Consider the following 72089-nt stretch of genomic DNA (forward strand, 5'->3'; position numbering starts at 1 on the left):
TTACCCAATGCCACATGGTCCAAGACTGAATGTTTCTTTTCTTCATTCAAATGATTTGCCACTATTCCCGGTTCCTCTGTGATTTGGTTCAATGTAGACATGAGCCTGCGCCCGCTAAATGTACCACACAAAACACATTTTCATGTTCATGGAAATGCATATGCTAGTCTTTGTGAACTGCTATTGCTTTTGCGTTCATTTTCATTTGCAACCTGCATTATGTTGGTTGCGAAGGTATCAGTGTGCCTACTAAGTTACATTGGTAAGATGGAGCAGGCCATACAATAAATAACTGTGCGATACTTCTCTAACATAGTTCATATAATTTCAGATGAGGAATAGAATGTCTGTGATTCACGCTTTGTAAAACATAAGGCTTTTATTTATTTGGGATATGACATATAGATTTTATTACATTTGTTTTACGGCGAATGCAGTATTTCCAGGGAAATTTGCAATGGTTACATACATACTATATATATGTTTTATATAGACACACGCTGTGTATATCTTCAAGACTTAATAACATTGCATTTGGAAGGACAAAGAAGACGAAGTGATTTTATTTGTTTTTCCATTGTTTTATCTTTTTTTTGCTTTCAAGAGGAATTGTCTTTTACATTCCTAATTAAAATGTGGACTCAAATGTGTCCTTTTTTCCTTTGTCACATTGATGCAATAAAGGCCTGGTTAAAAGCCTCGCACATATTGAGTAAAATAGTACACTAAAATTAATATACAACTACAGATGTAAAATATAACTGTGAATGTAAAATAATTGCTTCAAATGAGAATGCCCAGTAAAATAACTAAATAGTAAGGTGCAACTATCAGTCCTGCAACACCAATACACTTTTTTTGTTTTTGTTTTTTCTTTTCTGAAAAAATAATGTACTTAAGTGCAACCAATACTTGCCACTCATTAGCAAACAGGACCAATGAGCGATCAACTTTTGAAGATTTCATCCTCAGTTCAGGTGAATAATCCTTAAAGGACGAATCAGGGGTGATTTTTTTTTTTCCCAGGCGTACGCAATTGAGGGCCGGTCTGTAGTTGATGAAATTGCTTCACCAACCAAGTGTCACGCATGATTTTATGGCTCAGGAGGCTCTCTCTGAGAAAAGAGTGGCACTCACAATTAACCTAAAATAAAAACATACATCCAACCACGCAAGATGGTTGACATGAGTGCTCCAATTAGCCCTGTGGGTCACACGATGAGCTGGGATCGTTGAGACACCGACGATTATCACATTGGCACATACGGGTGTAGGGCATACGTAACAAAAGTGCGATCATATTGATTAGTAGCAAGCAATGCATCCAAAGTACGTCGACGTTTCATTCGGGAGAGCCGAGCTGCTGCCGCATGTTGCTCAGCTCGTCGATGAGCTGCTTGAAGGTGATCCTCTTCTCGGGGGCGTGCTCCCAGCACTTGCGCATCATTTCATACACCTGCAATGACAAACACACAATAGTACAACGCACTTCATCCAGCCGTAGTCTGCGCTTTGTCCTCACTAGTAGAACAACCACATTGTTACTAATGAGGCACAACGGTGCTACTCGTAGGCATTAGTTAGTAGAGTTTAATAAAGTCGCTCGTAATACTAGTAGCACATAGTTGTCAACTAGTGCAGTTTACTGTAGTGTTAAACATAAATATAAACGCTCCCATTTTGAAATAGCTAATGTTCGCAAAGGCTGATTTCCATCAGTTTTCACAAACTCTTCTAAATCTGTTAGTGCAGTGTTGTGGAAGAGAGCTTTTCCTTGTGGCATAAAAAAAAGAACAGCTGAAAGCTGGGGCAATTATTTCTCAACAGCAATAATTATGATTTAAACTGCAAGCAGGTTGGCGTCTGCCAGGAGGCCAATTATTGCATCCATCATTTCTGTCAGGTGGGGGCGCCCATGAGCCTCTTATGGGAGGACCATTACATTTGCAAGTTCTCATGGAGGCGGTGCTGCCTCATCTACTAAAATTGCAGCACAAATGGCAGCAGGTGATATAATCCCAAATGTGGCTATGAAGAAATGTACCAATTTCAAATCTCCGTGCAAAATCATTTGGATGCTGGGAAGCAAAACTCAAAGCATCTTACAGGATCAGGGCAGCCATCTGGTTGTGGTAACCTCTTGCCCTCCTCCAGAGCGCGGACCAAATGAACAATGATCATCTGACCATGGGAGGAACTAAGCATCTTGGAGAACAGCTGCAGAAGGAAAACAAAGAAAGTATTCAAGTACTGCACATTTGAAATTGTTAATTGCTTTAAAAAGACAAACCTGATATTTTCATCAAATATGTACAGTGATCTGCTGATGTAATCGAGGGATAGGAATCGAGCCCTGCTGCACCCCAACTCCCAAAAAAAACAAAAACACACACTCGCACAACTAATTGCTGGTCCCTCAACATCCTTTCAGCCATTTATTGCTAAAAACGCACCTATACTATTTGTGCAACAGGACCGTCTCATTTAACAATATGGCTTTGGCACCATTTTGATTCAAGGATCTATGTTGAAATGTGTGAAGGGGAATCAAGTGGTGCTTTGCCACCATATTCTCGCCTTAGGCATTATTAAAAAAAAATGCGGAACCCGCATTTTCTTCTTTTGAAACTATTCTGCGTGTCTGTCAACTGTTGGACAGATGGCCTCAATTCTTCAGAAAGATATCTTGCTAAACTTGTGAAATTATTTGTTGATTGCAACCTGTCACGGCACTGAAAAAGCAAAATGCACCCATTCCATGATGGACAGTTGGGATCAAAATTTGATGTTGGTGTGCTGTGCCATTTTTTTCGCTGCGCCATTTTTTTAAAACTGCTTCTTGCTGTATTGAATATCTAAACTGTCCTGAACAACTACATATTAAACTTTCTTTTTGGCTTTCTATAAAACATATGTGTTTCAATGTGTTCATTAAAAATCATGTGAAGTGACTTGTGGCTCATCTCACCTTGACATTGCACCTTCATCATTAAAGATGTTTTTTTTTTTCCCACATATTCTCATTATTTTTACATTACAGTACATTTTACACTTGTATGCTCCTCATAAAAAATGATACTTTGGTTAATAAAGGTGTTATGATCGTAATGACTTCAATTGACATTATTTCCTCGGGGGACAAAACGGAAAGTGTACCAAGAATAGATCAACCACAAAGCTATGATCGTATCACAAAGAGAGCGACAATATAGGTGTGATTGTGAGCACCTGTATGGGGGCCTTGGTGGGGTCACAGTAGGTGATGAGCTCATACATGGTCACCCCAAACGACCAAACATCCGAGGCAAGGTAGAACTTGCAGCGAGTCAGGCACTCTGGGGCATACCTGAGGCACACAAACACAGGCGAGAGACTGGAATTATTACGCTGGGAGAAATACAATAAGCACAATGTGACTTGAGCTGTAAAGCAATGGCTCCGAACTCTTGGCATTATTCAAAAATAGCCAATGATTTGTAAACCTAACTAAATACAACCCACCAGACGAGAATCATTCTTGTAAAGAATATACAGTAAAATGAGTTCCATCTTGAAACAACTTTTCAAATGTTGTTTTTGATGCATTTACCAGTAGATAGGGCTGACATTGTCATCCTTGACCGTGTAGTAGACTTCATTGTCCTTAATGCTTTTGGTCAGGCCAAAGTCTCCGATCTTCACCGTCCGCTCGTTCTCCACCAGCACGTTTCGGGCAGCCAGGTCACGATGGATGTAATTTTGAGATCCGAGGTAGTCCATTCCCTAAAGAACAAAAAACATATATATGGTGAAGCCCAACTTTCGCTCCGGGAGAGAGAATAAAATCTTGGGCCGTGCCTGGTATGAATGAAAATGAAGACAAGACCAAGTAACCTACCTGGCATATTTGAGTGGAGTAGCTGAGAAGGGTGCTGAGACTGATCTTGCTTTTGTTGTTGGGCAGGTAATCTTTCAAACTCCCAAGAGGAAGGAACTCCATAATCAGCTTGGTGGCCCGACCACCTGTTCACACACAAATGAAGATGGAGACGTCAAGCTAGGAGCACAAAATGGCTTGTAAAGTTAAAAGCAAAATCAAATTCTCGCATACTTTCTGTTGGGGAACAATTCTTATTTCTCGTTCCTTTATTGTGTATTTTCCAACACAACGCAGCGCTAATTTGCATGTGTTTGCAGACTACAACTTGATAAAGGAATACAATTGCAAAGACATTTGAAGGTCTCCAAGTGAACTGCTCCTCGTCAACTTGTCATAAGGTTTTCGACTAAAGCAGTCTTGTCTGTGCACAAACTTACCCTCCTCCAGGCAAATGCCCTTGTACTTCACAATGTTTTCATGGTAGAGGGCCTTCAGAATATTAATTTCACTTGAGAGGTTGTTGCCTTTTTCCTGTCCATTCTCTGGCTTCAGCGACTTGACCGCCACTAATTCGCCAGTGCGATCTCCTCGGGGATCATAGCGACACAGCTCCACCCTTCCAAAGTGGCCCTTTAGCGAGATGGAGTCAAGTAATTCATTAATATCATCTACATTTGGTGCACCTGTGCACCAATGCACAAACACTGAAATGTTTGGATGATAGCTAAATTAGAAAAAAAAATGTCTACAATTCATGCAAATTACCCCAACAATAATATACAACAAAAATACCTCTGATAGGGGTGAAACTGAGCAGCGGGGTCTATGTGAAGTCAGAATGGTTGACTTCAGATGAATATTAATTGTTACACATCCGACTCGGCTCATTCGTGTGCAACTAAAATAATGTAACGTTCACTATAAAACAGCAATATATGCTCACCTGTCCAAGATCTCTGATATTCTGCAGAAATCGCTTTTCAAACACAGTTGGGTCCACTTCAGGTGCAGGCTGTGGTTCGATAGATGGATCTATGGGAGAAAAAGCAGTACAATCCTTGTGACAATGCAGGTTATGTAAGTTATTTGCATTCAGAAGCAGAAATGAGATCAGAAACAGGTCGAATCAAATAATAATTAAATGTTAATCTAACATTGGCCAATGTGAGAGCATTGAACAGATATGATCTACCTCATCAACACACCCACATCGACCTAAGCAAAAACAGCGAAAGCGTGACGGCGGGATATGCGTCCATTGCTCTGGTAGACGCTTTAAGAGGCTCAGGTCATGAGTAAACAAAAGCGGGACTACGCAGGACTGGTGAAGAAGTACTCTTGTCAAAATAGCTTCTTCTTTTAAAGAGAGCGTCATGGCTTCCCATTAGCTGCACTTTCTATTTACGTCTTCTTTCATTTATTGGTAGATTCTGTTTACATCAACTGGCAAAACAAAGTTAGAAGGAAAAGCTGGATTCTGATTGGCTGCTGGCGAACACATTACCACCGCGTCTGATCAAGTAAATTTGCTCACAGCTGGTCGCCATAATATCACGATTAATAATGATTAATATTATAATAATTGATAAAGTCGCCCAGCCATACGTATATTGCCTTTTGAAAGCAAAAAACAACAATAATAATATTACGGGTTTTTTTTTTCTTCGTGCGGCACCAAATGGTCCATGGCCCAACTGGTGTTTGGGGACTACAGCCTTAAACAGTATTGCCTTACTTTTTTCTTCCAGTTTGTCAATGTCTCTAACAATAGCCCTGAAGAATGGTCTCTTCTTCGGGTCATAGTTCATGCAGTGGATCATCAGTTCAGCCAACTCTCTGTAGTCAGGGGTCGCAAGCTGGCACTCAGTTTCATAAAACCTCTCCTTCTGCTCAAAGCAAAATAGATACAAATATATTTCATGATAAGGTGAATGAAGACGGGTCTTCTGATCTATTTGAAGACAAAAGAGGGCTATGAATTGTACACTGCCCGCATTACGACCTCAGTGAGTTTCTTTTCTTTAAGCGGCTCCTCTCCATCATAACAAATTTCCCACAGGGTGGTCCCAAAGCCCCACTTGTCAGCTGCAACACTCAGGGAAGACACACTCTTCACACACTCGGGTGCGATCCAGGGTATGCGATGAACACACTCTGCAGGGCAATGATAAACAGTCAACATCAACAGGACAACAAACAAGATGGAAATCAAAAAAGTCAATATCAAACTATTGTGCCATGATTTGATTGTTCTCAACGTGCTGGAAATAATCATCTGCTCAGCACATCCCACATAGTCACAGTTCTAAAGCATAGTGGTTACTTTTGCATAATGCATATCGAAATAGCTATATACTGCTATGCATACAAAATACATATATCCTCCATGTACAATTGTGGCTTTACTTTCGGCGATGAATTCATTCCAATGAAAACAATTGTAAAAATAAATACAAAAATAAAAATTATAATTTAATTTAAATGATTAATTATAAATATAAATTACCCCCTAGTGGACAAAGGCTTTGGTGAGACAAAGAAAACGGACTTTGACTGACTCCATCATCGTCATCAAATAATTTCGTATGTCAAAGGCGAACGGGAACAAACTGCCTTTGTCATTGAATTATTGCCATTTTATGTTCTACTCTGTAAAGCACTTTGTTTACAGCTGCAGCTGTTGTGAAGTGCGCTGCACAAATAAAGTATTGTATTGTATAATTATGACGGTAAAGCGCAAGCAAACTGTCACGATTAAAGGTGCATATCAAGTGTTATATAAGTGCATTCCATTTACCATAGATGTTAAGATATAACATATTGCCAAACAAAGTAAAGCACTTTTCCATATTCAAAATTAGGAGCAAAGCTTATTTAGAACTCGCATTTTAGACATAGCTTAACTCTTTCACTGCCATTGACGGATATATACGTCAAAAATGCATTTTTCTTTTTAACCTGGGCTGGCAGTGAATGAGTTAAAAAAGGGCATCCGGGGCATTTCCAACCCAAATTATCTTTCTGAACTGAAAAAAAAGACAAAGATTATTCAAAATAAATAAAATGAAATACGAGTGGGCAGCGCGGTGACCGACTGGTTTGCACGATGGCTTCACAGTACAGACGTGCAGGGTTTGATTCAGGCTCTGGCCTTCTTGTCTGGAGTTTGCATGTTCTGCTCGTGCCTGCGTGGGTGTTCTCCGGGTACTCCAATTTCCACCCACATTCCAAAGACACGTAAGGTAGGTTGATTGAACGCCCGAAATTGTCCCAAGGTAGGATTGTGAGTGCGGATGGTTGTTCTTATTTGTGTGCCCTGCGATTGGCTGCCAACCAGTTCAGGGTGTACCACACCCACTGCTACTCCTCATGAGGAGAAGCAACTTAGATAATGGAAAAAAACATGTGGGATGCCACGTTTGACCACATGAAAATGAGGATTGATGCATTTACTTCTGCTTGCCGCTAACTCAACAGAAGCAAAAGCAAAAGCAAAAAAGGTTATAAAGCATATTGCTTTCATTATTTGGAAGCCAAACAAACCCTCTCTTGTGAGCACAGTGATTGGGATTCCTGGGTCACTGAGCTTGATAAAGGGCCCGCCTTGATCAGCATCCAATCCACCTCGTGCCAGCAAGATGTTCTTGGCGCAGACAAAGCCATGGACCAACTTTTTGTCCTCCTGCATGTTCAAATGAAAACTTTAAAAAGTAAAATTGCTCAGGTATATTTTACTACATGTACTGTACATTGAGCAAGAACAGGTGAGCCGTTACATATTACTGCAAAGAAAATATTTGAGTTCCCCTTAAAAATAGATGCGTGCCAGGGGTTGGGCGGTATAGAAATGGCCAAACTCCTTTCGTATGCCGCTGTGAGAGGCCAGCAATTAAGTAAAGACAAATCCAGCTAAGATTCATTGACTGCTCAAGAGTTTAATCTAATGCTAGATATCTGCAAATTTCGGGTTCACTTGCTCAAAGGGAGCCGGGTTACACAAAATACATGCGCTCTTTGCTCTCAACTCATTGAATTCTTTAGCAATTTTGAAGTGGATTGGTTTGCGACATGCAGCTATGATAGAAGCCACGTGTCGTATCAACACGCCCGCGACTCAGAATGAAGGCTCTCACAATTATCAATGCGCAGACGCCCGCCTGCCTGAAATGTACAGATTTTTCTTCCTCTTTCTAAAACGACCCACAGCCCCCGCAGGAATCAAAATGCTTTAAGCATCATGTGGCAAATGGTTGTGCCGGTGGTGTTTGAAGTGACAACAACAAAAAATATGTCAAATTGCAGCAATGTTTTTTTTAAGAGGTCAATGTGTTTGAGTCGTGAGCCGCTTGACTGGCCGTCTTGTCCCGTGTAGTGTATGGGCTGTTACTAACAGAACATCATTCCCCGTACAGTTACAAGAAACGTTATAGCCTATTATTAGTTTAAAATAGCCATAGTTATATTGAATTGAAAACACAACTTCACATTTGTATGTGCTGTCAAAAATATCAAATATCCTTTTAGGTACTTATGCGCTGCAGATTATTGTTACTTGTTTTATTTTTTTTTAAATGACAGTGTTGAAAGTGACACGTTGCTATTTTTTTACACCGCGGGATACCGTAATACTGCAATACCACCCAACGCTAATGCGCGCATGCATGCATGCATGCATACGTGAGTGTCTTTCTCACCAAATAGCTGAGAGCTGAGGCGAGCTGCTTGGCCACCTGGAACTTCCAAGCTGTGCTAAGTGGGTTTTGTTGTCTCCTCATGAACAAATCCAGTGGTCCTAGTTCCACAAACTCTTCCACAATGATATCTGACAAACAGGAAAAACAGGCTTGCCACAAAGTAATCTTCAACAACAAACCAATTATTCTTGAAACTCATAAAATGCACTTACTCTCCAGATGGCGGACACACACTCCATACAGCAGCACAATGTGCTTATGGGAGACTTGTCGCATCATACTTGCGGTTTCAAAGAAGGCCTGCAAACAAGACGAACATGACATTCCGTTTAGTGGATGATGTTGTAGGTTCACAAATGCCCCTCAACTTGAGTGGACCCCATAAGAAGAAGTGCATTGGGAAGTATTAGTTAACATGAGCGTGAATCTCACCAGGGAAATATCTCTGTGTCCTGAACCCAGCACTTTGAGCACCACCTTATACTCTTGGAAGGATCCATAACCTGCATCCTCATCATTCTTTACCCTCAGCGTGCCGGAGAAAATGTTAGTTCTTGTGCCGGGACCAAGATGCTCCTCCTAGTGCACAGCAGGGACACCACAGCATTGAGCAAAATCGTATTGTATAAAAAGCTGAGTTTCTGTAGTCCAACTTAGGATAACATCTACAACCCCAGTTCCATTGAAGTTGGGACGTTGCGTAAAATTTAAGTAGAACAGAATAGAATTTGCAAAATCATGTTCAACATATATTTAATTAAATACACTACAAAGACAATACAATAAAACTTTGTTTAGCGCATTTCACAACAGCTGTTCAAACTGATACTTTTTTGTTTTGCAAAAAAAACAAACAAACACATATTTGCATGCACACACATTTAGACTGTATAGAAATAGTCCATTATTTGAACTATTTTTAACACATTTGGAGAGAAAGTGAAAGTATACCTGTTCAATTTCTTCCTTATGAATGCGATGGATAATGACTTGGCACTCCTGCATTGGTGTCTGAGGTATCGGTGCTCGATCGTTAGAGACCACCAGCAAGTTGGAAATCTCTGCAGCACACAAGCGCACAAAAGATTGATTAAAAAAATACCAGTGGTTTGATATATTTGGCACACTCGCGTGTAGAACAAGTATGACCTTCTTTCTTGTGGTTTTATTGTTCTTCACAGTTTTATTTAATATGATTGAAAAGTGCTCAATGGATACAAACAAAAACAATGAGCTCGGTAAACATTACTAATTGAGCGCAGGGTTTAAGAAAGCACATGTCCACAAGAACACAGAAACACACGTACTGGTTAAAAATAATACCGTAATTAAAGACATTCAACTCACACACAAAGATCTGTGTGAAATGGTAAATGGTAGACTGCTATACAACACCACTTTGAATATACGAAAAGAAGAAGAAGCAGGTGCTCGTTCTGTTTTTCATCCACAGCATGCTGCAGTAAATGTCCAATGGTACAGCCGCCTCAGAGTCACTGCAAAATCGAGACTGATTTGATTCAAATCTGTTCAAAGATTGTGAGCCAACTTCTGGACGCACAGTTTGAAGTGGCCTACAACAATAACTTCATTTGATCAGAATATGATCTCTGATCCCAGTCACGTAGAAGCAGGAGTAGAAGAGAATGTGGTGGAGAGCAACATGGAGACGGTAGAGATGGACAAAACAAGACAGGTAGGGGGGAAAAAGGCTTCCACATCTTTGGCACTTAGTCCAAGAAAGCCAAACGAGCAGCCGTCAAGCATGTGGAACCTCCACAATGCGCATGATGTGTTTTGCCCGGGACTTCTTAGCAATGAAGACTATTAATAAGGGCTGGATTCAGATGTCAGATGTCAGATGTCTGATGAATGTGTGCCTTTAGATTGGAGTGAAAGCAGCAGGGAACCATTGGCTGACTCTCCAGAAAGAGGAGGTAAGAGCTAACTAGCTTGCAAGTTCCCATTCATAGCTTGAACATTCCGGAGACAGTAGAGGAGGGAAGAAGCATGGAGGGATGGGTTGGTGAGCATGGAGCCTTCCAGCAGTATTTTATATGACCCCTCTATCACAGCAGTTTGACCCATCAACATGTGCATTAATACTTTAGTAATCTGCGACATATCTGCACCTAGTTATGCTTACGGCGACCCCCCCAGATCGATGTCAGGGAACGTCGCCCCATTGGCCCCGCACTCTGCACACCCCTTTGTTTAGTAGCGTCCATTTAAGTACTTTCTTGAGGTTCTCAAAAATAAAATTCTCTTGTGGAAAATTCGAGTTCATAGGTTTGCTTAAATATATCCCTTTGAGTAATTCATAGTAATGTTCATAAACAGTAAAAGAAAATTACTATTTAAATAAATAAATTTAAAAAAAACATGGTATGACGGGGGTTTTTTCTGCACACAAAGCCGAAAAGGCTGTGACATATTCTGCAACACCTACAGACTCTTCTTCAGTGAAGTAAACCAAAGTGTTAGTTTGTCTCCGGAAACCCACATTTACAACTCTCTTCCTCTCTGACACGTGCGTCTCCATGTGTTTGAGTGTATGCACGCATGTGGGACATGCATGCTGCAATATTTATGGGTCCATTGTTTGCAATATGTACTTTTGTACAGAGGTTTTGCATGCAAAAGTACAAACGAATTACAATAAAAAAAATAAGGAAATGTCTCATAGACTAATGAGACAATGATTAACCTTTACCAAAGCCATCTTAATGTAATCCACAGAGGCATCCGGTGCTCTCTGATACTGTAAGATTAATCAAATATTTTCCAAGTTAAGTTTGCAACTTTAACTACTGAGAGCTAATTGACACTGTTTCAATAAAGAGAAGTAGCCCAGAGGCATGTACAGATGAGCAGACACTGCAAAAGTCTTACCTCGAGGTTGTGGAGGGCAGCAGCAGCGCAGATGGAACTGGAGATTGTCAGAGCTAAGATTCTGGCCCTGCAAGTGTTCCAATAGCTCCCTGAGAGAAGGCCTCGCAGTTTCCGTACCGTAAAGACGGAACTCAAGCGGAGTTACTTCAATTTGGAAGTTTTTATACTGTTTCACAGGGCGGGATTCCTGGAGGTCAATCTAAGTGGAGGAAAGTCAGTTACAGTCAGTAAATAAGCACAGGTAACTTTAATTTCTTTCCAATTTACCTTTTCAGAGCACACAAAGGATGGGTGAGAGTGGTTATGAATGACACTGAATATCTATGAAATGTATTCTTAATTCAAGCTGTAACCTGTGGAGCTGCTGTAAGACTGATGTGATGCGGTGGAAAGTAGAGGGCGCGTATTAACTCGAACACTTGAATTTGGGAGTAAGGGAGGCCAAAAATAAAGGAATTGCAAAACTCAAATCAATCTGAGCTGTGAGTGGGAAGTGATCGGGGCTATGGTGGAACAGGGATTGAGAGAGTTTGAGAGTGAGAGGGTGAGAGATCGCAGAGATTGAAGAACATAGACCAAAGTGTGAATGTTAATTAGTAGGCTTGGAATGACAAGGAGCTGTCCGAGGCGGTGCTGTCCAGAAAAACAAGAGTTGCCTATGGTAATGTGGAAGCAGTTGATTTTGGCAAAAGTAGATATGGATAAAATTATGTTTTTTCACTGCTAATTTAATAAAATAAGCTTTGCACTAAACCAGGATTCAGGTTGATTGAGTTAGCGTATTTTCCAGACTAGAAGTCGCTCAGGAATATGACTGGAACCTGTCCAAAAATTCTAATGGAAAATAAAAATTTAAGTCGGTGGGTAATTTATTTTAAAAAATACAAGACATTTCACCTTGGAAGGCAAGTTATAACGTTAATATAAGAATAAAGAACAGGGTGAATTAAGTGTAAGCTATGCGAACAAACTGAAGGTTATTTAGCTACACGAAAAATAAACGATCAGAAAAGGTGTCCAGTGTTCATGCTAATGATTTTAGGACGCCACTGACCAAGCGCTTATAAAGAGGCAGTTACGTTGCATGACGCAAAGCATCAAGACGCTCCTCCCGCAAAATCCTTTATATTGATCGCCTCGGCAACTACCTGAGCATGGAGACCAGCTGCAAATTTCACAATTTGCAACTTTGTAGGCTACAGAATATAATTCTCTTAAGGGGCATTTGTGTTTAGTTGTTCTCAGTTGTCTTTGTAAAGAGTAGGAGATATCGGTGCATAAGACCAGAGTGGCTGTCTGTGAAATAATTTTTTTTTTCACGTATAAATCACTCCAGAGTATAAGTTGCAGAGCCAGCCAACCTATGAAATGTGCGACTTATAGTCCAGAAAATAAGGTAGTCTATACAGTAGGAGGGGTGAGAAAAAAAGTCAGGTTTTGCTGGATAAGTAGAAATGGGTGGTTGTCATCAGAGAAGTGTTGATTATTATATTGTACAGTATTTGCGGACAAGTCTGAGATCTACAGCAAACTAAGAAATACAATGTAAAAAACATGCAATGAAGCGCTCTACCTCATTGCAGACCACTGTGATGATAATGTACTGGTAGTCAGTGCAGCTCCAGCGAAGAATGTACATGCCCTCCTCATTACCCTCTTGACGCAGTTTTTGGATGGCATACTCAGTACTGGTGTTGAGAACAAACAGTGGTCAGCAGCAGCAACATTGGTCACATCACATTGGCAGGTCCCAACTGGTTGACAGCCATCAGATGAATTACCGATGTGACAAAAATTTGTTGGCCAAGAAAATTACCAAAAAGAGTTTAAGTACGAATTACAATTATACTTCTAAAATGCTGTAGGCCTGAATAACTAAAGGTGTGTGGATGCAAGAACAGGTACAAACTTGATTCGTACAGGCCTAGTTTGCATTATTTAAGGTTTGAGCAAATCCGGCCTATGCACAGTTATACCCCCACTGCAACTGCAGACAAAAAAACTGGGTGGATGAGTAATGCCATGATGGGAGTTGTTAAGTAAATGTGTCCCGGTGTCTCTTCTTATTTTTCAGTTGGAATCATCTCGCAAATAATAGGGGAATGATTTTGGAACAGTGCCAAACTAACAGTGAGCAGCCAAGTTATAATTCTTTGTATTTAGAGTATGAGAATTCAATCACAGGTGCATGAGAAGGGATTTAGAAACAACCCCTAGTAGTGTATGCCCGTGAATAAAAACATTTTAATGTGAATGTGTTGGGCAAAATATTAGAAACTAGGTCAAGTGGTGTACAAAGAACAAAGAAAATTGCAGAAATAAAACCACAAGAACAAACCAAATGGGGCCATGGCAGCCATTGTTGATGTTGTGCACCACAGAAGGGGGAGCCACCTCGTTGCAAAGGTAGTGGTGAGCATCCACTGTTAGTCTGAAGTACCCATCCACAAGGGCTGCAAAAGTCAGCGCCTCAGATGAAGATGCCATGTGCAACTCCTGATGAAACAAAGGGTGATTAAATGTCACTATCATACTGATTTATTAGACGCAAGAACAAATACAATACAATACAATTTTATTTATATAGCGCATTTCACAACGGCTGGAGCTGTAACAAAGCACTTTCCAAGGTAAGTTCAAACAATTCTACTGTTGGTTTAATGCATGGAACACATGAGAAGCCCACGGGCCTGTTCTTAAAGTGAAAGTTTGAATAAATTTCAATTATTACTAAAATAATCTTAATACATTTTTTCCATAATCGAGCAGCCCGAATACAAACATGACGGAAGCATGGCTGCCAGTGTGTGCCTCCATTGTACGCCACCGAACAACATTCACACCCAGCCGTACACCAGTGTTAATGGCACTGGAGGAAAGGTGGGTGAAGTGTTGCCCAAGGACACAACGGCACATGACTCAGACAGAGCGGGAATCAAACAGTGGACCTTGCGGTTACTGGGCGACCCTCTCTGACCAGCGAGCCAGGACCGCCCATACAAATATGTATAGTGCCGTGAATAAGTATTTGTCCCCTTCCTGATTTCTGTAGTTTTTTGCATCACAAAAGGTTTCATTTCATCAAACCGACTTTAATATCACACTGAAACAACACAAGGATATATAAAATGCAGTTTCCAGATGAGTTCAATTTCACAGACAACACCTAACCGCCACTAGTTGAGTCAAGAAATCACTTTAAAGAATCTGTTCGACAAAGTGACGTAGGCTACAAAATCTCAACAATAAATGCATTATGCCATGCAAAAAGTGATTGAAATCAAAAGGTCTGGAAAGGGTTACAAAGGCATTTTCAAGGCTGTGGGGCTCCAGCGAACCACTGTCAGAGCCATTATTCACAAATAGAGAAAACTGGGAAGAGTGGCAAACCTTCCCAGGAGTGGTCGAACAGAGATTACTTCAAGAGGGGGAACGACGACGCATCCATGAGGTCAGAAAACAATCTAGAAAAGCATCCAAAAAACTGCAGGCCTCACTGGCCTCAGTTAAGACTCCACTACAAGAAAGACACTGGTCAAAAATGGCATCCAAGGGAGGATTCCCGGGCGAAAACCACTGCGGTCAGAAAAGGACACAAAGCTTCGTCTCACATTTGCAAAAAAGCATACTGACGATCTTCCAAGACTTTCGGAGAAATATTCTGAGAACTGTTGAGTCAAAAATGGAACTTGTTGGAGGTTGTGCAGCCCGTTTACATCTGGCATAAAAATGGCACAGCATCTGATAAAAAGAACATGATGCTGACAGTAAATCAGTAAAACAGTAAATGGTGGTCGCAGCATGATGGTCCGGGGCTTCTTTACTGCCTCAGGACCAGGACAACTTGCTGTGATTGCTGGGAAAATTAATTCTGCTGTTTACCAGAAGATCCTGAAGGAGAATGCCCAGCCAACAATTTGTACTCTCAAACTTAAGCGCGCTTGGATAACGCAGCAGCACAACCATCTGAAACAGCCAACAAGACCTCCCCAGAAGGGCTCAAAAAGAACAAAATTAATATTTTAAAGTCCGGATTTAAATCCAATTGAGATGCTGTGGTGCGATATTCAATGGGCAGTTCATGCTAGTAAACCCTCCAATATGGCAACATTAAAACTATCCAGCAAAGAAGAGTGGCCCAAAATCCCTCCACTGCGGCATCACCAATTATTGCAAATGTTTAATTTCAGTTATTGCTGCTAAAGGTGGCAGAACTCGCTATAATGTTGAGGAGGCCATTACTTTTTCACATAGGTTTGTATTGTTTTCCCCCTTGGTAAATAAAATCCTCCTTTAGAAACTGCATTCGATATATCCTTGGTTTGTCTCAGTGTGATATGAAAATTGGTTTGATGAAATGAAACCATTGTGAGTGATAAATATGCAAAAAAATTAGAAATCAGCAAGGGGGCAAATACTTTTCACAGCAGTGTGCATGCATTCAGTTTTTTATGCATAAAAGGGTGGAGAAATTTTATTATTATGGACTGGATTATGACGAAGGTTGCTTTTAATAAAAATGTAAAAGAAAGATATACTGAAAAGCAGATTTAAATGCCAGACTTTAGGTTGATCCCTGACTCGATTGCAACCTTCTTGTGATTTTTTGCTCACCATTTTCTTATGATCTTGTCTGTGAATTGTGACTGTGGCCTCTTTGATGGCAGCGTGCATGATCTCATGGAAGTCACAGAATCTCTCCCAGCCTTCATCAGGTTTTTTCCTCAGATTTCCATTTAGCTTGTTCTTCTTTGACCTGCCTTTCTCTTTAGAAATCACCAACGCCTATTTTGAAGACACACACAGGTTATATTATTTAAGTAGACTTGTCTAATGCACCGTTGTTCACATTTTAAAAGAATTTCTGTCAGTCCAAAATAAATTTAAAATGACACAATTAAAACTAGGCCAATACATACTATTTAAATTCTATTATGAAAATATAACACAAAGATACACGGTTCGTATGAACTGTGAGTCAGAGTTTGGGAAATGTTTTTTTGTTGTTGTTGTTGTTATAACATACATTGTACTTGGGTGAAGTGATAATAGTTTCACTTACTGTGGGGGGCTTCTTCCTCCACGAAATGCCTGTTGTACCAGACACACATACTTGAACATCATGCCATTTATCCATGCTCTGGTTTGGGCTTTGTCCTTCGATCTGGTTGTAGTACACTTTAAACAAACATACAAGTACAGCTTAGTTAAAGATACTGGAAAGCTATTTATAAATCAACTGTCTGGTTTACCATTTTTTAAACAATAAAACAACGCAGATTAGTGACAGTTGGTTTACACTTGTTCTGTATCAATGTGTGAAATAAGTTCATCAAGTCCACAATCATGTATTACGGCAAAAAGGAATAAACAGAGAGTAATTAGATACAAAAAAATACAAAGTAAAAACAGAGAGCAGGGCTGGATGTAAAACAGAAAAATGTCGAGTAAGAACAAAGAGCAGGACTGGAACAGAAGTCACTTTCTTACACTTTTACACTCAATACGCATTTTAGTCTAATTTGTTCAAATCACATTTTTAGTAAATCATTTTTATTAATTTATTTTATATTAAAGCTGTTGTAGTTGAAAGACAAGTATATTTAATTTAAAAAAGCAGCATGAGTTCTAATTTTTGTTTTGCTGTTTTTCTAAACAAAAATCTATCCAAAGTAAAACCATTTAGCCACACAACCCACAAATAGTATTAGTAGTATCAATAAAATACTATCGCTACCCATCCGTACTTGTGATCCACAAGCTTTGTGACTTGTCAATAGGCATTGCGGAAAATTCCATTTGTCACCCAGCTTTCCTCATGAACTCGCCAAGGTTTTTTTTTTTACCTACTAACGGATGATCCTGTTCCTGTCTGCTCCCGTGACCTTTAGATGTAAAAGTTGAACAATTCCTCCAGATTCACACAACCCACGACATTCCCAAAGTCCCTTCTTAAGGCTTTTTCTTTTTGCCCAAATGTATTCTCTTGCCCGGTTGGGGAGTTTAGACAAGGGGATGTGGCTAATCATTTTCAGCTGTAGGGCTTTGAGACGTTTTGTGATTAAGGGTATACAAATGACTTGAGCATTGCAGTCAAAAGAACTAAAAATCTGAAAACTTACCAAAATTTCCTCCATTCATGGCATCTCCTTCTTGGGTTACACACAGTAAGGCGGGTTCCATTATTTCAATGCCGAAGCCATCAGTCAACTCCTCCAGAGTAGCCAGATACTTAATCTTCAAGTCATGCAAAGTGATTTCACTGACTGTTCTGTGATTAAATTCACTTAGGAATTTCTTGAAGACATTGTTGATGCGAATGCGGGTCAAAATGTTACGCTGTTTTATGTTTGCATCTAGCGACTCTGGAATGAATCGTCTATAGCTGGAGGAATGAAACAGACAAAAAAAGGAATCTATTAGGTATATTTTTCATTACCTAATGTGTCACCTCCTTTATCACTTCATTAAACGTTGTCTATAATGTCGCACATTATTTTTCATAAATTGTTTATTAATTCTTTGACTGCCAGCAATTTTCAAAAAAAGAGAACTGCTTGAGTGCGAGAATCTTACAGAATTTTGACAGATGTTTCAAAGCTCACAGAATATTGTGTTTTATGACTTGATAATCACCAAAATTATAATCAAAGATTAGATTCTCTTCTTTAATCACCCCCTCCAAAAAAGAAAAAAGAATTGTGATTATCACGCCACTCCCCATTTCAACTCCTCGCACTGGCGGCGTGGCAAACGGGGATCCCAAACCCTAACATTGTAAAACCTCTGGTTATACGGCACAATTAACATTTTTAAATACTACTGCATATCATGTCCCAATATGATCAGTTAGTGTCCCAGGCTCATTAAACTGGACTCAAGATGCTTATTTTCGCTCTAATCCTATATACTCTCAATAATGGCTCTTACATAGCCACACACATTCTTCCGCAGCATGCTTTTCCATCACGTGTGCCCACTCCAACCACAAATCGCAGATGAATATTCAGTATGAGGGTGGAAACGAACAGTTTCATTGGTTCACTGTGACGTGTTCGGTAATGTCATTGGTCAGATGTGATGCGATGGGTATGAGTAGATCTATTGGCAGCTTGAAGCTCATCAGTAAAGAAAATCTTAAGTGAATCACATCACATTAAAAGCCGTGGGCTTCAAAGAGTGGGAAAAAAAGTAGCAGCGTATACTGCTGTCATCTCTTGGGTAATTGAAAAAAAAATGCATTTTCTCATTTATTTTCAGGTTTCACTTCATATAGAAAATCAAATAACAAAAGAGTCAAGACATTCTTTGCTGTAAGTGGACGTCTTACTTGAGAGTTTGAGAAGCAGTGGACAGGGGCATATCCATGGTCATGGCGTAGTGGGTAATAGCTAGCACAGCCATTCCCAGACACTCATTTTCAATCTCTCGCTCTTCTGCCTCAGACAGGCATGTTCGAAGCGGTACCATACCTGTGTGAAAATCATGCTGGCCCTGGAAGATGAAAACGAAAAAAAATTTAAATTTGTAAATAGAGTAAACAGAGGAGACATGGCTTAGTAGACATTCAAATTGCATACAAAATGCATATTAATACATTAAATAAAAATAATATATATATATAAACACTTTGTATAGTAACATTATATGATTGTCATAAATATTCACAAAAATCATATCTACAATGTACAGAACTTTTATAAAAAAAATTTAAAGCGTGCTGACATTATAAGCGCCAACCATCAACTCACATAAGCCATCCTAGTTGTGATAGATAAATATACAGAAAGATGCATAGATAAAGGGACAAACAGACACACAGATGTCTCAGATTGTGGATAGACCAGATGTAGGCCACATGCCTGATTTTGACAAGCTCTACTCAGCAAGGATTATCGGTGTATTTATCTGAATTTATTTTTCTTAATAACCCATACTTCGGCTATATTCAGTACTCCGACTCTCACATCCACAAAACATGTAGTTTAAGTTCATTTGAATTTGCCAATAAGTGTGAATGTGGCCATCAGTTCAGTGGTCTTGCTTATCAAAGAGGGTGATTCACACTGTGTACATTTATTTTGGAATCCCACGGTCGTGGTTTGCTTCCTGTTTATTTTTTTTGTTTTCTGGTTCCACTGGCGTTTGATGCTTAACTGGTTAATGCCTAGAAATTATGGAAGGACATCATCGCAATGGATGGCATACCTGTTTAATCACTTAATGGAGTGGGAGTGAGTGAGTGAGTGAGTGAGTGAGTGAGTGAGTGAGTGAGCAGGAGAATGCAGCCCCCCCCCCCCCCCGCATTGATCTACTGCATACCCCCACCCACCCTTCCGGGTAACATGTGCTCTGATGCTGACACTGGTCCAGAATGTACCCCTGGAACATGCATGCACATTAAATACCTGGTAAAACAGGTAGTCAAGAGAGGCGGCATCCAGGAGTGGGGCTCCTTCTGGTGTTTTCTGTTGGCTCAGACGTCCCTTAAGTTTACTTATGCAGTGTCTCCAAACTGGAGACTCACCTTCATTGATGCCATGCCAATTTCGGAAAAAGAATCTGAGAGTCAATGTGAACAGAAAAAAAAAAGTGTTTAGTGAGGTCGCATTTGAAATGTATCTGATTGTACTGAATATTGATATCTATATCCACATAGAACTTCTAAATGTTGCCAATGAGTATTTTTTAATCATCTTTCCTTCAAAGCATTATTCCACATTGACAAAGGGGAATGACAAGTTCCATCTTTCCCAAAATGGACAGACTTGCGCATGAGATTTTCTGTACCCTAACGTTTATAAACATTGTAAGACATAATTCACAAACAGATATGTGCAATCCACCACAGGGTCATTTTCTCTTCCCATTCTGCATGACCTATGTGCATGTTTTGAGGTGTTTGCGATGATTGCCCTACAGCAGATCTCCATTAACGTTTAATGCAATGCAATGCACAGAAATCAAGCTTACCTCATGCGATAGCGTAACCGAATATTGGTCTCATCTGTGATCTTGAATTCATAGTTCGGCGGGCACCACATGCCTGTCACTTCATTGTAAAGGCCAAAGAGATTGTGGCACAATGGAGAAATGGCTGATGAAAGGAAAAGAAACAGCAAAAACAATCAAAATCATACCTTTTGTCTAGTTCATATCAAAATATCACTTCTGTTTTGACTTGAACATTATATTCACTCAACAAAAATGTAAATGCCACACTTTGTTTTTGCAGTCATTTTTCACAAGCTGAATTGAAAAAAAATTGGAAGACTTTCTAAACCACACAAAACAACTTTTCTCTCAAATACTGTTCACAAATCTGTATAAATCTTTTGTTGATGAGCACTTCTCTTTGGACGTGTGCGTAATGCAAAGACGTGCAATAAGTTTCATATGGAATTGTAGGTTTTTATCTGACTTTGACCAATCAGAAGCAACCTTAAGAGCTCATCGCCATCCAATAGGTGAAGGCATGTAGGGGCATTACTAAAACTAAATAACTTAAATTGAGCCTACTTAATTTACCACAACATAAAATGCATTTCTTTCTTTCATTAGATGACAAAAACGTAATTTGTTAACTATCGTGTTAAAATCAATATTTACAATGAACTATTTTCCGTAGGTGTAGTTATGTGGAAAAATCATCAGTTTCTGTTAACGATTCACATGACAATCAGCTAATCACATGATGGCACTTCACCATGCTTTAGTGTAGTGTGACAACACGATTTCAGTATGGTAGTTCATTAGAACACATTTAAAACACAACTGTTCTCATCAGTCATTAAACTTTTGGACAGATGAGTTTTGGCTTCCTCTAGGCAAATTGCAACCTGGCCTTTCTATTTTTCTAGCAATGAGTGGTTTGCTACTATTAGTTTAAATCTTCTGCCAATGTTAGATTGTTATTAGATTGTGATACCTTTACTCGTACCCACTGGAGGTTTTCATGATACGTTTAAGATAAACGTGAAATGTCGATTCGACCCACGTGCTTTGCGTGTGTTTGATCACAGGATACAAACATAGCTGCTTTCTTCACACCCCTCCACAATAGAGGAGAGGCACTTCCTTCTCCTCTAACAGTGCTATAACGTTGGCTATTATTGTTCTCTTGGTTCAAAGTTCATCAGCTGCAAACAAGTAAATATACTTACCTGATACGCCACCTTCCCCAATCTCAAAGCCTGTCCCTTTTTTGGCTGGTTGTGGTATACAGCACAGACCGCAATGATTATTCTGCCCTACATTGTTTTGCCACGCTAACTGCACAGTACGCCGTGTATGTGCATGTGTGTGAGATGTGGAAAATACATTCTCGACACTGATTGGCTGTGTCAACGCAATGTGTCTCTGACAGTTCACATTTACCAAGTTGAGCGACTTACCTCAAATACGTCAATCATGCCATCTGGCACAGATTCGCACCTAGCTGCACGAACTGCAGTGACATGTAATTAGATTACAAAACATGCTAAAAGTAGTCTTATGTCGCACCGCACCCAATTTAATATCAATATAAACTGCACAAAATATGCATTGATATAAACAAATAAAATAATCTATTCGCAACCCCATGTTCACCAGAGCCGCTCTCTTATGTCTACGCTGTAAACAAGCTGCACATCAACGCACAATTACTGAATACGATGTAAACCTCCCTTTTATAGCAGCACAGCGGTGATAAACGAGCACCTTAAAAAAGAAGCACATAACGGCTGATACCCGATTTAATTTACGACAGAGACAGACATGTATGAAAGCTATCTGTAGTCAGGATGCATAGGCTATCATGTGCGTCTGATGGAACGCTGAATGTGATGTCCTATTGTGGTACGCTAACATATTGAAGCGTATACTGGTGATTGTGGCGGCATTTGTCAGCGAATTCACGTGTATTAAAAACCAAAACTTATTTTTTATATACGCGTTATTGTCATAGAAACAGCAAGAGCACACGTGCTAAGTGGCGACCATGCACCGCTTGTTGCTTTTATGAACTTGGAAATCTCACTAACCAAAATACAACATTTGCCACAAGCTATGAACGGCAACACGCAACAAGAAAACATAACCTACCAAGGTCGTTACTAATTGACAGTACTAAAAAAAATATTGAAAAAAAAAGTGGGTTATGCGCGTTGATGTGGTAACAGTTGTGTTTTGCTCAACTATGTTATTTCCGAGTTTTAAAATACGCATCACACATGAGATTTCTCTCTCTCCCTTTCTCTTTTTTTTTCTAGGCACATACCACATTTTGATTGTGTAGAAGATTCAAACTAGAGAGGCAAAGCAAAACGTTTTGTATGCAGGTGAAATTAAAACAAAAATCAATTCCAATCAAATTCCAATTTCTAAGATATTTGGAATAACCCGTTTATGTGGCTTGAGTGGACAGAGCTAACCCTCACATTTAAATAACCAGAGTGAAATACTGATGCACGTATAACTTCATAACGCAATATACGTCATCTCTGCTTGTTTTTCCGCTTCCTTCCTTTCTTTCCCCATACTCAAAAAGTGTGGTGTCGTACTTACTATAGCTTTCGCTATGTTTTCTTTATCACTATTTGAGTATTTCCGTTGGGTTGTGTGCCAAACACCACACATACATACACTTCCTGTACTACAAAGCCCAAGATTCCTTGCGGTTGAGCATGCGCAGTGTGTCCCGTGCGACCAGGGTATTCCGATCGTCATGTACATAAGCAAATATTACGGTTAGAAAAGGTGTAACCCAGGGATGATATTCGGAACAGGGGGATATTTAGGTTATTGCACGTGTTTTTATGGCTTTTAAAAACCTGAATACAGCCAATATTTGGGTTTTAAATGGTTTATTGCCTTCATTAAACCAGTGTTGTTTCATCAACGATGACGATGACGAAAATATTTCGTTAACGCCCCTTTTTTTCATGACGATAACGAGACGATGACAAGCTAATCAAGGTTATTTGATGACGAAAATGTGACGTACATTAAATTTTCATTGACGAGACGGGACAAACTTGTTAGCGTGTGGTTCGTCAGACGCTCAAAATTGATGACATCCCTTCCTATTGTACGTGTCATCTGTCTTTCAAAACATTGCAATGAAGTGCAACCTATCTTTTGTTTGGGCATGCCCACCACCGGGACAGCACGCAAGGGCGCATGCGCCGCGCATGCACCGTCACACATACTGATGTCGCACGAACACGTCTGCGGCCATTCGTCTCGGCACACACACACAGACACGCTTTTATTTGACGGACCATGGCGACAGTGACACTCGCAAGGCTACTTTGCTCTGATAACCGCAAGCTGGTGCAAGTAAACAAGACATACATATATTTCATAGAGTTTGTACTTGTGCGACTGTACTATAGAACAACTTTACTACAAGTCCATGTTTTAATCTTATGTTGCTTTAAGTGAAATAAAGCCACAACAGTTGCCAAATAAAACAATGAGCATTGATTCCACTGTTACGTTATCTGTTTGTAACGCATAATCCTTAATAGTCCATCGGACAGTCTTTGCAATTGGGTGGAAATATTATAGTCCTATTTTTAACTAAAACGGACTAAACCCTTTTTGAGTTTTGGTCTAATAAATTTACAAAAATGGGACTAAAACTTCTTTTTTTGCGTTTCCGTCGACTAAAACCTTTTGGAGTTTTCGTTGACTAAAACTAGACTAAAACTATCATGAATAGGAATGACTAAATCTGACAAAAACTAATAAGCATTTTCGACCACACGACTAAGACTAAGACTAAATCTAAAATGCCTACCAAAAACAAGACTGATTTAAACATAGTCACTGAAACGGTCTTGTTATTGGGAGCTAAACAGTGACTTACAGCATTTCTTTGCAGCCTCCACACACAGATCTTCTGAAGTGTAGCAACCTTTGAAGAACTCCAGCTGATGTACATCTGGTATGTAGAAATGGATTTCCAAGCCCCAAGTGGAAGAAGGAGAAGAGGCGAGTGGGGCCCTGCTGTTGGATCTCTTCATTTTTCCACAGAGTAGCCTGCTTAACTCCATCATCCAGTGAAGTGGCATTCAGACCCTGAATTAGGATATGACAATACGAATTAAATTACGAAGGGACTAAACATACAGTATATAATAAAATGGCTTCACCAGAACCTATCGCTTAAAAATTTGTAAAATACTTCAACGAGTTTGGACTTGAGTTAAATAACAGTGGAACCTAAAAATTCAAATACGTTGTTCAATTTCGACTGTGCCTGTGATGGCAAAAATGTCAAGTTTGATGATGACCAGAGAACCAGAAATAGAACTTGCTGCAGCATATGAAAGCGATGCACACATTTGTGTCGTGGCTGCTCAGTAAGTAGGGCTGCCAAGATTACCGTATTTTCACGACCGTAAGGCACACCTAAAAGTCCCGAACTTTTCTCCAAAACGGACGCGGCGCCATATCATGCAGATCACCTTGTGTACGGACAGAGTTGCATAGATCTGTACGCATGTAACTTTCTTGCGCACTCTGCCTGACCAACAGGGAGCATTTCATGTTCACATTGCACAGTGCCCTCTGTTGGTAAAGTACAGGACTAAAAAGCACCGCAGAATTGATTGGAAAAAATACATTGTGTGAGCACTCCCGTTGGTCACGGTTTGAGACAGTCAGTTGACAACAGACCAGCATGTACGTGCAGGAGAAAGCTGAGTAAAAGGGCAGCTGCCCATGATGTCGAAGACTGTCTTATCATTAATGTTATTGCAAGCAAAAAGCAATAACCCTTTGCATTGAGTATAGTTTTGGTTTCATGTTGAAAATGCACTAAACAATTGCAGCCAAAACTTTTAAAGCCACAATATTGCCTTCAATTTATGCTGCATTTATGAACATCTTACAAATGCTCGCACAAGATGCAGAGCTTCACTGAAGGTGAATGGTGTATCATCTCATTAATTTGTACATGCATAAAGAATCAAGCCGTAAACAAATTATGGTTATAAACGAGCAGCTGCTTGCTGGTGCGACATGCCGCTTTATATTACTTATATTTTTTTTAAAGTTTTCTGTGTATGTGTTATAATGTTGTCAATGTACGTAATTTTAGTCACTTTTGTAAACTATCTTTTGTTATTTCAGCATTGCTTCTGAATTTTGTTAACTGTTGTGTTAGTAAATGTGTGTGTTGTGTTGTGTTGAGCAAATTGAGTTGCCTAGTGAAGGAAATGTATATAAATTAGCTGCCTTGCCAAATAATTCTTTGCAGATTTTGAATTATTAGCAGGACAAACATATTACCTTGAGAATATTTCAATTTCGAGTGAGTTCATTTTTGTGAATGTAATGATTTATTGTTCAGCAGTTTTATGCTGTCCTTGAAGAGCAATTAATAATTTATGCAAGGAGCCCTTTACAGTGGAAAAATAAATTACAGTATGTGATTATTTTGTTGTTTGCCTCAAACTCGTTCTTGTTGGGTTAGGAAAAAAATATATGCTGTATTATTCTTCTTATGATTTTTATTATTATAATTTATAAGAGCATTGATAAATGTATTATAAAAATGGAACATACAATTTAGGTCTGCTAATTATGAGAGGCCAAAAAATGCCAAGGCCCCTTGTTAGCCCAGTCCATCAATGCATGGGAAGGAGGTAGTGTACAATACTCCGATACTACTGCATTCAGGATTGTGCAGCTCCTAGAAACCTTTTCTTTACATGAACAGGTGCTTATGAAAAGATTACACACATATTTATGCCACAATGCTGTTAACCCAATTGTCACGTATGCAGCAGTGACATCATCTACATTGTGATCACTCACGACATCAGCGCGATCTCATATTCCAGTACGACTATTGAGAAAGTTTACGCACGGACACAAGAATATGAACTGCTAGCTAGCATTTAAACCACACTAGCTTGGTCGACATCATTTAGCCTAGCTATTCCTTAAGTCAGTACGTAAAAAGCAAGTCAAGCAAAAAAAAGCTACACTATACAACACGAAGAAAAGGGCAAATGACAGCAATGTATGCGAACGTGACATAATCGAAAATGATATATTTTTCGAATTAAACATTGAGCGATACATCCGCTTACCAACAAGCTTCTTTGCTAGACAGCTGTCAGGTTACTTCCGTTTGGTGTAAAACATTTGCGTCTCGGACCAACTAAGAAGAAAAAAACAGGAACAAAACTGTTTTTAATGGGTTTTAAAACTCATTCACCACCCATTTGACGACAGGAGAAGAAGAAAATCCAGCATCGACGGCACTTGGTTTCTTTCTGATGTTATTTTCAAAATTTCGAAGCGAAAAAGACTGTAGTTTTCCTGACAATAAAGCAGCGTCCCCTTTCCCGAAAACCACGTCGCGGCTGCGAACGCTGATTGGCTGTTCGGGTCGTCACTCACGATGACGTCATTAGCTGGTATGGACATACTGTATAAAATTACGTTTAGCACATTAATTACGCCAAGCACATTAATTCGACTCACATAATAGATGTGTTTATGTTTAGCATATTAGTATATAAGTACAGCCACAACATTATCACCACTTGCACGAGATGCACAACTAATTTTGATTAACATCATGAGAGGTTTCGTGACTGTTTATTGCTGTTTGTAGTTTGCAGTGGTGTGGAATTACTCGGAATCTTGTTGTGGCTCGTATTTTGAGACTGCCAATTATTTGGAATGAAATGGCCAGCCAAATTAAGTTTGCTGCATTATTGCGATGCTGTGTTTTACTGTATATTGATCAATAAAATAATTATCATCATACATTATATATAATAATAATTCTTAATTGTATTTAGCTGTCTGTTGTGAGGCAAGGGTTAGAGTGAGACATCCGTGTTGTACACTTACTATAGTTTCATGCTGAGGATTTCATCAGTAATGCTGTGACACGAGATTAGAAATGCGAATTAGGTACACAAACTGAGAATTTAGGTTGTAGTACATTAACTGATCCAGCTCCTTTACTTCAGTAAAAGTGCAGACACTGAAAAGTAAAAATGCATCTTTCCTGTCGTTTAAATGCATACCTGTTTCCGTAACTTAGCACAGCAAAAGAAAAGAAAACTTTTTTTTTCTTCCCTAAAACCAAGAGCAAGCAAATGAAATCAAAGATATATATTCATGGTCCATATTAAAAAATATTGAGTTAATAAGATTCACATACACATTTGAATAGACATATTTATTATAGGAACACATAGGGAAAAAAACATAATATTGCCATGTCACATATACTGTACTGACTTAATTACATTGGGAACTGAACACGCAAATGAGTGCAACAGTTTTTTAGTTGTTGTTGTTTTGCTTTTTTTTTTTTTACATACGTACTCACATTTCTCCACATGCTGCATCAAAAGACTAAATAACCATTCGGTCCGCAGTATAAGTGTCAAGTTGGCAGCCATCCTTCAGTTATCACAGTACTGTACCTTCGATGGGGACAGCATCAGCACTGTGATAACTGAACCAGGGCAGCCTGTCAAATCTAGAAGTCTCCAGGCGTCTTCAAACCATCATCAGTGGAATGATGGTTCACAAGGGCACAAAATGGGCTTTTATTTATTTATTATACACTTTACTAAGAAGTCAATACAAATAATGCCATACATGCAATAATACAAAGACTTTCTTGGCTAAGGGCTGTATGTAATATGGTTGTGCTATTAAATTAATGACTGTCATTTTCTTTAGTTCAGTGTTTCCCAAACTTTATTGAGCTACGGCACATATTCCGTATTAGAAAACACACCAACCACCACCAAACTAAATGATCACAAAAAGTATAAATAGGTGAGGCCTACTGAAATAACGACAATCACAGCTCAGCTAATCGCAGACTTATGTACACGGTGAAATCTGGACTTGTTAAACTGAACACAAAACTGATATACATGAAGGAAGACACACAAGGAGTTATTAATTTATAAATTTCAAACCGATTAAGTTAGATTTGCTAATTTGCCATAACACACCTGCTGACCTCTCACAGCACTCCAGTGTGTGGTTGGGAAACACTGCTTTAGTTTCTGGAGAGTGTGAGAGCAATGGATGTCATTGTTTTATTTTGGAGGAACCACATTTGCAATTAGAGAAAGTTTGAGAAACTGTAACAATCTCATCTCTACCGTTCGGTCAGTGCCAGGAAGGTTGGGTTTCACCTGTAGTCTATTGTACATAGCACCCGTGAGAAAGCAAGTCACGAACATTAAAAGGAAGGCATTAGATTAGCTTCATTAGACTTTAAGGGTCAAACTAGTTTCACTATTGAGAGAAACATTTAATAACTTTATCTTAGATGTATGCCAAAATAAGTGTAATTGTTGACAATATTTATATATGAGAAAAAAGAAGGCTCGAACGATGAAATGGATGTAAATCATATTCATTTTAAATAGCTTGTATGTCATTGAATAGTCTTGTAATTATGTAATTTTCAGTCAACAGAAGTGACAAAATGGTTGCCCTTGACATGGCTAAAAACGGCTGGATTTTACTGCTCAATTTATATTCCTCAAACACAATATGAATCAGAATGCCATGTTTCAACTACTGGGTCTTCATAGAACATATTCTTCGAAAGCACATTTTTTTATTTGACTTTGCCTTTAAATCATGAAATAGTTCTTTCTGTATGTAGTGATGTAGTGTTTGAAGGATTATAGTACTGTCAGCACCAAACCCTGTGACTAACTGCGAGTAATACATGGCCCCCGCAAAAGGTTTAGGATTGCCTACTGTATTAGGTGGCTCTTCCATCTTTCTGCTGCGGCTTTCTGTGGCTTTGGAAAATAAATAATGAAGGTTAAATTTGAATTTGTCTCGATGTTTTGTTCATTCATTTTTAAATGTAATTATAAATTTAAATATCATGGTGAGCTTGTGACATTAAAGTACATTAAACACGTGGCATGAAAATTAGTTGAGCCATTCGACTTAAGGTAGGTAAATCAAGGAAAAATCAGAGCTAAATTAGCTAGATTAAAAAATAAATTAAAAGACACAATAATCTAATATTATATTGACTATGTTTCTATGTGTGTGCATAGTTTCATAGATTTTGACAAATGTTTAAACCATCAAGATCAGCGTTATTTTTCTTAGCAGACAATGCATCCCTACAACAATAGAGTTTGACGAAATAAAAAGATTTACTTTTTGCTTTTATATCATCATTTGAAACCTCCAAACTTCAAGACAATCGGATAATATCTCTAGGAGGAGTTCTTTAAAATATGACGTAAAAAAAAAAGTGGAAAAATGTGGTCATATTTGAAAGAAACTTTAAAATGGTGGACTTCCTGTTAAGTTTAGCATATGGCTCCAAGAGAATTTTTGGAGGCCTTGGGCTGTTACTTATGCCTTACCGGGAATAACGAGGTAGAAGTGGTCAACCGGATTAGAAAAAATGCAGCTGTGTTGATGTTGGTAACAACTATGGAATGGCAATAAAAACGTGATAAGGCAAACTAAAAGGTCAAGTCAAGCTAGCCGTCACAGCACCACGCAAGACAACTTCAAAATAAAAGTCTACAAAAGCTATTGTATTGGCATCAATGTATTATTTGGTAAGCTTTTATTTTGAAGTTAGCCTTTGCATTGTTGGCTTGTTATATTTTGAGGCTATTTGCTGCTTCCTTGACACAGGAAGCATCATTTTTTTTTGTTTTGTTTTTTTGAGGTACCGAATTACTAAATGAGTCGTATGAGTATCACAAAGTGCAAGAGAAAAATACGACAAGAGAGGGTACAGTGGAATCATGTGAAGTCCTGGTATGTCGTAAAAAGTCCCGGTATGTTAGAGGCTAAAATTGAAAAGTGCTGGTACGGGTTAAATGGGTTGAAGGGTAAAATGCTTAATACTAAATTGTTACAAGATCATCATAATCTTTAAAATTATAATTATATTTTACAAACGAATGAACTACAAAATAAAATCACATCTAAATTAAATATTCATTATTTATTTTCCAAAGTCACAGAATGCCACAAACAGAAGGATCAAAGAGACACAAGTGGCTCTGGAGTCGCAGGTTGCCTACCCTGGATTAACCCATCATGTTGCTGATGTCACACACCAGAACACACAACCTTTAATGAAGCAGCTCAGGAGCACAGTTGTGACTTCCGCTTGTCCCAACATACAGTAATTAAAATGAATAATAATAAAAAATGAAAAAATACCTAATTTCCTTCCATTTTTACTACTATTATTTCATACAATGCATACACTTGATTAAAACCCCCTAATAAAAATTGTGGTGGATTTTGGGGGCTGAAAAAGATTTTCAGAGTAAATTGAGTTACGAGTTCGGTCATACTAATGAACAAATTAAACTAATAAGTCGAGGTACCATTGTATTTTAGTTATGATGCACCCGAGCATCTACGCGTGCACATGATTGCATATGCACGTCACAATCCAAAAGAAATTTTTTTATTCCTTGTGTAGAAAAATACTGAATTTCCAAAAAAAATGCTTTGTTTTTTTTCCCACTGCAGAGGGCTCACAATGCATAATTCCACCCCCCCAAAAAAATTATTGGTCATTCTTGTTCCTGCTAGGGAACGGTAGAGACTAAATTCATACCAGTTGCAGAGGGCGAGTGACGTCAGACTTGTTATGATACTCGTCGCAGGCTCCGCCCCCTACCGGTGGCGTCTGTAGTACGTGGCGGCTCCACCTCCTCCTCCTTCTCCTCCTCCTCTTCGGTCCAACCCTCTGCACTTCATGTAAACAACTCCATTAACCCCGCAGCTCAATCCAACGACAGACACACTATGTTCATGCGTGGGGAGAATGGCGATAATGTGCCACAAAAACACGGACAAACGTGTTGCCACATAAATATCTGTTGTCAACACCAACTGTCTAATTTGATGTCAATAAAACTGGTCGTGGCGTTTACCTCACAGTGATCTAGTCATTTTTTTTCATATATAAAAACTGGAGCGTTGCGACATAAGTAAACTGGTATCACGCGCAATAACAACCATAAGGACGTCGATAATATGACAAAAGTACCTTTGATTTTTACACTTTTAAACAAAGAAAAGTAAAGCAAAACTGCGACAGTATTTACGGTATTGCATATAGATTTTCATAGCGGGGATAAATGGTTTTATAAAAGGAAAAAGTGCAATAATGATTCGCAATAGTGTGCAGCCAAATGTTGACGCCCAACATTGCACGCACACATACATGCACACAGGCGCGCACACACCCCTTTCTCAACAAAAACAAACAGATTGCTTCAAGATCCTATTATGAGCTTTTAATATTATGAACACCACGAAAGCTTCGGTAGATAATAATATCATATGGCTCACTTACCTGCTTTCCGCCCGTTTAGCGCCTCGTGTTTACATGAATATTTTTAATGACGCAGCAAGAGCACACGGAGCAACGTGATTGTCGCCATTTTTTGTTGTTATTGAATTCTCCAAAGCCATGTGACAAGATGATCACGGTTTTAAAAATAGACTTCCGATTGCGGAAAGGAGAATTGAGGAGGGGAAAAAAGGTTTCAAATGAGCCGGAAGCAGGTTGATGCTCCGACTTGTTTTGGATTAGTCTGCTTACAGACTGAAGGCGTGAGCAATATTTGACAGCTCAGGGACGGAGCTCCACGGCTTGCAACAAGTACTACATGTACATCATTCCTCTTGTGGAGAGCACTGACAGAAATTAGAATGTTCCTCAGCTGGATCTGCTGAGGTCTGAAAAATAAAGCTTTCCTATCTCTTCGGAATTCTGTCAACTTGTGGCGGATCCTAACTTTACCAAACTGCAATTTTTTCATCAAATCCGAAGATTTGACTGCAAATCTCTTCCATGTGTCAACCACAATTGCAAAAATATAAATATAGGCCTATTGTGTAGTAGGCCTAGAAATTATTCCAGAAATTGAATATGTTTTAGGCACCTGCATCTTCGGAAAAACAGGTTATTTTCTAAATTAAAAAAAAGACTAATCCAGTCAGCCATCCACAATTGACATTTTATGAACTACTTTATTTGTCATAGAAGCGGTACAGATAATGGATTTATTTGTCATATTTATTTTTGCTGTGGTTGGAGTGCAACCCTGTTTCATACTGAAGTACCCGAAAAACAAAATAATAATAAAAACTCTGCTGAATACATTTTTTTACAATTGAATAAAGCCAATTGCATTTTATTTCAATACTAGGTTAATTTATTTTTCATGTAATTACAATAACAGGCTCGCAAATCACTGTTAATGTTATTCTTTCGCCTCTATGCTAACTGATCATGAGCAGACTTTGCTAAAAACATTTTTTGACATTAATGTCTTTTCTAATAATATTAGGGTTGCATTGATTTAGTGAAACTTACAGTCGACAACAGTCAGCATATCATCATGTAGTGGTACATTTGCCTGAGTTGTGTGCGGGCAGCGTGGGTTGGGTTCCCACTCGGTGACGGTGTCTATGTCTGCCCTGCGACTGGCTGGCGACCAGTTCAGGGTGTAGTGCGCTTTTCGCCCGTAGTCAGCTGATATAGACTCCAGCACCTTCCCGCTACCCTGTACAGCAGGGGTCCTCAATCCTGTTCCTCGAGGGCCGGTGTCCTGCAGGTTTTCCATCTCTCCCTGCTGCAACACAGCTGATTCAAATGATCAGATAATCAGCAAGGTCTGCAGAAGCTAGATAACGATCGCTCAGGTGTGTTGCACCAGGGAGAGGTGGAAAACGGGCAGGACACCGGCCCTCAAGGAACAGGCTTGAAGACCCCTGTTGTACAGAATAGGTGGTGTGGATAATGACATGCAATATAAACAAAATCATACCAATTTAAAGAATCTAATTTTTTTTTTATTGTGATTATTTGATCGGATTGACAATATTTAGGAATCTCTTTTAGATTACATTTTACTCTACATGACATGAGATCATATGCTATTTGTGCATGCATGGATTATTCAACATATCACGTGCTTTGTGGAGGGGTGGATGTCCTACAATTCTTTATGTATTCATTTACTGTCATCAAACTAAATATTCGTTCGTTAGCAACATCTTTGCGATGCAAAACCACATTTATGATTTCACTGTCGTCAATATACAAAGAGTAAGTTGGAAAAAAAAACAAAATCGTTGGCGTTGGCCACAGGATGTGAAGTGTCATAAATTTTTTCATTTATTCTTGGTCCGTGTAAATGAATCACTTTAAAGGAAATCACATTCTGTCATGATTCAGGTGTCAGAAGGGCACAATTCTAAGCACTTACCAACATTTAAGACCCAAATTACAGTACATGATCTGTGAAACTTTATTTACTTATCCCAACATTCTATATATTATTTATTTATTTTTGTCAAATCTGATTTCAGCCTTCTGCCCATCCACATTGTCATATAAGACGCTTGTCGTAAGTAACTGGATGGCGATCGACTGCCAATAAAGACGGACATTGACAGGTTGACAAGTCAGTCATGTTTACTTTGATACTTTCTCGCACTTACAATGCTGGTTCTTAGCTAATTATAGTGCTCCTATTGGAGGCTCTCGGTACTACACATGACATCTTGCTTGCGTTTAAGCCAATGTATCCCGTTTCTCTTCAAGACATTCCCTTGAACTGTGTGTACAACGTAGGAGTGAGGCAGACTGTGATTACTTTGAACAACTGCTGGCGGCCACGTACTGCCAACTTTGACTCGGATGGTTTCTGCTCCCACTTGTCCAGGAAGGTCCTTTGCTTCTGGGTGATAATATTTTTCAATGCTTTTGTTTTCGCTGCCTTTTCTCCAGCTGTTTGTGAACACTTTTGTGTCCGTTTTTAACAGAGTAGCACCGGTTGGTAGTTTGGTTTTCAGATGTCTACTCATTAGCAACTGTGCAGGTGATAGTTTCACGCGATCAATCTGTGTTTCTATATTCAAGGAGTGTAACGCATGGGTCACCTTGGCTTTCTCTTGCTTACTTGAGGAGCGTTTGCACTGACTGGATCGCTTTCACTTTGTCCATTAAGCTGTGGAAACCCAGGGCTTGAAGTGCCATGCTTAAACTCTCAAGATTTTGCAAACTGGGCAAACAATTCACTTGCAAACTGGGGACCATTGTCAGACATGACTGTATTTGGGATTCCATGTTGAGTTAACAAGGATTTCTGGGCAGTGATCACATGTTTACTTGCTATCTGTGGAAGTTGTTGTGGAAGCTATCTGTGGAATTTCAAGTGGTAATCTACAAATAGCAGGTCAAAATTGACCAAATCAAGTCCAACTTTTGACCAAGCTCTGTCTGGTATTTCATGACATGTCTGTGGTTCTCTGACAATGATGCGTTTGTATGTGTTGCAAATGGAAAATCTCATCACAGTGTCCTCAATTTGCTTTGACATACCTGGCTTAAATAGATTGTCTCTCTCTCTTTCTTTGTATTTAAAAATGCCAAGATGGGCTTCATCCACCTTCTGTAACATATCAGCTCTCATGGTGGATGGAATAATTAGCTAAGCATTCTTGAACAACAGTCCTCCCGAGGGAACAATTTCTTCTTTGAATGTGCTGTAGTTTCTTAATTCAGGGGAAACTTTTTTCACGTCTTCGGGCCACCGACAGTTACTGTTAGTATACCATTGTGCGCATAAAGACAAAATATAAAAGATAAAAATAAAAGGAGCGGGTAAAGGGTAGTCCAGAACTTTTCAAAAGGGAAGGAAATTATCAAATGGCAGTGCTTTGTCCTTCCAGGGTCCACTATCCAAACGACGCCAGAGTTAATTTTTTTTTGTTTTGAACGTAATGTGAAAGTAGTGCATGTAGAGAAATGGAAGAACCTGCAGCTTTTCTATCATCAGATTGAATCTAACTTTTACCCTGTTCCTTGGACTGATCAATGTGCAATCATGAACCTGGAAGTATAAATGACACCTAGGAGGGTCACATCCTGCAGAGGGCAGGCCTTTGCTCATGGTATCCTGCCAGAGGTCGACTAGCGCATTTGAATCTGTAACGTTCACAGTAGTTGACTGTATGCATTGTACAGTAGTTACAGTTACTGATTAAAATGCAGTCAGTCATGTGACAGAATCACTTAAACGCTAAATTTGATTGATTTCATCGATATTCACCAGCCTTCACTGGTGTTAAAAAAATAAAATATTTTTATTTTATATGATTTTGTTTTGTTTTTTTAGTTCTCATGTTGCCTGGTGAAAGGCTTTATGTGTAGTCATTGATGCTCATGAGACGCTTGTTTTGCTGAACTTTACTTCAAGTGGATCAGTTTCATAAATACATTATCTGTCTACAATTTATTAAATTGTTGCACGAGTCGGCGATACCTGCTTTCATGAAAATACGCATACGCTGAGAAATTATGTAGACATAAACTTGGGTATGTACAATCACAATCCAACCCCCCCATCATTCTCCAGTGTTGTGTCACGTCCATCCATTTTGTCTACATTGGCCTAAAACGTGATTGCTGTGGCCGCAGAGAACCTAATGTAAACATGTACCTTTGTACTGTTTTGGGGGCGAGGGGGGGACTACAGTACATGACTCATTAGATGTGACCATGGGAAGCTCTAGGGTAAGTCTTAACTTCTAATTTTTCATATACAGTGAACCCTCGGTTATCGCGGTTGATGGGGACCGAGACCACCCGCGAAAACTGAAAATCCGCGAAGTAGCGGCGCACCTTCAAAAATGCTTAAAAAAATAAATAAATAAATAAAAAAAAAAAAAAAATATATATATATATATATATATATATATATATATATATACGGGTAGAGAGAGAGAGAGTGAAATTCAAGTTATAACAAAAAAAAACCTAATTATTATTAAAACTTATTATTATTTTATTCCCCAGCCATTATTTTTGTATTTATTCAATTACTTCTTTTTGTATTTATTTAATTACTTCGACTTTTACCTGCTGGTACGCCGTCCGGTGTGCCCTGTGAAATGAAAGGTGGCATTCTTCATTTATTTATTTATTCATTTATTCATTCATAACTGACAGCCTCGCGCTCCGCTCATGCCCGGGCGGAAGGTGTTCCTCTTCGGCTTAACTACCACGCACGCCGGCCGGTCTCCTCCGGAGCTCTCGCACGGGCCCGAACGGAGCGAAATGTCGCCCCGCTAGTGCCCGGGCGGAAGTTGTTCCTCTTCGGCTTAACTACCACGCACGCCGGCCGGTCTCCTCCGGAGCTCTGGTACGGTCCGAACCGCGCGAAACGTCACCCCAAATCGTGCCCGGGGGAACGTGCTCTTCTTTGTCCACTCTCCTCTTCGCCCACGCTCTTCTTCGGCGCACGCCGGCCGTCTAACCGCTCCAGCGCCCCGTCGTGCCGCTCGGCGAAACTACAATGCCCCCGAATATTTTTTAGACCCGCGAAGCACTGAACCCGCGAAAGGTGAACCGCGAAGTAGCGAGGGTTCACTGTATTGTCAAGGTTCAATTGAAAATAGATTGCAAACCAAAAGCAACTATGACCTGTTACTCATATCAGAAAAAGGCAACGTCAGTTACTTTTTTATTTCATGGCCATGTTGTTCTTGACCAGTTAGCTATCACAGTTTCCATATAGCTACTGTTGAGCAACAACTTTATCTTGAGCACTGATTTACAACCCTTTTATTTGGAACCATGTATTGTAATTAGAGTAAAATTAAAATCACTATTTCAATAACTGAACTTAAACGATTTTATTCATCAATATTTGTTATATGTCCCCCATGCAGGTGCTGGGATATTTAAAAGGGTTGTCACAAACTCAGAAAAAAATAGATGATACAACATATAAAATATCCCATTACAAAGTGTAGTGCTGATGGTTGATTTGGCCAAATGTTTGAGCTTGAAATCATAACATAAAAATATAAAATAAGTGGTCTTTTGTTTATTAAAAAAAATAGTGCCTAAATTGCATCTCACGACGTAGTCAAGTGTCCGCCAAAGTGCCTTCTGCTGGAACAAGTGAGTTATTGCGCGTGGCAATGGACAAAATGCAAAGTTAATGAACAAATAGCACGTTTAAACAAATTCCCACAGCAATATTTTTTTTTTTTGTCAATAAAAAAAAGGATACGCACATGAGGATCCTTTGCACATGTGTTAAATCTGGTCAATGTTTATTGATCGTTGCATTGGAATTTGTAGCACGTATGTTTCTTTTAAAGCGTGCAACTGTTGGGGCACTTTGCCATATGTGGAAAAAGACTACAGATACCACATCGCCCTGCGACATGCGTGACTGTGAATCATTCATCCGCATTTTTCCTGGATGATGTGCGCAGTAAAATGGGGCGTTGTAGAGACTCTCAAGTCCATTCGTGGATAAACTCTTTTTAAAGACATAGGCTACCGTAATGTAAGCAAAATAAGGCCTTAAAGAAAAAGAGGAAATACGGTTTCTGGGTTGGAGTATTCACGGAAACGGGCGCCAAGAAGAAGAACATTTGCAAGATAAACAGGAATTTAGTTTGCCGTCCAAACATTGGAGCGGGAGGTTTATTGCTAATGCGTGGGTCTTGTTGGGAGTTTCCCATTTTAACGAGGTAATTTTGTTTGCGTCTCTTGCGAAGAGCAAACGGGACGAGTAACATTACTCCGTGCAAACGAGAGCAGACGTGCATTTGCTTTTTGAGGGAAGGACATGGCCAAGTTGTTCCGCGCTGCTATCATGGGTCCTCCGGGCTCAGGTAAAGGAACCATATCAGAGAGGATTGCGCAAAGCTTCGGCCTTCAGTATTTATCCAGTGGTCACTTTTTACGTGAGATCATAGCAGCTAATACAGGTAAGATGAACTTGGTCCATCGCCCCCTTGCCCCGCACGAATACGAATGTTTGTTTTCATTAAACGTGATGCATGAAGCATGATGTTTATGGCAGTATGCGTAAAGCGAAATATTCTTATTTTATTCTGTAGATCAGTGTTTTTGAAGTCAACAAAGACAATTTTTGAATGATTTAAAGGTCTTGAGATTTGTGTATTTTTTGGACATTTCTTGACCGTCCAGAGTGCAAAGAAACTGAGCATGTAACTTTGAATACGTCTCTTCATCAGCTATCCAGTAAGACTGTAACCAATTAGATGGCTGTGTTGCGCACACTGACTTTAAACTTGGAGGTACAATAGAAATGTTAGGTAATTATGGCAATAACAGTTAATACTAATAATGTACATTCTCTCCGTGATATGTGTTTGGGTTGGATTTGATTCTCCTGCTTCAAATCACAGCAAGCTCCAGACATTGAAGTTCCCAGTTTGATTCTCATTTCAGAACTTTGAATTCAGCTTGTTGTGCCCATGTTACATAACAGATATTTGACAGTCCAGCAGGGGATTGCTGGGGTCTGCCACATCCTATGCCTAGCCTCATTTGAATTTCAGAGGAAGTACTCTTAAAATCCATAAATGTATGCAATATTATCTCCCTGTTATAAACCAGAGGCAGGAGTGCAAGTAAAGACATATGTGGAGAAAGGCATGTTGGTGCCGGATCACGTAATGACCAGGCTCATGATGCCCAGACTGGAAAACCTCAGTGGCCAAAACTGGCTTTTAGATGGTAAGAAAACATTCAAATTACTTCCCTGATGCATTATTAGGCAACCTCTCTGTACTCTGGCATATACTTAATCTGCCCTATTAAGCAATGTCTTATCCATGATTCATGGTTATGGGGATGGAGAGCATTTACAGTGATTGGCTAACTTTTTTCCACCCCCATTATCTCAGATGACTTCTTCTTTAGGAGAAGGGCATGCGTGCTCTATACAGTGCTTTGACATCTGTACATAATCATCATGTGGAACTCAAACCACTACCTTCTGGTCTGCTGTACTTATTTACAGTGGTGAATTTCCATAAAGTCAACATATGTATATTATCCATTTACACACAGGATTAGTCATGTTTTTAAAAGCTAATTATTCACCAGCAATACCGATATGTACATGTATGAGGAATGTTCAGTTAAAATAAACCACATGTACTGAATAGAATAGAATAATCTTCATTTATCATGTACATGAAATCACAGGCGTGGACACAGTAAACTCGATGTAGATGGTACACACTGGTGCAGTGGGCTCCTGAGCAGTTTGGGGTGTCGGCTCCAGGACACCGCAGGGGATGTTGTTACTCGTCCCTATGTAGACAGGCGACAATCCGAACTATTTGGCCACATACACACCTTTTGTTTTGGTGGAGCTGTCCTCAAAGCAAAACAGGTCACTGTCTTTTTTTAAAGTTAAATATTATCTAGTATCTTTAATAGTGGACAAACATTGATGAAACTACTTGTTGAGTCACAGGATTAAACATAGAAGCAGGATCAGTAATCAATCAGTAAAAATATTTTTTGAGGTTGGCCAGAAAAAAAAGTAGTCACTCTGTTTGGCACACATTCAGAATGTTTTTTAAGATCATAACACTCACATTAAAGCCCCGTCCATCTGAAGAAAATTACATGGAAACAGGGTTAGCTATTTACAAAATGTTTAATAATTCCTCTTCCTGGCTTTGTTTCTCACTTTTAATCTCTGATGGGACCAAAGACCTATTGCAGTCACATATTTACCACATAAGTCGACGCATGATTTTATTTTTTATTTTTGCAGAAACATGCATCTCAATAGTCATCAAGAAGACCTCTTTAGGTTTTCCAAAAAAATTACCTTCAAGATATTTCTTTTTCATTTAGTGTACATTGCCGGGGCAAATCTTTGTGTTATTTCAAAGGGCGAGTCTGCAAATTTCAAAAGAAACACCTTTTGTGATGTGCCTCATGTTAAGCGTTACCAATACAGCTCTATGACCTGCCTGTAGAATATTATTAAAGCAATCTTTTGAAAAATTACTTTCTTTTAATTTGTATTTTAAAACTTGTTAGACCATGAAAATTTAACAACATTATGTCGAAACAGAATGTGTGAGCGATGGGTGTGTGAATCTTTTGCAGACACCTATGACAGCCGCACAGGGGCACCCAGGACCCTCAGTTTCCATTGGACATTCCAAAAAATACAACGTTGGTAACATTGAGTGTTTTACAGCCCTTCGCTTCACTCCAACATGAATAAGTTCTGCTTGCATTGGAGCAGGCGTGGCTCAGGTCAGCTTGTTTACAAACGTGCACATTCACGTAAGTGACCTGCGTAGCATTGGTCAGACGCAAGGGTGGGATGAGTGAAATGAGGCGCCATTCAAATCTTGGTAGCCATTAGAAAAATGTATTCCCCCCCCCCTGGATGGTTGTTTGTCTATAGGTGCCCAGCGATTGACTGGCGACTAGTCAGTTCAAAATATGCCGTGATAGGCACCAGTTACCAATGACGAACTAACAGAAAATGGATGGATGGGTGTGATTATGCTTATAACAGCTCTCTATCAACATGAGTAGTCACCACCGTTGCTGTATCCAGTTGCATCACTTCACAAATTCAAAGGCAAATATTGTGCATCCTGGAAGCAATTAGTTCACTTGCACTTGCAGGTTTTCAGTGTACACATTTTTTTTTGTAATTGATTTGCGTTCAATGGTTCCGTGTTATGTTAATTAAACTTGTGGTAGCAGGTGAGGAGATCCGCAGCCAATCCAAAATTAGGACACATAAAGACAGGCAACCATTCCATTTCACAGCTGCGGGTCATTTTGGGGTTGTTCTTTATCCATCCATCCATCCATCCATCATCCGATCCGCTTCTCCTCATGAGGGTTGCGGGTGTGCTGGAGTCTATCCCAGCTGTCTTGGGGCAGTAGGCCGGGTACACCCTGAACAGGTTGCCAGCCAATCGCAGGACACACAAAGACAAGCAACCATCCGTGCTCACACTCATACCTAGGGACAATTTAGTGTGTTCAATCAACCTGCCATGGATGATTTCGGAATGCGGGAGGAAAACATTCGCAGGCACGGGGAGAACATGCAAACTCCACACAGGAAGGCCGGAGTGCAGGATTGAACTGCGCTCCTCTGAACAGTCAGGCAGACGTGTTAACAAGTCGCCCACTGTGCCGGTCGTAATTTTAGATAACAAAAATAATTTCGGACAGTGGGAATAACCTGGAAAACTCACACACAGTACAGGGAGAAATACTCCACTCAGACAGGCCGGCCTGTGTACTTTATGTTTTGAGCACGTTTAACATCATGTTTTGGGGAGTCAACTATCTCATTTGTTGTTTCTCACCAGGTTTTCCACGGACATTTGCACAGGCCCAGTCCCTGAACAATTTGTACCAGCTTGACTTGGTGATCAGTCTCAACATCCCTTATGAGACTCTTAAAGACAGATTGAGTGATCGCTGGATCCACCCAGGCAGTGGTCGAGTTTACAACATGGGTTTCAACCCGCCCCGAGTGCAGGTCTGAAACGCTAAGCATTGAAGTACTTTGTGATCATCCGACCAAATTATTGCTTGATATTTCAGTCTCATGTTTTTTTTAATATGATGGCAGATTTCCCGCTCAAAATCCTCTTTGTTTCCCGCACAATCATTTGTTTTTACTGTATACATTCAGCTTTGACTGTCAACATGCTGTCTCGTACAGAAATGAGTACATGTGAACCAAACAAGTAGTTCCATATGGAAAATTTTCAATGTTTGTTCACAAATATTATAGTCTCTGGAGTAGCGGTTTATGTTCAGAGATATGTCCATGTGCTTTCATCATCTTGGGCACTGGTTTATTTGATACACTCTTGGCTCTGAGCCTGATGGTTGAAGGTGCAATATTATATAATGTATATTAAAGAGTGGACGTAAAAACTCACACACGTCTGTTCAAAGGCTGTGTTTTTGTAATAAACTATTAGGTATTGCAGGTTATAGGTCACATCAATGATGGTTTTTATTTTAAAATGACCATCTATTATTTTTACTCCACAAAAACCTGGTGTTTAGATAGGTTTGTGGACTTTTTTTTTATTCACAGTACACAGAGATAATGCGCTATATTTATTTTGTTACATTTGTTTCAGTTAATTTTTGTGATAAATTGTACTTGTCAGAGTAGTTTAAATGAAACCTAAGTCTTCAATTTTGTTAAGAAGAAATTGTACTTTGTACATTCTGCTGGCTCCATTTAGGTATTTTTTTTCCTTCCATATATCCATCCATTTTCTACCGCATACATGGGGTCGGGTCGCGGGGGCAGCAGCCTCAGCAGGCAAGCTCAGACTTCTCACTCCCTCAGCCACGTCTTCCAACTCTTGCCGAGGGATCCCAAGGAGTTCCCAGGCTAGCAATGAGACATAGCGTCTCCAGGGTGTCCTCGGTCATTCCGTGGCCCTCCTTCCAGTAGGACGGAACACCTCACCAAGGAGATGTCCAACGAGGCATCTGATCATGGAGGAGCAGCAACTCGACTATACGTCCCTTCCAAATGAGCAAGTTTCTCACCCTATCTCTAAGGGAGAGCCCAGTGGAGCAAACTCATTTAACCCGATTGTATCTGGGATCTTGTTCTTTCGGTCACAAACCACAGTTTGTGACTATAGGTGATGGTAGACACGTAGATTGATGTTTCTGCTCAGATCCTTCTTCACCAAGACAGATCCTCTCCAGTGTGAGTTGTAGATCACGGCTTGAAGAAGCCGACAGTACAACATCATCTGCAAAAAGCAGGGATGCAATACTAAGTACTCCAAACCATACCTGCTCAACGCCTTTAGTGCGCTAAGAAATTCTTTCCATAAATGTTCGGAACACAATCTGTGATAAAGAACAACCTTGACAGATAACAGTCGTTACTGGACACGAGTCAGACTTACTGCTGGCAATCCAGAGAAAACTCTGACATTGGTTGGACAAGGACCAAACTGCCCGTAACAGGGGGTTTTGGGACCCCATACTCCCGAAGCACCCCTCACAGAACTACCTGATGGACATGGCCAAACGTCTCCAAGTCCACAAAGCACATGTAGGCTTGGTGGGCGAACTCCCATGCACCCTCAGGACCCAGCCGAGGGTGTACTGTAGAGGATGTTCATTGTTCAACGGCCAGGACAAAAACCGCACAGGTCCTCCTGAATTTCGTTTCAACCTCGCGATGGACACTCCTCTCCAGCACTTATGAATAGACCTTACCAGACTGGCTGAGGGGCGTGATCCCTTTGAATTGGGCGACATTTATTATTAATCCACTTTGTATTATGTTTGGGTTTGTCAGAGAAGCCTCCGCCTTGGGCACTGTCATATGACTCTGTTTGAGCAATACAATGGAACTACTTGTGATGTTTGACCTATCAGGAGGAGGAGCCAGGCATTCACACGAGCGCACACAAATTCTTTGTAGCCTCACGCAAAAGCAAAGTTTTCAAAGTGACTAATTTTCATGAAACCTGGTAAGCACAAAGTAAAATTGCAGCTATGTTATCTCTGGCTGGTGCATGTATTGTGCTGTTTTCTGAGTGTAAACAAAGAAAGTGTGTTTAAGGCAATTTTTTTGTGGCAGAAACACGAAAGATGTGCGGCAGGGATTATATTTAATGCAATTAAAAATTGCTTCTATCAAGCCATTTTGATTTCATTCAAAGGCCGGTGTGCCTTGTGGTGAAAATATTTGCTTCTGCAGTGAAACGCCAACATTTGGACCAACAAACAGTTTCTGAGTTATTGCAAGAAAATTAGGCATCGTCATAACATTGTTGTACAACATTGTCATGCAGCAAAAGAGCACAACAAGCGCCTCACTTTTATGTAACATTTGTCCATACCATGGAAATAATGATCGGAAAATGTAGGATGCACTTTGTGGCGTTTTTTTACGCATTTAGGCAACTTCACGTACATGGATGCATACGTGTATATGTGCGGATGGCCACGTGCTCACACATATAAAAAAACTATGAAAAAAAAGTATGGGTAGTGCACACTCCCTAACTGAAGATAACATTTAAAAATTTAATATAATTTTTTTTGATTGTGACTAAAAGACTCTGGCAGCTGCATTTCATGCACGTAAAATGAAGTTTGTTTTTAATCCAAAAATTTTATTCGTGCATTTTCTTACTGTCCTGTCCCATTTGGTCTCTTGACATTTGACTTTCTTTCTCTGTTCACTGTGTGCTGCAACAAAGGGCAAAGATGACATCACAGGGGAGCGACTGATTCAGCACGATGACGACAAACCAGAAGCTTTGATGGCAAGACTGAGACATTACAAAGATGTGGCAAAGCCCGTCATAGATTTATACAAGTCAGTAAATTCTTGTTTTTAATTTGAGCAAAAAAAATGATGCATAGTTTATGTATAAATCCCACATCATGTTCCAAAAACATCAATTAGCCATAGAAGGAGTAAATAGGAATTTAATGTGTTTTATTTTACCAATACAAGCACAGTGGTGTTTGACTGCTTGGTTGGTATTTTTTCTGATCATTTCATTGTCCAGTAGGATTTAAATAAAGTGTTTTATGACCTTTTCCAAAAATTGTATATTGCACTTGTAACTTGTTCTCTTGTTCTCCACATTCAGGTCACAAGGAATCCTACACTCATTTTCTGGTACAGAAACTGATCGGATTTGGCCTTACATCAATACTCTCCTCAGCGCCAAGATGCACACACAGCCGTTTGATGCCCGTCAAAGCCAGGCACCGTGACTTTGCTCACAGAGATGATCTAAAAAAAAAAAGAAGAAGAAAGTAAAACGTGTGGAGTGATCTTCTCCAATGCTGGATTGTTCGTCTTTCGGGTTCCTCACTGACAGTGGAGTTGAAAAATGGCAGAATACAATCTGTTTTCACCCAAATGTCATTTGAGGGTTTTGCAGATTTTTTTTTCTTTTAAATTGTGCCGTGCTTGTGGAGATTTCAGTAAAATAACAAAATATTGTGACTAACTTGATCAATAGATGCTATTCTATACAAAATCTTAACTTGCAACATAAATTGGATCTGCGTGCAAGTTGATAGCTAACAAAAGAACGGCAGGTTAGAAGACAGAAAAAGTGAAAGGAAGAAAAATGTCACTTGTCACAGTATCTGCGCCACAAACTACATGCAGTACGTATATTCATTAAGTCAAACTCTTTGAATTGACAAGAAACCTGTTACGTAGTGGTCAGGAAAATCAAACATACCGTAATAATCACTGAACTATTTGCAACTACATTTGAACAATGTAGCATTTTTTTTCCTATATTGCCGTGGGATATTGACTTGCGCATGTGCAAGTAAAAAGAAATGCTACATTTTTCTGGTGTTTGGTTTGAATCATCTCAATATGTTCAACAATTAAGTAAGTAAACATTTGCTTAGAATTTTGTACTTTATTATGTCTGCAGTGCATGATTTCTGTTAATGCCACCAAGTATACACATGTGGAAGTCAACAGCCCCTGGCATTATGGGGACGACTGCTGAATAGGAAACATGCATTGTAAACATAATAGTAAAATGCTAAAATTATGAATAAACAATGTTTACTTACTTAACTTTCAAGCGTATTGGTATGATGTGGGCCAAACACTCAATAAAATGTAGTTGTTTTTTTTTTAATTTGCATATGCACGTCAAGTCAATACCCGAAGGCATTATGGACAAAATGTAGATCAGAAACCATGCTCTGCAAACCTAATGAAACTTTAAAAATACAAATTCAACAATAAGCTTTTTTTTAATACCCCATGGAATTATGAGGCAAAAATGCTACATTTGTAGCATTTACTGTACAAGTACATTCAATTGTATTTAGAAGTACGTTCGAACATATTTGCCATGCAGTCAAAAATTTGTACTCTGCATTGGCCGTTCCTCGCTTGAAGTACATTCTTTAAAGAACTTTGTTACACCTACAGCTGTTGTGAAAGCGCGATATAAATAAAGTTGTTGGGTATTGCATAAAGAATTCTATTGAAATCATTCATCGCAGAGCCAAACTATTATTGTCACTTTGATTTCGCTGTCATAAAAGTCTAACGATAAGTTGTCTTAGGAAGTGGAGAGGGAGGCTTGTTGAAGGGAGTCCACCATATACATTTTTTTTAGTTCACAAACTGTTGAGGAATTGTGTCATTTGTGGAAATTATTTTACCCTTGTATAGTAAAACTTAATAAGAATATTATGTACCCACCATGGCTATGTGGTCAGTGTTGAACATGCATAGGTAGAATGACTGTGTGACCAGAAGCTACATTTCTTCACATTTACCCAACAAAGCTGACTAATGCGGCATATATATCTTTGGTATTATTTTAATGATGTCTCAAAAGCCATTTCTTACACAGAAGCCTAGACAAATGAGACGTATTGCAACAGACTGCCTTAGCTGTTCTATGTTTTCCATCACACACGCACTCGCAAACATTTCCTCTTTGTACTTTCATGTGGTGGCAAACAAATTATGCAACTTGAATGCGTTTTGTCCCTGAAAAGTATTGGTGGGTTTTCAAATTGTGTGGCCTTGAGAGTGTTTGACTTTTCACTGAATAGCAACAAGTCTGTATTTGTACTCCCTCTCTTGAATTACAAATTGTCATGATAAGGGTCATTTTTAAATGTTCAATACAAACAAGGCAGCCGTTGCGTAACTGCTCTGGAGAACTAGTTACTTAGTTAATTATTACTATCCTGCTCTAAATTTTTAAAGTATTTCGCTGTTGACAAGAATGACATTTCACTTCCATTTCTGTTTGTGCTGCAAATCCATTCCAAAAATGTCTCAATGTAACTGCAGGGCCCCTTGTGGATTGGATGAAGACCTAAACAATGATGATGAGTCCCTTTGATTGTGTTTTTTTATTGATCCATGTCACATGTAATAACCCCCACTCTGCTTTTCGCATTCAGATAATCACACTCGCTCAATGTCTAACAGTTGCACATGTCTTTGTTCAATACCTGTGACTAGTTACAGCACAATTTATGACATTGTTCATTATCGCCTGACGGGATGGTCATGTCCCAGTCTGCTTCTCTGCCTGTTTCCTTGCGAAAATATGTATTATTTCCCACTGAATTAGGGTCTTTATCTGGAGCAGGGTACAGACATGCTGATTTTTCAACATCAATTCTTTTTTTGATTTTTTTAAATGTGAGAGACCCCACATAAGAAAACAAAAAAAAAAAATAGATGAGCGTTTGCATACGGCTCTGGCAGTGTGGTGTACCTGGGATGACCAATACAATATATACCACTCATAACTATATCCTGATCGACCAATGTGGGTGAGAGGCGGAAGAACTAAAAACAGTCACAAAAGCTAGGCTAATTCTTAGCTTGTTTTGTTCCATTGCGGTTGCAAAATCTTCTTGTCATTACTGTGGCGATGAATGATTTGGGAGACTCATTATGCACATTTAACCCCACCTGTTGCTCCTCTAAAGTATTTGTTTCTGGCAACAGGATGCGCTTCACATTACCTTCTAAAATTGGCTATTATACCGTTTCACATCACAATCAAAGAGTCTGGCTCAACCGAACTCTGTGTTAACCACAGACGTGGATTTGAAATTGTGAATATGAAACAGATTCAATGTAAATATTGAACAGGTTCAACATATACGATTATCAATAGCATAGCAGAACAATCTATACACACACCAGAGCATAATCACTCTCACAGAAATATATATATATATATATATATATATATATATATATACTCATGTTGACGTTCTGAAACTAGTTATAAGTACTTCCAGTATGAGACATACGTTTGTATTTACACTGAATATTACAACTGCAACTTGTGAACTTTACACAGAAAGGACAAGACAGTGTTCTCAGTTACAAGTGATCGATTGATGAGTGGGTAAGGATGTTTTTCTTTTTTTTTTTATTTTAATCCAGAAACAAGGGAAATTGTGTCTATGCAAAATGTTAAAAGATTTGTTGGGAATGTAAGTTGCATGTGAGCAAGCCTGAGTTGCGTCGATAGTCACCTTGTTGTTTGGCAGCTTTGTTTAACAAGTGAGCTGAATGGGTGTGGTATAAAAGTTTTCAAGTAGTTATCATTTCACCACACTGCTTTTGTGTATTACATTTCAATTTTTTAATAGAAATTCTGCTCAATCTTGTTACATTCCAAATGCAATAAAAGCATTGTTCTGGTGAATACATTCTCAGTCCTAATGTGCTTCACTTAATTTGTTATAGTTTTAATTTCATTTCATTTGAAAAATATTAAGAGAGATATGGTCTGTGTGGTATTTCACATGCCCCAAAATACATTGACGTCGATTAAAAATAGATCTTCTATGGTGTTCATCATAATTAGAGTCGTTAGTGAGCTGAAGCTGATTCCATCTTACTACGGGCCTTGGACTCCTCACCGGCAGTGGTGGAGCTAGACTTAAATCCTTGGGGTGGCCAAGTTGATTGTTTTCCAAGTTTTGCGGACGCCCTGAGATAGTCTTGACCACCTGGGCCATGGACAGGCTAAGTGGTCTCAAGTAAAAGTGAAAAATCGTCCTCAATATAATTGCTTGCGTAAGTGTAAATAAGTATTCAGTGAAAAAAAAACACTCAAGTACAGAGTAAGTGGTAAAAATGAAGTATTTATGTACGAGTTCAGCTAGTGTCCAACAACAGCTCTGTAACTATAAATAAATAAAAGTTCTATAATGTAAAAAATCATGAAAAACAACAATGGAATGTGTTATTTTTACATTCTACAAAGGAGGTTCCGTAGTACGGAGCCCCTGTGGGTACAGATTAGCAAAAAATATTTTTTTCTCATACTCTGGCACCAGAGGGGCTCCGTAGGTTGGTCCTCCGTTGACAGAAAAAAAATATCATTAAGTCACCAAGAGTCATCACCACACAAGTATAGTGGAATATTCTGTGACCTAGACATTTAAAACACACAACCATAAATGCGTAGTGTGTCACAGAAATGTAAATGTTTGCTTTATTCACTGACTGAATGAAGAAGCTTAAACAAGTTTATTGATAAAGTATAGGCTTTTTCGTAATTCTGTTATGGTACTGAAGCAGCAATTCAAACAAAGTGTATGCGTGCGTCTTCTTCCTGTTTTGAAAATTGAGTTTTCTTGAATGTCTTAAGTTAGAGACGAGACACATGATCACATCAAAACTCCAGTCCTGGTTTTACCAGGTTGCTTGAGTCATAGCAATGCAAACGGGATGCATTGAGGGGCGCAGTTTTGCGGATCCGCGGAGCGTGTGCTAGCACAGAATGCACCCGGCCACATCTCTCAAGATTTAGCACAAGCTTGGATGCTGTGGGGATCTCAAGCACCAGGATGCGATCACGTCGCGTTGCCGTATAGCCCGTTGCTGCCTCCCGACGCAAACCAACACATTGTCTCGCTACTGGGACAATAAACGCGTTGACCTTTGACTTGCAGCAGATGACAACCCAAAGGTCGCAGATAGACAGCGACAAGCGTTGAAGCGCATCTCGAGAGGACTGCGCTCCCGGGAGAATGCCCGAATCCATCCTGAGAGGTAAAATAAAGTCACATCGCATGCATGTTATTCTTGCAGTTTGTCTCAGGCAAGAATGGGGGGCTGTGCTTACATATTCATTCTGTAACCGGACTGACAAGAACGCCGGATGTTTTGGATTGTTATTACGTAACACATAAACACGTCAGTCCGCAGGGAGTAGCGTGCATTTATCCTCTTTTTTTATTTTTGATTGTAACCTTCGATCTTGTGTTTTCGCAAAATGAGCATCCGTGCATCACGATGGGAGTCGTTTGCTGTAGTGTGTGTTTGTGTGTAAGATGCATTTTGTGTCAGTGCTGCCATGACCTCATACTTCATATTCGTCAATAACCTGATCATCTCCAGTTTAGTGCAACCCGTCTTTTGTAAACAAGCCAGAATCATGACTACAAAACGTATACTTTCCACAAGACAGTGTCTGAGTTGGCGCTCAGTGACGTCACTACAGTTACGTCACGTGAGCGGCTTAGCAACCCTTTGGGTTTGATGATCCAGAGCTTACTGAGCGGCCTCCGAGAGTGAGCTATCCTCTCGACGGTCAATAATGCAATAATGCAAATGTATGATTAGGTCAAGTTAAATACAACTTGATGTACTTAAATTATTTATTTGAATGTTTTCTTGGTGTAGTTATGGAGGTAAAAGTGAAGGACCCAAGTGCAGGGAAGGAGGAAGGCAAGATAGCTTTATTCCGTTGCTGAGCAATTTTGCTCATTAATGACTTAATCTAAGGAGAATCTTCCTAATTTTGAGGATCATTTTTTTGCAGGTAAATCCCAGGGACCCAAAGCAAGGGTTTTACTAGACAATACAAATAACCAACAAGTGGTTTTCTTTTGTATATAATCAACCGTTTCAAGTTTTTATCATTTTAATCTTCCTCCTGGATTACCTACAGCATAACGTGATGTATCGTAATTCATCATACTTTTATTGCGTATTACTATCGCTGTTCTGCTGTTCTTGTGGTATCTATTGTTTATGTGTTTTATTTTCAATATTTTTATTGGTTTTTGACAAGGACATAACCAAGTAGGCAAATCAACTGGATTACTATACAATCATATATCATATACCCTAGTACCCTTTTTCCCTCCTCAACCCACCCTCCTCCGAGCCCAGACATCAGACATTGCAGTGAAGTAGTCACCGCACACAAAAACATCAACACATTTAAGAACACACGTACACACATTTGGGAAGGGATTAAAAAAAAAAAATGGGGGGGGGAATTATACATAAATAAATAAAAAAATAATAATAAATAAAGATTGTTTATGTGTTTTAATTTGTGTTTTAATTCCCGCTAATTTATATTACACCATAGGGAAAGCGCTTTGTTACAGCTCCAGCTGTTATGAACTGCGCCATATAAATAAAGTTGCATTGCATTGTATTATTTTGCTGTTGCAAATTGGATTCAATCCGCTTTAATTACTTATACACCACAATAGAGGCAATGATTACTGACTCCACAACGTGTTTAGCCGCACTCTTGCGAGCCAAAGCACGTTGCTGGCTAGCTGTTGTGGCCTATGTGGCACAAGGTTGCCTCAACCTCGATCTACTAGAGGATGAGATGGGAGTGGATTTGTGGTCCTGTCCCAGTCCCTACCATTGTAAAAAAAAAAAAAAATCCTGTCGCGTCCCGGTGAAAATGACTACCACTCCTGTCCCGTGTTGCTCCTATTTTGGAGGTCAGTTAGTTAAAAAAAAAAAAAATAAATAAATACATGAATAAATAAATGAATAAGCAAACAAACAAAAACTAAAGTTGCATTTTGCATGCACTCATTTATTTAACAGTCTCCAGCTTTCTCCTCATGGAATCTTAAAAAAAAAAAATGTTCCCTACTGCGTAGTACTGTACCCGGTCTTGTCTGCTCATGTGAATTTTCTATCTTTATCATCCCAATCCTGTGATTAAAGGTAAAGTTTAATCCCATCCCTTAAAAAAAAAAAAATGTCAGCCTCTACCGTCTATCTGGTCGTAGGTGACATGAACACGTTGCTTTATCTTAACAGTTGTGCGCCCAGCCTCGCAAAGCTTTTTGGGATGGTGTCATTGGTTCAATTATTGTAAATATTAAAAAATCTGTGATACCCAGTTTTGCTATTCAATGTGTTTTGATGAGCCACAAAATGTAAATTTTGTTTATTTCGAGCCATGACATCGCGGAGCAGGAGTAATCTCACAAATGTACATTTTCTTGATGCCAAACAAGGCCCATGGAAGACTCATAATACTAAATTAAAAGAAAAAAAAGAGAGAAGCAACCAAGTAACAAACACGGGGAGTATACTCAGCACGGCAGGAAACATGACCAGGGAAACGTGACTTAGGACAACAATGAACAGAGAGAAGCTAGTGAACCAAATACAAACAAATAGACAAGAGGGGTGAGTTGCGCGCCAGTCTCGACCACCCAGTCTGGACATGGTTGAGCGATTAAGCCGTGGGGCCATTGGCACGAGGCCCTTGACTTGGTGCAGTACCGGAACAGAAATGGGGGCAGCGACTTGGTGTGGGTTCAAATTGTGAAGGGAGTCCTTTGCTGCTGTGGTACCGGAACGGGGGCCATGCGTTTAAGCGACGCAGGGACAGAGTCTGCATCATTTTCAGCCTGCCTCTGTGGAGGTTGGAGAACAACTGAAAGAAGAGGGGGAGGGTGTGTATGGTGTAGGAAGATGAATTGGGAAGAACTGGTGATATAAGACGAGGTGAGGAAATTGGCCCGGAATGAGGTGAGAGGTGTGAAACAAGCACATGTTGTGAAAACTGGCATCGTATTTATTATGTGGCATGGAAAAAGGTATAGAACAATTTTGCAATGAGACTGGTCAGATGGAATAGACTTCGGCTTGGACTTCAAAATGCTCTACCTGGTTGGTCTCTCCCTATAATGCATTTTCTTTTAAAAACTAAATATTGCTGACAATCCTGAATCATGTAAGTCTAGTCAAGTCATGTAGTTCAAGTCTAAGTTAAGTTGAGTCCCATGAATACTTCCATCCATCCATCCATTATCTGTACCGCTTCTCCTCACAAGGGTCGCGTGGGGTGCTGAAGACTCCCAGCTATCTTCGGGCAGTAGGCGGGGGACACCCTGAATTGGTTGCCAGCCAATCGCAGGGCACGCATGAATACTTAATCAATGTCAAATTGAGTCTATCGATTTAAGATTTTTTTGCCCTGCAAGTCATTTGCACCTCTAATTCAGAAACTCACATGTTGCTAAAGTTATTGCATACAAACTCCTAAAAGGAAAAACAAAGAATAAAATACTTCTGTAGAAAGATCAATAGGAAAAGAGAAATCGGGGCTATCTCTTAGAGAAATTTGAAAACGCTCCTTGCCATTATTGTGATGAATAATTTGCAACACATGCAGAACAGGTGGCCGACTGGTTACCATGGTGGCCTCCCACTGCAGAGGTTGTGATTTTGATTCCAGCTCCTGCCGATTAGAATGTTTCATGTAAAACGTACTTTAGATAAAGTTACATAACCAGGAAGTAAAGTTGGACCAGCAGAGAGCAAATTCCCATTGAAACATGGACACTTTTAAACATAACTTGCTTAATATCTAAGCAATTTTAATGTATTGCATACATCAGACATGTGGCTGCAATACAAAAAAGAAATAGTGTGCATTGAAAATGTTTCTTTCCAGGAGGTGGAAGAATTCTTTTACATGAATGTTAAAATCACCCACTAATCTCTAATCTCGTTGCACACTTGAGTACAATGACAATAAAGGGATTTCTAATTTCTAAAACAGCATAGTCAAAATCAATGCACACAATCCCCAATAACCTGGCAACGTTATGAAAAAACTCTGAGTTGTATTTCTGAGCGTTGTAAATAGTTACAAATGTTGCTCGATGGAAGAACTCGGACTGAAGAGCAACATATTCAAAAGGGTCTTCATTCCCATAGGATGACTCTTAGATGATTGAGTGGGGCAGAGATGGACGGTGAGTTGTTGGTGAGGCTTCTGGCTGGGGAGTTAGCTGGATGCCAACCTTAACGAGTATGTTCATTTGATCAGTCAACGACAGCTGTGGAGGACAGGCTAGACGGCGACGCCGTTCTCAACTCATGCTGCTTATTTTGTATTCTAGTCCGTCACATGGAAATTTGACTTCGAAATGCAGCAAGTTAGGAAGTTTTAAAGTGTGCTCATACCTACGTCTTAAAAATTTGTGGAGTGAAAGCTCTCTTCCAATTCAACTTTACATCCGGTCATATGACTTGCGGCAGATGACAATATCCAAAGAACATGAAACGTCCAAATAGGATGTTTTTTTCCCCACATTTCCCCAGTCCTCCATAAGGAACATATATTGAATGTCTTTCAGCGTCTGAAGAATTTTTTTGATCTTGTAAAAAAAACTAGTTTTTTTTTCGGACCCTCGAGATATCCTTGCCCGCCCCCTTTGGGAAAAAAATCCTAGCTCCGCCAATACGTATTTGTCACACACCAAGTGGCTAGTGATTGATTTTCATTACATTATTAACTCCTCAAAGGGAAACTTTTCTTCGTATTTTTTGTTAAATGAAAATGATGGGCTTGGCTTACTTTGTCACAACCCAGTCACTTTTGTTTGCATACAGTTTTGCACGCACTGTAACATTTTTTTGTGTTGTTGTTGTTATACACACACAAATTGAGTTTGTGCAATGTGTTAAAACAACAGACTGAAATAACACTACAAATCTAATGTTGACTTTTCCACAATATTATCAGTCTTTATTAGCTACTTATGAAACTTTGTGCTCGCGTGCTGCACTTGCTCACATGCTGTGCATTCATTGGCTCCACATCCATATGACCTGGTGACGCCGCTGAGTGTACCCGTTGTTCTATTCCATCCCTCTCGACCACCAGAGGTGGTGCTTCAAGTATCGGGGGATTGTTCTAAAGAAAGCCACATTTAAAAAAAAAAAAAAAAAAAGAACAAGTCAGAAACTCGTTTGACTGAGAATAACACAGCATTTATTTTTGTTGTTGTTACTTGTAAATACAAAAACTATAGTGTTTTGCATTTTTTAATCATTTAACTGTTACAGAGAATGCAAAATAGTTCTTCTGTGTGTATTAAAAACTCACCAAAAACGACCCTTGGTTGAAGCTTGATTTTAAATAAAAAAGTCATTGTCTCGAAGAATCCTCATTGTATTTACAAAATTAAATTACGCACCTGCAGCAAACCAAAACTGTTTGCTTCTATTATTGTCATCATTTTATGGCGAAGGGACTATTTTCACTTTACACATTCTGACATATTAATCGAATATAGTAGGACAGATAATGTCAACAGGATTTTGTAGCTGGGTAGTACAACAAAAAAAAAATACAATTTTGGAGAGGATCTGGATAAAGCTAAACACATGAATTGTAATTTTCATAGTTTGACTCACTGTGGCATCAGTGGAACCACGCGACAGAATCCAAATGTCACCACCGATCCGTTTCTCATCCTCTATGATCCAGGAAGTAGCCTGTTAATGACAAACGCAAACATGATGTGGCAATTATTTTTTAAAATTGTGTTTGCAGTTGAGTCTTTGTAAAGGTCAAAGGTAACACTCAGTAAGAGTTTTACTTAATAAAAAAAAGACCTTTTTGAACATTTTGTCATATAAATGATTTGATATACTGTTTGAATCATTTGTGCAAAACTTGCTTTGCAATAATGGTAATGGTTGAATTCCGCAGTAATGAAAAGAAGTATTATGATGAGTCTAACAGGTGTTGCTCTTCCTTGTAGTCTGTTCATATGTTCACTTACAGGCTGCCATGGTTAGGAATGAGACGGGAAACTGCAGCAACAATAGGGTGGTAGTGCACTGGGTCCAGCAACGGAGGGGTATCATTCCCTCCCTTTCGGACATTCTGTTCCCGCTGTGCTCTGTGCTTCAGTTTGCTCGAAAAAGAGTTTCCCAGGCTCATGTCCTCTTTTCAGCACCATGAAAGTGTTGCCAGGGGACAAGGCAAAAGAGGGAAACATTCCACCATTGGTCAGTACTCTGCTCTGGATGGACTCAAGGTCATGACACAAGATTTGAAATGAAATTGCATTGGAAGAATGACGACTGGCATTACATTTAGCATTCAGTGTTGCTACTTTTTTCTTGGCGACGCCTGACTGACTGAAATCTGCTGACCTTTCTCCCCACATTAAACACTCCTCTTTCTGAAGTTGATGACACCGCAAGTTTCTTCACGACCCTTTCAACCATTTGTCTTGTTAAATGGTTAATAATTAAACTGACACCTATCAAAAAAAGATCATTTCACATGAGGATATTTTATATATATATATATATATATATATATATTCATTCATTATAGTGCGCATTGTAATTTTCGTGTTTTTATTTTAGACCTTGCCTTGTACGCGCTTCGAATCTCCAGCAAAATAGGCTGCTGCAAATTAGATTCCCATCAGTCAAAAAAAACACAATTTTAGAATGTCTGAGTGATACACAACTCTACACGAGCATTTCTTCACACAAAAATAGAAACTATAGTTTATATGGTTGCATGGGAGTTCTGCTATTTATTCAATGCTTCAGGTAAATGAGCTGACTTCACACCATTGTGTTGGCCAAATACCACTTGACGACTCAGAGAATAATTCCCAAAAACATGCAGAGCAAGTGTTTGTCTTTCCTTGCTCTACATCGCTGTTGCTCATTAGTAGTGTTCCTCAGTTCTGCGGGCTGTGTGTGTTTGTGTATGGATATTTATTTAGTGTGTTTTTTCTAAAGAAAGAAAAATAAGAAAATAAAGGAGTGTACACAACATAGGTTAAAACACTTTCACTTAAGCAATATTAAACAGAGCGAGGTGAAGCTAACAACATTTAAGCAGCGCTTCTGCTTTGTGCTTTTATTGTGCCGCTCAATTGGTGTCACTTCCGGATACTTTACTTAGCGAAGTGACACGTTAAAGTGGCTACATATAAACCTTGTCTAAAACACTCAAACAAAACATTTTGGTGGAAACAAACTGACTGTTGCCATTTCTAACAATGTGCTTACAGATACGTTAATAATATTGGAACAATTTACTGATCATCAATACACACTGCTTAACGAAATCACAACCCCGTGCACATGCTAGAACCAGACGCCCTACTGTGCAGCACACTTAGTCTACTCGACCCACATGTGAAACCGCAAAAGTGTAAGTCACAAACTTAAAATTATAATTTAGCTATCTTGCCAAATTCAAATACTGTACTATATTAGAAATGCATCTTTATCACATTCTCCCAGATTAAAACACCCTGCTCAAGTTACCACTGGGCCTTGCAAACCAACACTGCTCGATTGTGGTGCTTGTGGGCATAACTCAACGCATACATTTTGAGAAATGCCTGTAAAGATGACCCCGTTTAGGTCATATTCAAGGATCAAAGATAGCAATCATAACACCCTTTGAATCAAAATACACTTAATAATTGGCGTTAATTCAAAGATATTATTCAAGTAAGTACTAGCTGTAAATAGTAGCTGAAAATGTGATTAATTGCAATTAATTATGGAATTATTTGCCATTAATTAATCGCTTGGAAGCACTTATCTATCTATCTATCTATCTATCTATCTATCTATCTAATAATAATAATAATAATAATAATAATAATAATAATAATAATAATAATAATAATAATAATAATAACAATAAAATCTTTATTTCTTTGCGTTTGCAGAGTTTGGAGTAGGAGATTCAATACCGGACATGTGAACGGGTACATGTGTTAGGGGGCACATTACTTGCTGTGCCCCTGGCGCTACGCCCCTGACTGGGCAGCAAGAGTACACGACTGTACAGGACTGCGGCACTCATGTGAAGAGAGGGAAGGAGAGAGGGCGACAGAGAGCGAGCGAGGGAGCGCACCTCCCCCAGACACCAGTGAGACCGTCCGTATAGTCTCCTCCCTGGACATGTGCTGCATCGAGCGGTAGCAGCAGTAGCATCGGCGGCAGTGGAGGAGGAGACGGCGCGGCCACCCCGTCTTTGAGGCTCCTTCAAAATAGCTCGTTATTTTCGTCCTTTTTAAGGGATCGGAAGAAGTCTTTTTCACGTTTTTTTGTAATGAGCTTGCTCGGCGCTTACAAGAAAAAAAACACTTATGATGGCTATGAATCTTTGCAGTTGGTCGATAGTGGCAGAGATAGCTTCAATACCGGCAGAGGAGGAGGAGGCAGCACACTCGGAGGCCCGGTAGCTGCTCTCCACGGACTGAAGGCCGGCCCCGGGAAAGAGGAGGACTGCAGCACCATGGACAGCTCAGGTATGCGTCCGCACACCGTGTCCGGTCACTCTCGTCACGGCGTTTGTAACATGAAGCGACTCGCCGAATGGCTTCAGCTATGAGCTATCCTTAAGCCACGTAGTGTGGAAGTGCTGTCAACAGTGACAGTCTATTAGTATCACCATGGAGTCCCTTCCGATGATTTTCAGGCCTCTTAAATGCATATTGAGTTGCAGTGTAGTATGCTCTGGTGCCATGATCACCTCCTCCCAGGATTAAAATGATCCCACCAGAGTGAGTAAAATGCACCCACCTCGTTCACCAACCATTTGTCTTCTCACGATATATTTCCTGAGAAATTATACATTGATCAAGTTAATAGACAGTTTCACTTTGACGTTACTTGTACTTATGGGGGGCAAATGCTCAAAAAATCTCCATGGAGTGTAATACTGCTAATGTATTTTTTTTAATTAGTTAACTTTTGCAGAGATGTATGTAACAAAAACTCACCGAGTTGAATCTTAAACGATCTGGCCAGGCAAGATGGCCCATTTTTCTCTAACAAGTTCAGTTTATATATTTTTTGATTCGGAAACTGAAATTAGTTATCATCATGTTTTTTTATCCATTCAATCTTGGAGAAATTGGAAAATATGTAAGAGTCGCTGACGGTGTAGTGGTACATCCGCCTGAATTGTGTGTGGGCTCCGTGGGTTCAGTTCCCACTCAGTGACGGTGTCTATATCTGCCCTATGATTGGCTGGCAACCTGTTCAGGGTTTGGTGCGCCTTTCGCCCATAGTCAGCTGGGATCGGCAGAAGCACCCTCCGGCAACCTTGTACAGGATAAGCGGGGTGGATGAGGACATTAGAAAATATGTGACGGCTTGAAAAACGGCTACTTTTAATGAGGAATATGGCCACGCCCCCTTCCGCTCTCTCCATGGTACTGCAGAGTCACAAAAGGGACCAATTACAAACTCTCCATTGGAAATAAAAAGGATTAACATCTCCGTGGCTGGATTTATGTGAGAATGAGGAACTGTGGACGTGAGCAGTGTTACATAGATTATGCTGTTAGGACGCGGCACACTGCTTTTTTGCTGATCACGTTGAGGACACACGGCATAAAAGCATCAGTTGGGATATTTACAGAGACTAAAGTGGGAATGAGTAGACATGCACATTTATTTGGATGAGGATAGGCAACGTAACTCCAACGCGCCATTTCATTCTTTGGAACCTAACCGGTCCGGGCTACTCGTATGCTTCTCAATGTAACATTTCAAAGCAGCCACACTCGGCTGTGGAGTCGGCCTCCTTGCTGGAACTTTTTGTTCGCTGAACATTGATGCTCCCGAAGCAGCCTCGATTAAATCCGCAACACTCCGCGATGCGCAGCGTTGTAGACAGCCTCTGTGTTCAATGAGGTCTTTATTCGGCTGTAAACGGTGTCGGGAACTGCACGCGGCTGCTCGGGAGGCAACCCTGCGACATGAAGACACAAGCTGGATAGTAAGGCGCTAATTTTTTTGTGCTATTAGCTGAGTCATTATCCTACTGTTAGCCGGGGAGACAAGAGGGGGATAAACATCCATGCCCGCCTGCTGGCTGCCTGCTGCCTGCCTCCTGAGAGTTGACATGACTTTAGCGTAGCTAAATGTCCAAAATATAACCAGTCAGGGTTCGTGTGCGTATTCTTGCTGTTCTCCGCTTCAACCTGTGTAAGAGACAAAGCAATCGGTAGGGTATTTTCGATTTTGTGGAGGTGATCACGTTTGATGTCAATAAATCTAAACTATTGTGCAAAACGCTTTTATACTTTCACAGCTTGAAGTGGACAAAAGTAGTAATGTGTATTTGCATCTTGGCGATTGCTCGACGTTTTAGACAACAGAATTTACAAAGCGAGCAATATTATCTCACTTGCCTCCCAGCTGTGACATGCGAGCTGCGACTGGAAAAAAATAAGCCAAGCTCAAAAAGGGGGCATGCCAATTTGTCGCAAATGTCATCACACACACAAAAAAAAAACTTAAATACTATACAATCCAATACAACTTTATTTATATAGCGCATTACACAACAGCTGGAGCTGTAACAAAGCACTTTCCATATGGTACAATAGAAATTAGCGGGAAATAACTTTGGATTCTGTGGCTCCATTAAAATTATGCTGCCAAAAGTAAGACCAGAGCCATTATATCACTAAAGAGTCCTGTTTTGGGGTGGGGGGCATTTTAGTACGGATGTAATTTTACATTCAAACCTATTATATAAGTGCCAATGTTAAACTCATCCAAGTGTCCCAATAATTTTAAATAAACTAGTCACCGTCAGTTTGAATCCTCATTATGCTTACTAAATTAAATTATCCATGTTTACTTTTTTTTTTTTATTGTCATCATTTTATGGCAAAGGGACTTTTGCACTTTACACATTTTGATATATTAATAGAATATAGTAGGGCAGACAAGGTCAGCACTTAAACTGCTAGCAAGCAACGAGCTTTGGCTACAAATGCGGCCAAACACATGTGGAGTCACTATTATGTCAGTAATTAGGGACGTAGCCAACAAAGTTTCAGTGGTGTGGTTGGGTGACACCTCAGTGAGGGGTTGCCAGCAGTGGCCGTGTATGCGTTTTTATTCTTTATAATACCATCAACAGTCAGGATTTCATGAAATTAAAATTCACTCAATCCAGAACTATGACCACCACACTCATAATAAAGCACGAAAAAAAGTACAAAGTATGTTTTGCTGATTTTAAATTCCAAGTTCCATTTTCTTAGTTGTGTATTTCATGATCATCTGATTCACGAGCTAACAGCCAATCAGAGTGATCAATTGTTACCGGCGGCCGACACCATTTTGCAAAATCTCATGCGTTCATATCATATCGAAAAGGCGCAATGACGCAAATCTCATAATGCTTCACAATTCTAAATGTTGCTTTTGAATGAGGTTTGTTCCTGCTTGTATTATGAGCGTGTGTGCAAGATTGGTTTGCATGGATATTTTATTTAATGGATGGCATGATAAACAATGATTTCTCAGCCTTGTTGTTTGTTTGTTTCTGTAAGATTGTTTTAGATTGGATCAACTGTATATTTATTCTTTAAATGGGCATTTAAAACAGTCATATGTTCTGCTTGTAATTTATATCGCTATTGTTGTAAGCGTTAAGTGACAACAACAAGAAAGTATATTATTCATAATATATATTTTTAAAATTAAACGGACGATTCATCGGTTAGCAGAATTTTATTTTGACAATTAGCAGGATCTGCATCAGCCTTAAAAAAAAAAAAATTGAAAAAAATTATTCTGGTCGGGCCCTCATAAACAGTTTGGTCCCGTACAGTTATGCATTCGTTTTGTCTTGCATCCCTCTTTGGATCCCACCAGTGGTATCATTTTCATTCGCAGATATTTTCGACACACTTATTGTGTGTACCAAACACACTTTATACAAATTGAAGTTTGGATCTAATTATTGTATTTAGTCATTCTCTCTGCTTCGAGTTGAATAAGGCGAGAAGGACAGGATAATTGAACATACTTATTTGTTCGTAAAATCCAATGTGGATCCTGCCTGGGGCATCACCCATTTCCCCCATGTCACTCTTTACTCAGAGACATAAGCAATGTTATTATTTGCTTCAGGGAGTCACAGTTTTTGACCGCAGTTTTTTTCAAGAAACCTGCCTTTTGTCCTTTTCAATTAATTGCTTCATATTAAACCAAGTTTATTGTTTAAATTTACGTCTGGTGCCATCATACCTGCTAATTTATATTACACCATATGGAAAGTGCTTTGTTACAACTCCATCTGTTGTGAAATGCGCTATAAAAATAAAATTGTATTATATTGTATTGTTTTGTTTCATTGTTAGAAGTGCTTGACTAATTGCCAACATCGCCTATGGAGCAGATAGTGAGAGTCAGCTGTTTTCTTCAACAGTGTTCAATATGCTGTAAATCACAGGTATCAAACTCAAGGCCCAGGGGCCAGATCTGGCCCGCGGCCTGATTTTATGTGGCCCGCAAAGGGGAAATCATGTGTGTCAACTTCCTGTTTCTAACACATTTATATCACTTTTAACAACATTGAGATCTGAGATATTGTCGTTCCTTTGTTAACAATACTCCCCCTTTAAAATAAATTGTTGAACAAACAATTATTTCCTGGGTACTGATTTCAAAACTCGCTAACCCATCAGTTTGTTTCGGTACGCGGTAACGTCATAACGGCCCTCTGAGGGAAACCATAAGTATGATCTGGCCCATCCACAAAAATGAGTTTGACACCGCTGCTGTAAATGACAAGTGTGCTGCTGAAGCTTGTCTCTCCCAAGAATAGTTATTCTGTCTGCTCTTGTCCGAGTAGATGCAAAGGATGAGTCTACAATCTTTCCTGAGATTCAAATGGCTTGGGAATAAAATCATGACAGAATTAACCACTGTGAACTTTGTTACAACATCACTCTGCAACTTCAAGTTATTCACTGCCGAGTAATGGCTTCCTGAGAATGAAAATCAACCAATACTCTTGACTGTGTGAGCGTGTACGTAGTAATGTGAGTAGGTCTGGCTGCGTACTTTAGTAGATGAGTCTCACCCTACAATAGTAAAACAGCCATGTAGTGTTAAGTATCCAGGAACAACGACAATATACTAAAACATAATTTACCTGATGAATAAGTTGTTAAATAAGCTTAGATAAGCTTTTTGTGGCGATAAAAAGAAACAAAATGAAGTGTGAGCTTGAGAAGGCTTCTGTTTGAAAAAAGAAGCTTCATTTAATTCTTTCAAGTCTCTAGCTTTATGTTTTGTGTGTTGTCGTTTTGGTTTGGTTTGTGATCCAAGTGCTCGGTACTGATCAATTTTGTGTATGTTAGATACAGTCCGTCTTTTCTCTCTCGTTCGATTTTCCACACATTAGACTACACTCCTTGCATGGTTCACCTGCTGGTTCATTACACTCAAACACACACATTATTTATTAAAATACTTTCTGTCACACAAATAGTGGCTTGTGTGGCAGCGGGCAAGACTGTCCAACATTTTCAAATACCATTCAATACAGATATACAAACTCTGTCAATACATTTCTACAATTCATTCCTACATTTCCATGTAATGGCATGTATTTAAAATAACAATAACAAATATATTCATATCAAAACATATTTGGATTTTTTTGTAATTTTTTTTTTCTTTGTCCAGATATGGATGCCAACTATGGGGGAGGACTGCTGGATATGGTGAAGGGCGGAGCAGGAAAGTTCTTCAGTAACTTCAAAGACAATCTCAAGGACACACTAAAAGACACATCCACCAAGGTCATGCATCAGGTTGCCACGTAAGTATTCGTCAATCATAAATATGTAAATACTGTGTAGTCAAATCAATGCAAAGTCAGCCTATTCTTTCACACCTAAATAATGCGTACTCTGTTGATTGAATTTTGAGGTTGTCATTTAAGCACTTTGCTGTACGGGGGAAACTTATTAGCATATCCGTCTCAAAGATTCAGTGGCTGGTTGTTCAAATCTGAGCTCTGACGAGGACAAAACATCACCTGCACAATCCGTGTTCAATGGATGAATGCATGGATGGATTTCTGTTATTACATGAGAGCGGGTACTGTGATTGGTTTCATCCTCTAAAGATGTGTGGCCAATAGCATGAAAGAATGAAACAATTTAAACCACACACACATTTAATTATTATTATCAACAACAAATATAAAAAGTTGAGAAGTGAAACCATAAATATGGTAGATTTAATACCATTAAAAACCAGCAACAATAAATTGCAACCTGTGGTGAACATCAATGAAGTGCCTTTTTTCTCCGGACTACAAGTCGCTCCGGAGTATTTGTCGAACTATCCCAAACATGTATAATGAGGTAGAAAAAAAACATCCATAAGTCACACTGGAGTAAAAGTGTCAGGTTTTGGTTTCGGCATGGTGGAGGACCCAAAGAAAGCGAGGCGGCGAGTGCTTTTAACACAAAAAAACAAAACAAAACGAAAAGGCAAAAAAGAAACTTGGAAAATCAAAAAATACAAAAGTTCATAACAACACAGAACTTACTAAACCAAACAAATATTAGCACAGTGGACTGTGACTTTACTTAACTTAAATGTACCTCATCATTCACTCGAACCGTTGCCACAAAATGCCGACAGATGAAACCAGATATCTCAGCTCCACAAGCATCAAATTAACACCCAAAAATCCAAAGTTGAGCTGTGGTTTGTCAATCTTCCTCTTCAGAACTGCTGTTTTAAAACCTCGTGTTATGCCTTTTCTTTGTTTTTTTTGGTGGCCTTTTTTTTTTTTTTGCATCATCATTTGATGTCTTGCGTTTGCAATGAGTTACAGAGGTTCTTTTTTTTCCCCAAAAATGTGTCCCTTCAACCATTGCCTTGCTGTTTACATAGATTCAAGTGACTAATTGAAAGAATCGAACATTTCTATGCTCTTTGATGCGTCTTTAAATAAAGACGCCACTGGTAAGAAATGTGAACCAAAGCAGTGTGGTTTCGAAGCCCCAGAGTCTGGCACATGGTGGTCCACTTTCTGTTTGTGAGTGTCTGCACTGTTTGTGCACAAAGGGGGCTCTGTTTTTCAAAAACCGCACATACATTTCCTGTCACTGTTGACTCAGCAGATCTGATCATGAATATTCCTGCCTTGTGTCTCCCCCTTCAGACCTGCACTCTCTTGTCGCTTTGTTTCTTCCTTTCAGCTCTGCTTGTCAGTTTGCTGTCTGTCTGTCTCTCTCTCGCTCACTCCTCTCCAAGACTAAATTATTCGTGCTAGTTCATTGTGCGAAATGGCCGGTCCACTGCTGTTATGCAGGAGGGTGCATTTCATTGTACCTGTGTGTGCGTGTGTGCGTGATGCATGTTTATTCAGTGCCTATAAGCTATGTGAGTAGGAGGTGTGAAAAAACGAGGGAGGTACAATGCTATAGCAAACATCAGAAAGCTCAAAGCGAACAAGTAGATACAAATATCCTTTCACCCATCCATTTTTGGCTGCTATTCCCCTTCATTGTCATTGTGGTGATGAGTCTATTCCACCAATTGTTTTGACCCAATAAATTATTATTTTTGTTATTTGTTTTTTATAGCTGCAGATGAATACAAGACCAAACTTGTACTTGAAGCATCAAGGGCATGAATGGAAGGAATAAAATTATAAACCCTCAAAATAAATGGGAGGACTCGATGTACACATTGCTCCGTATGTGAAATAGCACTTGATTACGGAAACAAATGAAACAAACTGTCTGTTTGTCTCATCTCTACTGCCAACTTTCTGGTTGGTGTAAAAGGTCATTCTTTTTCCTGTTTAGTTCGCAACAATAATCCATTTTATGGCGAGGTATATTGTATTAAAGTGACAAAACAGTCAATTTTCAAGTGTTGCTCCCATCTGAGGTTTGGTCAGCCAATTTTGAATTATACAACATGCAAAAATGAAGCATGCAAAGTAAATCACACTGACCCTACTGTTTTCTTTAGAAGTGAAAACTACCGGCAACAATGTTGTACTTGTGTGGAGTTCGGGACATCACACTGGGGGTAAAAATTGAAAGATTTTCCCAGGGCTCTAAGCACGTGCCCTCCCACTTGCAACAATAATTCACACCTGGCGGGCGGTGGGCCCTTAAAGGGAATTATATATATGTCGGTTCAGGTTTTTGTGATGCACCCATGTGTGTAGATGCAACTTCTATTTCCAGTAGAGAACAAGTCTGGATTGATGCAAAATGAAACTCTTTTATAGAGACGGTTCCTCCTAAACCTGCTCCAGTGATCTTTTTTTCTCACACTCACAAGTATTCGCAGCCACTGTGAGGGTAGAATCTTTTTCAGCTAGGGTATGCTAATTCAATATTTGGTTTGGAAACACAACTTTACATATTTGTATATATTTATGCGGCAAATGCCACCACTCATGCAATCAAACTCATGGCAGTTTTATTTCAGGTGGAAAAATCATGTAAAAGTTAAAAACTGACCTTGAAAATGTTCAAAATTGCCCTTAAAAGGGATTGTTTTGTGTTTCAGGTATACAAAAGGGGAGCTAGACATAGCCTACATCACGTCACGAATCATTGGTAAGTACCTAGATTTACAAGCATGACCGAATATCACCTGAATCATCTCAAGCAGGTGCCATTAGACACCAAATGACACCTCATGTCCATTTGTTGAATGGGTACATACTGATTTCACTTTTACAAGACTTTAATAATAGTTGTGTTACCTTACATATATTTCTGAAAGCATTCTCCAAATTTTAAATATCCCAGTTTCTATTTATTTTTGAATGCATTCATTTTTAGTCTTGTCATGTTGTGTCATTTCTATGTTCAATAGAAATAAATGCGCTTAACTCATATTTCGTATGAATCATTTTGAATTGATCATGTTCTGTCATTTCCATTTACCCCAAAACCAAGTAAAAAGTTTTGCATTCGGAATCCAAATTTGTCAGGGCCGCGACACACTGCGTGATGCTTCAGAATTCAACTCGGACCCGTCCATACCCCCAAAAATGACAGTTGTCTAATCACACCAGTACATCGGGTGATTTAGAGTAAAGCCCGTATCCCACTGAGTGGTGAATGTTTGCGAGTGCTGGTGACAGGAGCGCATGTTGACTTGTCGTCAGTATCTGTTAGGGTTTGTTCAAGGTCGCAAACGTACTCCTTCCGATGTAAACTGTATTGAGTTCTTAGGCTCCTCATAGAATATGTTTGACCATATCACATTTTTTAATCCATAAAAAGATGAATAGTCAGTCAATGAAGGTGCAGGTTGCGACAGAAAGAGGACAAAGGCAAGAATAAAGAATGAGAATACATTAAAAGGGGGTGTTCGCTCCCTTTCATTTGAATGTAACCAGCATCTGACGTGCGCATATATTTTTAACACAAACTTGTCTATTTCACCCACAGGTACTTATGCAATTATAAATGTTGTTGAATCTTGCTGTAATATACGTACTGCACATACTACATTTCTATCACTTGGCTGTGCATGGTGTGCCAAAAAAAACAAAAAAACAAAACAAAAACGGCAACAGTGATAGACTGATGGACTGTCACTGAAGGACGAGGTTAGTGATGATTAAACTGACAAATTAAATCCCACTTCTGTCATTCGACAGTCAGTAATTTTGTAATAGTTGCCTTTCATTTCTCAATTGTCTGCAAAATGGGCGTACGTCAGTCCATCAATCTTACAGAATACACACCTCTGGTAATTTCCTGGGAATATTCTAGAAGTGATTATTTGAAAATGTGAACACAATAGGAAATATATGGAAATAAAGTGTTGGAAATTATATTTATAGTTTTCCTAATTGTTGTGGAAAATCATTAACATGATTAGTATCTTCACATAAGTTCCATCCATCCATCCATCCATTTTCTTAACCGCTTCTCCTCACGAGGGTCGCGGTCGTGCAGGAGCCCATCCCAGCCATCTTCAGGCAGCATGCGCGGTACACGCTGAACGGGTTGCGAGACAATCTCAGAGCACACAAAGACGGAGAACAATTCACACTCACATCCACACCTGAGGACAATTTAGAGTGTTCAATCGGCCTGCCATGCATGTTTTTTAATTTGAGAGGAAACTGGAGTACCCGCAGAAAACTCATGCAGGCACGAGGAGAACATGCAAACTCCACACAGGAAGCCCGGAACCCAGATTCGAACCCTGGACCCCCGTACTGCGAGGCGGATGCGCTAATCAGTTGGCCATCTTCACATAACTTAATATCATTAATTTTAATAACATATAAAGTGAAATTTGAGCAAATTAATTTTGAGCAAATTAATTAGCATCAATCAATACCCCAAGAGTAGATTTCAGTTTCAAAAAGGTTGGGAACCCCTGTTATGATTCTGACAGTGCAAATCGGCCAGTGTTAAAATTTCTGCGACAGTGTTGAAAACAGTTGCGTTAACATTATTCTGTAATAAAATAGCCTGTGTAGTCAAGAATGTAACACGAAATATGTTGTTAAAATGGGGAGTCACCTGGATTTGACCATGATTGGTGTCTATTTGAAATTGAAACCACACCCAGTTAGTGTGGCTACATATAGAGGCTGACAGTGTTAAAATGAACACCTATGGTGTTGAATTAACGGCAGCTTTTTTGTGTATTGAAGTGCAGGCGCTATACTGTAAACAATAAAACTAAACTTTAAGCAAATGAAGCGCAGGAGTGCCGCACTGGAGAGTAACTTCAGAGATAAAGTCAGCAACACACTTTCCCACTTTAGAGCTTTTGTGAAAAATGCTAATGTTTGAATCTCCTTTTGACTTAGTAGTCAGTATTTCAAAATCTCCATTTGCAATATTAGCAAAAAAGGCAAATATTTTGTGGAATGTATGTGTAATCAACTTTCAAATCTCTCTGTACTGTTGTTGGTGTTATTATTATTATTATTATTATTTGTTTTATGTTTTTGTTTTTATTACATAAGCTCTTTGATATGCTGTTGTTTAGTGCTTGAGAAATAAAGTAGTAATTAAAGAGCTGAATTGTCACTTATGGATGCTGTCATTTTTCAGTGATGACCTACCCAGCAGAGTCTGCGCAGATTGGCTACCAGAACCATGTAGAGGACATCCGATCCTTCCTTGACAGTCGCCACGCTGACCACTATACTGTCTTCAACCTGTCACAGCGCAACTACCGTGGGGCAAAATTCTCCAACAGGGTAAAAAAAATGACCTCATCCACTTCAATACATGTATCAACCACTTTGTTTTGATCCTCAAAAGAAGAATTTGCCAAGATATGTGAGAATAACATCTCCCATCTTGTTTCCCAGGCCATTATTGATTAAATACGTTCGTTAAAGGGTAGCTTTACAAGGACATCACAAAACAAACACAAAGATGCACACATAAAATGTATATATAAACAATATATATTAGGGTGACCATACGTGCCCAAACATGCACCAAATGTAACCTTTTTTACAACCAATCCAGGCGCCCAAGTGAGTATTATGAATTCACGAAAATGTCTTGCTTTAATTGTTTTTGACGGGAATATCTTGCATTGGATAATAAAGAGATCATTTCTTAGGTGTATGTTAAATATCGCAGTCATATTGCTATTGCAATATGCATACTGGCAATTTCAGGAAAATCCAGACTTTTTCCCAAACAGCCATTTAGTTTCGTGGCCCGTTGAAGCGAGCATGATGGCCACACCCTGTAACCCATCGCTGATTAACTTGAATATCGTCATGACCCCTATCACAACCCTCCCACCCCTCGACGATTACGTTTTATGCATCCGTCCATCCATTATCCTAACCGCTGATCCTCACAAGGATCGCGGGCGTGGAGCCTTTCACAGCAGTCTTCAGGCAGTAGGCGGGTACAACCTGATCTTGTTGCCAGCCAATTGTAGCATTCTCACGCTCACCCAGTAAATGACAAGCGATATGAAAAAAATAAAACAGATGGTCAGATATACAAGGTCGTTGTCAAAAAAAAAAAATGACTGTTTTGTTTTTTGACTTTCCACATTTTGACTGTCCACATTGTGCGCCAGAGGATTAAAACAAAATATTTTTTTGCCTGTGAACCAACCAGCCTCTAGCATTTATCTGCAAGGCAGTTGCAGAGTTAACATGGCCTACATAGCTGCCTGTGGAAGTCGGCGTGCCTTCAACGATGACTCATCATGGCAGCTTGTCCTGTGTTGCTCCACTGCTGCTGTGCTCTAACTTACACTTCTCCTCTTTGCTCTTGCCATGTGTTTTGTTTCATCCCTACTTTTCCTTTCTTCCCGCTATTGCTCTCATTCTTTTCCTCTCACTACAACATTACGCTGTCTGTTCTGCCATTCGTGTCCTTCTCCCCTCCCTAATCCTTCACCAGGTTTCAGAGTGTAATTGGCCTGCTCGCCAGGCTCCCAGCCTCCACAACCTCTTTGCTGTGTGTAAGAACATGCACAACTGGCTAAAACAGAATCCCAAGAATGTGTGCGTCATCACCTGCTCGGTAAGTGATCCCTCATCATATCATTAAATCGCTTCAGGTACTTCAAGTAACAATCGGCTTTTACCAATAATCCTCTCTTTTATGCCAGTGGCTTGCAATGTTGATTTTTGGCACCTTGACTCCCCCATGTTACCTGCCATGCAGGGAGCTCGGTAATGCCTAGAATGCAAGATTCGTTTTAAGAAGACTTTTTGTTTGACACATACAGCTGAGACAGAGAGGAACTGCTTTCATCTGCTGTTTTAATAGACATGATATCAGATCCGTTTGCCTTTAAACGGTTCTATGATCAATCATGTTTCGTGTGATCCTCATAAAACTGAAGTGGACTGGCGGAACACACAATTTTGGCTCACAATTACCAAATGTTTCTGTCTTGTGGAATAATTCGTTATGAAATATGAAATCAATTGAAAATTTTCTTACGCACACAGACATGGAGTGGTGTTGGTTGTAATTTGCAGCTGCAAATGAGAAAGGTGTTGCTGACTCTCATTAACCTAAAATGAACTCAGAGGAATGAGTTCACAATAATAGTGTACAATTGTTTAAACGCAATTTGATTTTATTCTTGTTCGTTTTAGTCAGTCATGCTAAGAGAGAAATGAGACTTTCCTTTGTGTCATGACTCATTGCGGTGTGCTTTTTAGGATGGCCGTGCACCTTCTGGTGTCTTGGTTTGTGCCATGTTTTGCTTCTGCCACCTCTTCAACAATCCAATTCCCGCCATGCAACTCCTCAGCGCCAAGAGACCAGGCTCGGGCCTCTGGTCTTCACACCGCAGGTGAGGATCCTCTTGTGATATGACATCAGATGTGGGTAGAGTAGCTGAAAATTGGACTCAAGTAAGTCTTCTGTTAGTTTAGAATAATAGGCCTCAAGTCAAATTAAAATGTAGTCCTCCAAATAATTTCTTGAGAAAGAATAAATAAGTATTCAGTGATAAAAACTACTCAAGTACTGAGTAAGTGGTGAGCAACTTTGAATGTTTATTCATTTTTTTCCCATCAGAGCCAGAAATAAATAAAATAAAATATTTAGGTGCAAATTCTGTCACGTACCGGGTTGAGCTTGGGTAAACGAACACAGGTGGACACAATAGACAAGACGAGACAAGACACAGGAACACAAGGCCAAAACATGAAACTAAATACTAAACCAAAAATAACAAATACAAATCATGACAAATTCGGTCATTTGGACCAACAACTCAGTAACTAAAAGAATAAAATCATTAAAATATATAAAATAATATTTGAACAACAACAATGGAATTTGTTATTCTTTGATTCTTCATTTTAATTTCATCAGAGAAGGAGAACTGCTTTCCGTGCGATTCTATCATGTCAGTGTTCTCCTTTGGCTTGTTCGGGTGGATCTTAAAATAAAATATAATAAAATATCAATGAGGCGATAGGGAATTTATTGATCCAAATAAATTTGGAATATTCTGTGACCTTGACATTTAAAAGAACAACAGTAAATGCATAGTGTCTCACACAAGGGCTGCCCACACTTTGTCACCATGTGAACTAAAATGGCCAAGTCCACATTATCTTATTACTTTATCAATTTATTGATTGATTGATTTAAAATATACTTTACTATACAACACCTTGTTTCTATAAATCTCTGCCAGTGTTCGCACTTTCAAAATATCACTTCAACAGCATTCCTTGGAAATCACAATGTCACTGGTGAGCTATTTTTAGAACCGGCCTGCAGGCTACTCACGTCGTCCTTGGGTGGCTGCCTTAAGCCCGTGGGCACCACATTGGGAACCTTTTTTTGTATCCCTTTTTAATGTATTATGGGGCGAGTAGCTATGTTTCGTTACCTAAACTTATGTTGACATGGACACCACATGCCCAAGGAAGTAGAACCA

General features: G+C 39.4%; 3 protein-coding genes across 9 annotated transcripts in view; 2 read left to right on the forward strand and 1 right to left on the reverse strand.

Moving 5' to 3' along the window:
* Positions 1-360: 360 nt before the first annotated feature.
* jak1 (Janus kinase 1) lies at positions 361-32056 on the reverse strand. Of its 3 annotated transcripts, none has more exons than XM_088313944.1 (26): positions 31790-32056; positions 31046-31177; positions 24299-24510; positions 20419-20542; positions 19854-20007; positions 18776-18939; positions 17568-17830; positions 16508-16623; positions 16060-16230; positions 13784-13941; positions 13019-13133; positions 11446-11644; positions 9505-9614; positions 8986-9132; positions 8766-8853; positions 8554-8681; positions 7403-7541; positions 5862-6013; positions 5595-5745; positions 4803-4891; positions 4297-4489; positions 3878-4002; positions 3590-3762; positions 3229-3346; positions 2107-2217; positions 361-1456 (listed from the first exon to the last, which is right to left on the reverse strand). In XM_088313944.1, the coding sequence occupies exons 3-26, from the start codon at positions 24501-24503 to the stop codon at positions 1343-1345; spliced, it is 3507 nt and encodes a 1168-aa protein (XP_088170070.1). In that variant the 5' UTR covers positions 24504-24510; positions 31046-31177; positions 31790-32056; the 3' UTR covers positions 361-1342. The 3 variants fall into 3 exon arrangements, with proteins under 3 accessions (XP_088170070.1, XP_088170069.1, XP_088170068.1); XM_088313943.1 differs by having other exon boundaries at positions 31046-31182; XM_088313942.1 differs by lacking the exons at positions 31046-31177; positions 31790-32056 and adding an exon at positions 26532-26812.
* A 5599-nt stretch (positions 32057-37655) lies between these two features.
* On the forward strand, positions 37656-48510 carry ak4 (adenylate kinase 4). Of its 2 annotated transcripts, XM_088313145.1 has the most exons (5): positions 37656-38235; positions 38891-39010; positions 41641-41813; positions 44530-44648; positions 44929-48510. In XM_088313145.1, exons 1-5 carry the CDS (start codon positions 38094-38096, stop codon positions 45053-45055), a joined length of 681 nt encoding a protein of 226 aa, XP_088169271.1. In that variant the 5' UTR covers positions 37656-38093; the 3' UTR covers positions 45056-48510. The 2 variants fall into 2 exon arrangements, with proteins under 2 accessions (XP_088169271.1, XP_088169272.1); XM_088313146.1 differs by lacking the exon at positions 38891-39010.
* A 1032-nt stretch (positions 48511-49542) lies between these two features.
* The window catches only part of dnajc6 (DnaJ (Hsp40) homolog, subfamily C, member 6), a 39744-nt gene continuing 17197 nt past the window's right edge, over positions 49543-72089 (forward strand). Inside the window, exons 1-7 of one of the 4 annotated variants that reach the window (XM_088312941.1) lie at positions 49543-49865; positions 58039-58177; positions 63372-63507; positions 66234-66283; positions 68756-68904; positions 70082-70204; positions 70855-70988. In XM_088312941.1, coding sequence (XP_088169067.1) covers positions 58165-58177; positions 63372-63507; positions 66234-66283; positions 68756-68904; positions 70082-70204; positions 70855-70988 — 605 coding nt within the window. In that variant the 5' untranslated portion in view covers positions 49543-49865; positions 58039-58164. Of the gene's footprint in view, positions 49866-57634; positions 58178-63371; positions 63508-66233; positions 66284-68755; positions 68905-70081; positions 70205-70854; positions 70989-72089 lie in introns of those variants that run through there. The other 3 variants (XM_088312938.1, XM_088312937.1, XM_088312939.1) reach the window with 3 other exon arrangements.

The sequence above is a fragment of the Idiotropiscis lumnitzeri genome, chromosome 13 (assembly GCF_059441095.1).
Source record: "Idiotropiscis lumnitzeri isolate Australia: NSW breed Sydney's pygmy pipehorse chromosome 13, RoL_Ilum_1.0, whole genome shotgun sequence".
NCBI classification, from domain to species: domain Eukaryota; kingdom Metazoa; phylum Chordata; class Actinopteri; order Syngnathiformes; family Syngnathidae; genus Idiotropiscis; species Idiotropiscis lumnitzeri.

What these genes read in the sequence shown, in the direction of transcription:
- jak1 (XM_088313944.1), bottom strand. Translation starts at nt 24,503, where the DNA reads ATGCCACTTCACTGGATGATGGAGTTAAGCAGGCTACTCTGTGGAAAA. An exon ending in GACAAGATCATAAGAAAATG is followed by an intron (nt 13,942 to 16,059) that starts GTGAGCAAAAAA and finishes TTGTTTCATCAG; the next exon opens with GAGTTGCACATGGCATCTTC. An exon ending in GTGTGTCCGCCATCTGGAGA is followed by an intron (nt 8,682 to 8,765) that starts GTAAGTGCATTT and finishes CCTGTTTGTCAG; the next exon opens with ATATCATTGTGGAAGAGTTT.
- ak4 (XM_088313145.1), top strand. Translation starts at nt 38,094, where the DNA reads ATGGCCAAGTTGTTCCGCGCTGCTATCATGGGTCCTCCGGGCTCAGGT. An exon ending in GATCATAGCAGCTAATACAG is followed by an intron (nt 38,236 to 38,890) that starts GTAAGATGAACT and finishes GTTATAAACCAG; the next exon opens with AGGCAGGAGTGCAAGTAAAG. An exon ending in CCCGTCATAGATTTATACAA is followed by an intron (nt 44,649 to 44,928) that starts GTCAGTAAATTC and finishes CTCCACATTCAG; the next exon opens with GTCACAAGGAATCCTACACT.